Source organism: Pleurodeles waltl, chromosome 2_1, assembly GCF_031143425.1.
Source record: "Pleurodeles waltl isolate 20211129_DDA chromosome 2_1, aPleWal1.hap1.20221129, whole genome shotgun sequence".
NCBI lineage: Eukaryota > Metazoa > Chordata > Amphibia > Caudata > Salamandridae > Pleurodeles > Pleurodeles waltl.
In genome coordinates, this window is record NC_090438.1 from 808,722,530 (window position 1) to 808,794,618 (window position 72,089).

Consider the following 72,089-nt stretch of genomic DNA (forward strand, 5'->3'; position numbering starts at 1 on the left):
GGGGCCTCTAAAGGCCAGATCTAGATGTGTGGATAAGACTGGTGGAGCCCTCTTCTACTCATCTGATAAGGTGTGCAAAATCACCATGGTGTACTGCATTTTATTCAGCATAGCCCAGTGACAAAACATCCCGTACATTGTAGATGAAGAAAATCATGAAGAGTCACCCGGTGAGGATTTTAAAATGCCAATTTAAGATGATAGTAGTGATGAGGAAGGAATAGACTTACATTAGGATCTAATTGGCAACTTCTTCACATGAGCGTAAGTATATATTAATTAACATGTTATACTTAAATATTTAGAGCAACTATTTATATGATGAGTCTAAAAGTCTGAGCTAGACGTTTTTTAGGAAGGGCAAGTTAAGGAATATCCAGGACAAAGATGTCTGTTGAGGTAAGTGTTGACATATTGACTGCTGTCTATAAATACATTTTCCATCTTTGATTGTGCTTAAAAAATGTGACCTCAACATTTGTCATTTTTAACATGTCCATTTTGAAATATAATTACAATGGAAATTCATTTTTCATATCTTTTTTAGGTCCCTTTGGCATGTCATCTTCTTTAGGACATTTCAAAGTTGGGACATTTGCATTTGTATGGTGCTATTGAGAAGTACTAAGGGAACATGGCTTGATCCTGGAAAAGACAGATACACACATTTTAAATGTGTATATCTTCTATGAAGAGAACTTGCATAGTGATTGAATTGACATTTTGAAAAATGCTTTAGACTTGTTTTCTGTAGAATGTTATCACCAAAGGAATATGTGTTGCTTAAATAGCTCTAACCACATTTGTTAGGTGAGCCAACACACATTGGCTAAATTCTCATTTTGTAGAAAATTTATGAAGCTATTTATGTGTCTCATCATTGTAGAAAGTACTTCTTATAGCATGTATTAAAATAATTCTGTGACCACGCAATGGAGTACTGCCATTATTTTCACTATAGGTGTTAATGATGTGATTCATATTGTGAGGCAGAAGATCTGGATCCAACTGATGACATAAATCAATAATGGTTTGCCTATTTATTACAGTTTTTAGGTCATATCTGTTTCTTCAATGGTGTCCATGTATGGAACTGCACATGTAAAAATAGCCTGAAGTATTGTAATAACCCATGAGTACTAATGTATTTGAAAAATATGAAAAACAAATCTTTATTCAAATCTAATCAAATGTTTCATTTTGATGTGTGATTTTTGTCTTCGTTTGGCATTTATCAACAATGAGTATTGCATTATGTATATGTTATATATTGATGCATTACTAATCTTGATAGTACCTTTTCAAAATGTATGCTGAAACATGTAAATGGGACAAATTGAGCCAAGAACTACAGCACTAGTCTTTGAATGTGTGATGTATTGTTGATGTATTGGTTTTATTAAACCAAACAATATACAATAATGAAAATATTTGTAATAACAAAACAAATACATCATAAGATCAATCATAGTGGATGAAACAATAACTATAGAGCAAAGGTTTTTGAAGTTTAATGTACAAAATACAACTGTCATCACAAAGGTAAATTTGCTCAAAAAGTAGTCCACAGTGGTAATGGTAGTCACCCACTAGAGGAAATTAGGTTCTGCTTCTCTTGCTGGTGATGGTGGAGGTCTTGCCATCCTCTCTGTCTGGTCCAGATGAATGTCCCCTCCTGAGGGTGACTGGTGGATCCACAATTGCAGGGAATGAGGTGGGTGTAAGTGTTTCCTCCTGTGGCAGGGCCTCCCTGTCTGTGGCTGAGGCAGATGTTGATTGATCAGATGTTGAGGGACCACAGATATGTGAAGATGGTACTGAAAAGGTCCTGCACATGTGGTTGTAACAATCCTGTAGCAGCCCAATCAGGGAGCCCAAATTGTGGTTCAGGTTTTCCATCTGGTAATTGTTCTTCCTCTGTAACTGTTCCATCTCCCAGAGCTCTGTGAGGACCTGGCCCATCATATCCTGAGACTGATTGATGACTCCCAAGACTTAGTTGATCGTGGCCTGGCTGACAGTGAACACAGTGCCCTCACTTTACTGGCTCACAGATTCCCTCACACGGACCCTACACCCACTACCTTATGATCTTGACCCAGTGTGCCCCATCCCACTGGGAGCTGGCTGAACTGGATGTGGTGATGGTGGTGGTGTTGGCTCAATGGTAGCCAGGATTAGGAGGCACAAGATTGATGTGGTGGTCACTTGAACACAGGAAGTGGAGGTATTCAAGGGCTGAGATGTAACAGCTTGGTGGGAGGTGTAGGTGTGGGCAGAATGACATTCACTGGAGCTGTCTGCCCAGGGAAACCAGATGGATGAGGCTACTTCTCATCATCTGGACTTTCAGAAGTAGAATCCTTGCTGGAGGCTTGTTCCTGTTCTGTGGTGGAGGTATTCTCTGATGGTCCACTTGCTCTTGGTGTTGGACCTAAGATTATTTAAAAATAAAAAATATTTTAGAGGTGATGGAAAAAATGAGCAACCTAAAAGGTGAAAGATAATTGATATAATTATTATACCTTTCAGTTGTTTGTTAATATGTTACATAACAGTTTAAAATACACATAAAACGTCTTCAGAATATCAGGTAAAATGATGTTTTGAAATGAAAAATAAATATGGAATAAACACGAAATATACCAAAATTTCTACATAACAGTATTGAAATGTGAGGAGACCATTCAATGACCTAGCCAAGTAATGAGCTGAAACTTTAACAACTTTGTAGTATAAATAGCATGAGTCTTCATTTGAAAATTGCTCAGTACATTTATTTAACAAAATCTTTTATTCAGCTTACATATTAGCATACATGAAACATTTAAAGAGAAACAAAATGATCAGTGAGAAAGAAACCATCAAATCAATTAAATATCATATAAAGGAGAACATACAAAATCAAACAAAATCACATTTCCCAACATAGCGTAATATAGAAATTGAAAAAAACATTACACTTTAAACTATGTGAAAATATGTAAGATAAGAATGATTGATCAAAATAGCATTCCAATATGATTTTAACAAATCAAAAAAAAAAAGCATCATGGCAGCTGTAGTCATTTCACTTAAACTCTGACAACACTTGCAAATTTGTAAGTGTGACATACCTAGGAAAAATATGCAGTAGAAATAAACTGAGTTTTCCAATATGGAGCACCTTAGAGGTGTTGAAACACTTACTGGCTCCATAACATATAGTACAAATTGATGGAGATGGAAACCTTTAAACATACATTAAACAGAAAATATTCATACATAAACAAACAAGGAAAATATAACTGTGAAACAAAGTGAAAAAATCCAATATTGACAAAACATTTTAATTAATAGTTTAGCGGGAGAAACAACAAGAATTTTAGTCATGTCCACCATAAATCAAAATTACATATACACGTTGTGGTTAATATGTATGATAAAAGTTGAAAACACATTATCAACAGCTACATTAGAAGGAAAAATGACATTTAGGTTTAGTGAGATATTCCAAAGTATAATTTACCGGTCTCCACTACACCAGGGATTCCTGTCAAGCTTTCACGATGTCCGATCTGCAAGACATTCTCCCCCCAGGAATATGATTGCATGAGGGCTGGGAGATCACCTACCAGTCCTCTTGGCCTCCAGGTGATGCTTTGCGACCAGGGGATGCACTCCCCTGCAGGTGATTCCACCTCTCCCTAATTTCCTCTTGTCTGCACAGGTTATTTGCTACAGCATATACCCTATCAACTGTTCTAGTCCACATTTGCCTTTTTTGTGATAAAGTTTTATTTTGTACTTGTGCTTCGAACATTTGTAGCGCTAGTCTAATGATTTCATCCACCATGACTGACAATTCTTTCTCTGTGAAGGGGTATTTTGACCTCCCTGTGATTCTAAGGAAATTAAATTGAATGGAACAGAAAACTCACAAGTTAAAGAAAAAAGGAGACAAAAAATAAGAAACAGAGGGAGGAAAAAAACCTGAATTCTGTGTTGAAAATTCTGCATCAAATTGATCTGCTGCTGCGAAATGGCAAAGGATCACTGTCTGAAATGGAGTGTGTTATATAGTGTGGTGTGCAGGTGAAAACAATTAGCCAAAACAGATCAGATGTGCGATACTGGCATCCATCCAATGGCCACAGGCGTTGTACAGTACTGAACGCATCCCAAGATGAAATCCCACCGTCAGGAATCTGCTGCTATAACAACGCAAGCATAGCTGTGAAATCTAAATGTACTCAGCGCAATCCCGTCACCCTGATGGCGAAGGAGTAATGTAACCCAGCCCAGGGGTCCAGTGCGGCGTCTGCAGTTGGCTGCTTACTCGGCGGGAAACACTTTGTCAACTCAGATGGAGGTTCAGCTGCCACACATCTAAATAGGGCTGGTGAGAATCCATCAGCTAGATGGAGTACTTACAACCCCGCCACGGAGGGACGACAGGAGACTCACCAAGATCTAAATCAGGCTCTATGTCCCAAAAAAAATTAACATTAAGTTCTGTTTGTTTTTTTGTGTGCTCTAGATAGGAGCTCTGCATGTGGTCCTTGCAGCAGGGGGTCGAACCAACACCTTCCTCTGCCACTGACTGCTTTCATTTTGTGACAGCTTTTACATGAAAACAAACAATCTTGGAGATTGTTTATTTGCATGTAAAAGCTGTCATGTCAGCTTGGCAGTAGAAGAGGGCTCCACTACCTGTATTGCGCATGTGTCAGGTCGCTGCTCTTACAACCCAGCCTCACACAGTCACACTACAAATCTGACATACTGCACTTGCACCACGAAGTGCAGCATGTCAGATAATGTAGATTCAGAGCTTGTCAATCATACACCCTCTTATCCTGTTGGAAGTCAGACTAGAGAAGAATGGCCTGAATCACAAAGGCACACTTACACTTTCATGCATGTTTGCTATTGTTTTCTATTCACAAAAGGATTTACGAGTAGTATATTTATGAGTTTGGAGTACCCTCACATCAAAAGATAGGCCTAGGGAGTCTACCTCCAACTGCATCCTGGATTCTGATAGGGTACAAATTCATGGTACTGGCTCTTGTGTGATGCAGAAGAGTGACGGAAGAGTGGGGAATTGTAAGCCATGCAGTTTCAAAGTATACAACTGGTAAGTTTATTTTCAACAGACTCTAACTTTGTGTGTATGTGTTTGACTGCATAATGGGTACCACACGTATTTGTCATTGCTAGTATTCTTAGGCCTATGTGTGTTCAGAGCGTATTTAGAGTATACTTGTGTTGAAGTCTGCAGCTTGTTTTGTGCTCGTTATATGGTTTTGCCTGTTCTGAGTCAGTTGCAGCATTGATAGAACGGAATTCATTTAAATGCAATTTTGAGTGGTTTGTGGTTCCCAATGCACCCCCGCCCCCACCTCAAGAATCTTTTAGAAAACTGAGTGGCTAACTCCGTTTGCAAGAAAAGGTAAAAAATACATGGCATGCAAGTGTGACTTTACAGCGGGTCCTTGTGGGAGATGTAGGATGCTGGCCTGGTTTGTAGTGGGTACCTAAGGTACTTGCCTTAGACCAGGTCCAGTTATCCCTTATTAGTGAAATGTAGGCAGTGTCTAGCAGCTTAGGATGTCTAGGGGCAGCAGTAGCAGAGCAGCCAAGACTGAACTAGGAGACATGCAAAGCTCTTGCAATACCACTATAGTCACACAGTACTTATATACAATAAAAGACAATACTCAGTGTTACCAAAAATAAAGGTACTTTATTTTAGTACAAAAGGCCAAAAATATCTTAGAGGCAATACTCCTTTTGGAGGTAAGTATTATACACAATATATACACTAGTAACCAAAATCAAGTAAGTAAGCAGTCATAGAATATTGCAAACAGTGAAAAACACAATAGATTGCAATGGGCATAGGGGCAACACAAACATGCACTAAAATAGTGGAATGTGAATGCTGGATTCCCACTTAAGGCAAGTGTACTGTGTGGAAGGGGTGCTGGGAGTGTAGGAGAACACCAAAGGTAAGTAAAGTACCCCACCCCAGAGCCCAGGAAAGCAGGAGTAAAGTACAGCAAGTTTCCTCAGTACACACTACAAGTCGTAATGAAGAATTATACAACAACCAAGCAAGACTGCCAGCAACCAATGATGGATTCCTGGACCTGAAGACCTGTGGAGAGAGGAGACCAAGTCCAGCAGTCGAAGAAGAGTACAGGAAGAACAGGAGCCCCTGCCCACATGGAAGAAGGTACAAAAGTGGATTCTCCAGCTGGAAGAAAAGTACAGAACTGTACCAAAGAAGATAGCTGTGGGTTCCTGCTTAGTGTAAGGGATGTCCCACGTCAAGTGTTGGATGCAGGCTGTATGCGTCGCTGGATTCCGCCAACAAACCTTGGTTCACGCAAGTACGTGGTTTGCGTCAAAGAGGAGCTGCCTCGACCCAGGAGGGACCTGGGGGTCTCAACTTGGACTGCGGAGACAGAGGTTGGTCTCAGCACTTCAGAGCGACCTCAGAAGACTGGGCAGTACCCACGGGAGTCCCAGGACACGGGGACAAAGGAGTTGCAAAGTGCGATCATCACAGCACTACATAGGAGGATCCTAAACTGATGGAGAACAACTCAGAAAGCTTTGCGTCGCAGGATGGAGTGCTGAGGACCTGGGCTACACTATGCATGAAGAACTTTTGGAAGAAATGCACAGAAGCCCAAGAAGCTGCAGAAGACCCGGTGCACAGGGATACTGTTGCTGCATGGAGAGGCAAGCTCTTACCTTCAGCAAATTGGGACAGCTGGACCTTTGGACAGTCAGGGTCACTTCGGTCCACCACCTGTATTCCAGGGATCACGCTCGTTGACCAGAGAGGAGTCCTAGAGTACTGGTTGTCATTGCAGAGAGGTGCCTGCTGAAGCAGGGAAGTGACTCCGTCACTCCACGGGGGATTCCTTTGGTTCTCCTGGTGCAGGATGAAGACAGGCAGTCCTCAGAGCGTGCACACCTTGGAAACTGTTGCAATTGCTGGCTGAGCTGAAGTTGCAGGTCACAGGAGTCTTCCTGGATACTTTATTGCAGTTACAGCAATTCCTGCAGCAAGCTGCGATTGATCCAATGGTCAGAAGCTGAAGCATAGGATGCAGAGGAGTCCTGAAGGAATCTTGCAAACCGAATCTCAGGAAATGCTCAGAGGAGAGACCCTAAATAGCCCTGAGGGGTGGTTGGCTACCTACCCAGGTATGCTGGCAGGTGGGAAGGGGTCTCTGACGTCACCTTCTGGCACTGGCCACTCAGATGCTCCCAGAGGATCCCCACACCTTGGAATCAATGATGGCTAATGCCAGGGACACTCTAGAGGAGCTCTGGGCACCACCCCTGGGGTGGTGATGGACAGGGGAGTGGTCACTCCCCTTTCCTTTGTCCGGTTTCATGCCAGAGCAGGGGCTGGGGGTCCCCGAACTTGTGTAGACTTGAATTTGCAAGGAGGGCACTGTTTGTGCCCTTCAAAGCATTTCCAGAGGCTCTGTGAGGATACCCCTCCCATGCCTGTAACATCTATTTCCAAAGGGAGAGGGTGTAACACCCCTCTCCTAAAGGAAATGCTTTGTTGTGCTTTCCTGCGATTGAGCGGCTCAATCCCCAGGAGGGCAGAAACCTGTTTGTGGGGTGGCAGCAGCTGGGGCTGTAGTGGGAACATCAAAGAGCTGGTTTGGCAGTACTGGGGGTCCATGTTGGAGTCCCCAGGGTGCATGGAATTGGCCCCCCAATACCAGGTTTGGATTAGGGGTTCCATTTCACAATCTTAGACACCACACATGGCCATATTCTGAGTCACCATTGTGAAGCTACATCTCTGTGTTGACATATATGTAGTGCATGCCTATAATGGTGTCCCCGCACTCACAAAGTCCAGGGAAATGGCCCTGGACAATGTGGGGGCACCTTTGCCAGTGCAAGGGTGCCCTCACACACAGTAACATTGCACCTAACCTTCAGTAAATTAAGATTAGACATATAGGTGACTTATAAGTTACCTGGTGCAGTGAAAAATGGCTCTGAAATAGTGTGTGCACTATTTCATTCAGGCTGCAGTGGTAAACCAGAAGAAAGGTTTGTATGAGCTTCTCATGGATGGCAAAATAAATGCTGCAGCCCATAAGGATCTCCTGGAACCCCAATGCCCTGGGTACCTCGGTACCACATACTAGGGACTCATAAGGGAGGTCCAGTATGCCAATCAGAATTAGAATATGGAGTCACTAAACTATAGTGACAACTTTGGTACACAGAGAGAGCATAAGCACTGGAGTTCTGGTTAGCAGAACTCTAGTGACACAGTCAAGCATACTGACAAAACATATAGGCCACAAAAATTGAGCACTGGGGTGCGGACTAGAAGGATCCCAGTGAGACAGTTAAAATACACTGACAAAGAGGCAGAAATTGGGGGTATCATGCCAAGAAAGATGGTATTTTCCTACAGGAGATCCATGAATTAATCTTTGAGTAAATCGATTAGACTTAAGGAGATGGGTTTTAGAGTCTGTTCTAAGCAAAGAGGCCCACCAGAGTCATTCCCGGTACCTTATGGTTGCATACAGCGAAGCCCGGCTTTTTAAAGGGAAGACTCAGTAGAAGATGGGTCAACAGAATGGGAAAAGGTCTATGAGGGGAGCCCAGTTCAGGTCTGTTGTTTAGGCTGGGGTTACTAATTCTACCTCCATTCATAGAAGCATTATTTAGCCTGGAAGCAAAAGTGTCCCACCAAACCTTAGGAAGTAACTAGTGTTTTCACAAGTTGAATCTAGAATCATAGTCCGCGGAAGCCTCTCATCGGCACTTGGTGCTTTGCCACAGTCATTATTCAAGGGTAGCTGCTGGTACCCCCATCACTGTACTTATTATCGTGCAGTGGATCCTACTTAGTTGTAATGGGAAAGAAGAGATAGCTTAGCCTTCTGGCTTGCAGGACCGTGCCCCCATCCCCTAGTGACGTTTACCCCACTTAGCTTGCTCTGTCTTAGCCTATTTCTTTAATTATTTCTTCTAAAATGGCTATGATGTTTATAGATAGGAAGATGTTTTAATTTTACGTTATCAGTGTCATTCTGTGAAAGCATCACTATCGGCGTCAAAGAACAAGTGATAGGTGTAGGTATCCATGTACTTTCCCACTTACGTGTGACAGTAACATGATGTACTTTTCAGAGAATTTTAATATAATTGCCGCCCCAAGCATGCCTTCTTTTCTATTGTCTGGGAACATACCTGCTTCAGGGGTCCAACCAGATCTGTATAAATACATCTCACAAAGATGGATTCCTACCAGATGCCATGAACGCTATCTATGCTACACGTCATCTTGATGCAGACCCAGCCTTCCTGTCACCACAATATCTGATCTAGAGACTTCATTCCAAGGTAGCAAGGGTTGGGGGCCTCTTCTCATGGACATGGTACTGGCAGATTAGGTTTGTCACACCTAGCTCTCTTTAGGTTAGAGATTAGGTTCATCATGCTAAGGTATTAGGGCCTATTTCACATTTCATGTTCTTGCAAGGTGGTGGGGGTCTTTCTATTCATGACTCTCTTTTTTACAGTTCTGTTTCTTGTATTGTTTATTATCCTAATCATTGCAGTCCATGTATTACATAGTCGATTGCAGTCTTGTTAATAAAACCTATTGAAAACTTTACTGCATCTCCTTCATTGCCTGTGTGTGAAAGAGACTTGTTGCTCATGTGAGAAAATGGTAATCTTGTTTAACCACGACTCATCTGAGATGTCGCTACTTGAGTCCTTGGGTAAAGGCTGCCACAAATCACCTTTTACTGTTTGGGTTCTTGGTGAGGTACTGATTATGAACCAGGTGGGTTTGGGCTGATAGTTGTGATTTGTTATAGGATTGCCCTAGTCACCTACAAACAAAAGTGCTGTCTTTAAACCACAAATCTTGACTAGAGCAAGAGTCCAACTACGACAATCCTATCCTAGCGGTTCTTGAAACCAGGAACATAGATAAGCAAGATTTCCAGTTCTATGCCTGAAAATCCCGTTCAATCAACTTCATTTTCTTTGCGGTCCTGGACTTACCATCCAGTAGAACTGTGAGTACCAGGATACAAAGAAAAAACCTTGGAGTGAGAGTTAATCACAGGTAGACCTGGCAAACCTCAGAGCTTTATAAACTGTTCACTCTTTCCTTTTCACTGGCAAATAACACATATTTAAAGTCTAAGTTCATCCATTTGTGTGCTTGAAGGCTGTAGGAGAACACTGGGCAGATCAAAAGGTTTACCTCTGATGTCTTTTGGGATCAAAGAGTAAGTTATATTACTTTACTTCCCCAGGCATTTTGGGGAATTGACAAAAAAGGATAAAGTATCAGGCAATGCCAAATCCAGTTGTGTCTGGTGCTGGCTGCTAGCCTTTTGGCTTTGTTAATGGTATGTCGTGGCTTTTGTAAAAGCTAAGTTGGGTGAGTTGGAAAGCCCTCGCCAGCATTAAAAAATGCCAAAAAGCAAACATCTTTTTGGTTTTAAATCCCACACAGTAGCATAGTAACCCTCAGCAGTGGAGGGAGTTACTTCCATGGATAGTCTCATAGTGAAAGAGCAGAATGTTATTACTCACAGTGAAGTTAGCAAATTGCTCAAGTGTGCTGGACATGTGTCCCATGCTGTATGCTGTAGTGGGTGGAAGAAAAATGTGAATGGCAGATCAACAGAATAATTGATGAAGAGGGCTGCCTGAAAGTCCCTATTAGTGTAGGTATATTTTATATACTTTTAGTAAAACCAAAAGATCTTGGCTAATGTCAGACATACATTTCTCCCCTCTACCACAAGCCACATGACAAAGGACTATCACCCTCTTGGCAGAAACCTCTTGGCCAGCACTAGCTCCTCCATAGGAGTGGGAGTCGCCATGACATCAACCCACCACCTCACTCTGCCACTAACTGCTTTAACTTTCACAGGGTCAGCATTAAAACAAACAATCCCATGGATAATTTTTTTGCCAACCCAGTCTCACACAGTCACAATACATATATGACATGCTGCAAAAGGGTCTATCTTCAACTCTACCCCAGCTTCTGATAGGGTAGGAGATCATGGAACTGAATCTACTGTGGTGCAGAGGTAGGAGACGAAAGAGTGGGGAATTGTGAGCCATGCAGTTTAAAAGCATGCAAGCTCAAAGAGGATTGCAACAGGTAGGTTCTATCAGTCACCAAAGGTGTGTGTGTGTACGTGTGGGTGTGTGTGTGTGTGTGTGTGTGTGTGTGAGTGGGCAGTGTATAAACTGACTGCCAACTTCAAACCCCATTTCTAACACCCTGGTACTGATTTTAGATCCTGGGTGAAAATGGATCATGAGTGTGTGCCACGACCTAGACCCGCCTCCCAGTAATGTAGTCTCTTTAATGTTGGAGGACCACATGAAGCTAGAAACTGGACCTAGATGGGCAAGGTTCTATGTAGATCCCTTGATGTAATGTCCAGTCTTTCCATATTTTGAAATATTTGCAAGACCACCCCTTGGCCTGATACACTGGGCATTCCAGGCCCATTCAGAAATCCATGCTCTTTGCCTACCCCTCCCAGAATGGGGCCTCCACATTCTTCCATCCCTTTGCAATGTCTCCCTTGGCCACAAGCAATCCCAACCAGAACAACACTCTTTGATATCTATTCACCTCGATATCCTCTGCAATATGTAGGAGGGCCATCTTTGGCTCCGTCTGAACCCTCCAGCTCAACAGTGACCCCAGAGTCCCAAGCACCACCTCTGTGGTAAGGTATGTGTGGTGGAGTATTTTAAGTTGGATAAGAGAGAACTGAGCAGCCACCATTACCTCCCTTGGAGCCACCGCTGCCTCCGTCCAATCCTAGTCCTCAAGCTGGCATATATCTCAGGGTCACACCTCCCTGATTGTCACCTTCAGGTCCAGTTGTTGATCCATCAGTGTTTGATAGCAAGCCAACAGTTTATGTGTTTTAATGTCAGCCAGCAGGATTTTGGCCTCCAGGAGTGAATAGGCTTGGATTTCAGTGTCTGTGGGAAGATAAGGGTGAGGCCCTGCCTTAACTGGAAATAACAATACAACTGGGAGCGATGCATTTGGTACTTAATTTGTAACTCAGAAAAAGGCTTTAAGGGACACATTTGTGAGGACATCCCTCAGCGTTGTGATGCTGGTGCCATCCCACCTGGCAAATCCATGAAGCACCAATACCTGTGAAGTCTGGTCCCCTTCCACAGCAGGGTTTCCAACTTCAGCCAGTCAGCCCATCCCGTGGCTTTTGTAGTCTCCTTCAATTTAATCAATATCACCTGTGTGGAGGTGAGCATAGAGTGCAGCCTATCGTCACTGTCCAACTAGTGTGGAAGGCAGTCATGACCCAGGCCCCATCCCTCTACAGTGTAGGCCAGGCCCACAAACCTCCCATACAACCAGTTATTAAGCACCAGGAGATGTGACTCTCTGTAGTATAGCAGTAGGTCTGGGGTGGGAAGGCCCCTCTTAAAGGCAGGCCTGCATCTTTTTTCAGTGGCAATGTGAGGTATTCCTCCATTTCATAGGAGCTCATGTAACAGAGAGTTGCCCCTGGCAAAGAAGGTTTTCTTCACTGGAAAGTGGAAGTTCTAGAACTGATGTAAGATCCTCACCAGCGAGGCCTTCTTAAAGATAGCAGAATGGCCAAGCGAGAGGGGGAGGGAGCTCCAAAATGTAACATCGCCTGCCAGTCTCTCAAGATGAGAATTGAGGTTGTAGTCGTCTGCAAAGGCCTTGCCTGTCTACTGATCAGGATACTTAAAACCCTGCTGAAGCACCCGCAACTCTGGGGCCCACAACATGACCATTATGAGGTGGGCGATAGGTGTAGGAAAGTACCATCTTGCCTGGCACGTTACCCCCATTTTTACTTGTATGCATGTTTGTTTTTGTGTGTGTCACTGGGATCCTGCTAGCCAGGACCCCAGTGCTCATAAAGTGTGCCCTGTATGTGTTCCCTGTGTGGTGCCTAACTGTATCACTGAGGCTCTGCTAACCAGAACCTCCATTTTTATGCTCTCTCTGCTTTTAAAATTGTCACTGCAGGCTAGTGACTAATTTTACCAATTCTGATTGGCACACTGGAACACCCTTATAATTCCCTAGTATATGCTACCTAGGTACCCAGGGTATTGGGGTTCCAGGAGATCCCTATGGGCTGCAGCATTTCCTTTGCCATCCATAGGGAGCTCAGACAATTCTTACACAGGACTTCCACTGCAGGCTGAGTGAAATAACGTCCACGTTATTTCACAGCCATTTTACACTGCACTTAAGTAACTTATAAGTCACCTATATGTCTAACCCTCACTTAGTGAAGGGTAGGTCCAAAGTTACTTAGTGTGAGGGCACCCTGACACTAGCCAAGGTGACCCCACATTGTTCAGGGAAAATTCCCCAGACTTTGTGAGTGCGGGGACACCGTTACACACGTGCCCTACATATAGGTCAATTCCTATATGTAGCGTCACAATGGTAACTCCGAACATGGCCATGTAACATGTCTAGGGTCACGGAATTGTCCCTCAATACCATCCTGGTATTGGGGGACAATTCCATGCATCCCTGGGGCTACAGCATAGAGCCCGGGTACTGCCAAACTAACTCTCTGGGGTTTTCTCTGCAGCTACTGCTGTTGCCAACCCCCTCAGACAGGTTTCTGCCCTCCTGGGCAGCCCAGTCCCAGGAACGCAGAACAAAGGATTTCCTCTGAGAGAGGGTGTTACACCCTCTCCCTTTGGAAATAGGTGTGAAGGGCCTGAGAGGAGTAGCTTCTCCTGGCCTCTGGAAATGCTTTGAAGGGCACAGATGGTGCCCTCCTTGCATAAGCCAGTCTACACCTGTTCAGGGATCCCCCCAGCCCTGCTCTGGTACGAAACTGGACAAAGGAAAGGGGAAGGACCACTCCCCTGACCAGCACCTCCCAAGGGGAGGTGCCCAGAGCTCCTCCAGTGTGCCCTAGACCTCTGCCATCTTGAATGCAGAGGTGTGAGGGCACAATGGAGACCTCTGAGTGGCCAGTGCCAGCAAGTGACGTCAGAGGCCCCTCTTAATAGGTGTATACCTTTCTCTGTAGCCAATCCTCCTCTGAGAGGTATTTAGGGTCTCTCCTGTGGGTATCTCACCAGATAACAAATGCAAGAGCTCACCAGAGTTCCTCTGCACTTCTCTCATCGACTTCTGCCAAGGATCGACCGCTGACCGCTCCAGGACGCCTGAAAAACTGCAACAAAGTAGCAAGAAGACTACCAGCAACATTGTAGTGCCTCATCCTGTCGGCTTTCTCGACTGTTTCCTGGTGGTGCATGCTCTGAGGGCTGTCTGCCTTCACCCTGCACTGGAAGCCAAGAAGAACTCTCCTGTGGGTCGAGGGAATCTTCACCCTGCTAATGTAGGCACCAAACTTCTGCATCACCGGTCCTCTGGGTCCCCTCTCATCTTGACGAGCGTGGTCCCTGGAACACAGGAGCTGGATCCAAGTGTCCCCGACAGTCCAGTGGCCCTTCTGTCCAAATTTGGTTAAGGTAAGTCCTTGCCTCCCGACGCCAGACAGTAATCCTGTGTACTGCGTGAACTGCAGCTGCTCTGGCTTCTGTGCACTTTTGCAAGACTTCCTTTGTGCATAGCCTAGTCCAGGTCCCCAGCACTCCATCCTGCATTGCCCATCTCGCTGAGTTGGACTCCCACTTCGTGGGACCCTCTGTTGTTGTGCTGAGACAACCGTCATGCTCAGATCTTCTGAACGCCTGTTCAGGTGCTTCTGTAGGTGCTGCCTGCTTCTGCATGGGCTCTCTATGTTGCTGAGTGCCTCCTCATTCTCCTCCTCCAAGGGGCGACCTCCTGGTCCTTCCTGGGCCCTGGCAGCACCCAAAATCCTCAACCACAGCTCTTGCAGCTAACAAGGCTTATTTGCGGTCTTTCTGCGTGGAAACAACTCTGCATCCTCCAGCACGCCGTGAGACATCTGACCAAAGGAGAAGTTCCTGCCACCTTCCGTTGTTGCAGAATCTTTGGCTTCTTCCACCCGGAGGCAGCCCTTTTGTACCTTCATCCGGGGTTTAGTGGGCTACTGCCCCCCATGGACAATTGCGTGACTCTTGGACTTGGTCCCCTTCCTTTGCAGGTCCTCAGGTCCAGGAATCCGTCTTCAGTGCTTTGCAGTCAGTTTTTGTCTTTGCAGAATCCTCTAACTCGACTTTACTGTCTTTCTGGGGTAGTAGAGTAACTTTACTCCTACTTTTCAGGGTCTTGGGGTGGGGTATCTTGGACACCCTTAGTGTTTTCTTACACTCCCAGCGACCCTCTACACACTACACTAGGCCTGGGGTCCATTTGTGGTTCGCATTCCACTTTTGGAGTATATGGTTTGTGTTGCCCCTAGGCCTATTGTCTCATATTGGAGTCTATTGTGTTGTACAGTGTTTGCACTACTTTTCTAACTGTTTACTTACCTGATTTGTGGTTTGTGTGTATATTTTGTGTATTTTACTTACCTCCTAAGGGAGTATATCCTCTGAGATACTTTTGGCATATTGGCACTAAAATAAAGTACCTTTATTTTTAGTAACTCTGAGTATTGTGTTTTCTTATGATATAGTGCTAAGTTATATAAGTGGTATAGTAGGAGCTTTGCATGTCTCCTAGTTCAGCCTAAGCTGCTCTGCCATAGCTACCTCTATCAGCCTAAGCTGCTAGAACACTTCTAATCTACTAATAAGGGATAACTGGACCTGGCACAAGATGTAAGTACCACAAGGTACCCACTATAAGCCAGGCCAGCCTCCTACAATAGAGTAGAAGAACAACTTAGCTTTATTAATCCGTACGCCTGAGTAAGTCACAAAGACATTCAAGTTTTGCAAGGCTCACTGCCCAAAGCTGGGACGGTCATTCTGAAAAGAGCAGAATGTCACCTGTGTACAGTGAGATTCTCTCACTCACCATTAGGGACCATTGGAAACCGTGGATCGAGGCCTTAACCATCACCCACGCTGCCAAGGGCTCGAGGAGAGAGCAAGTTTAAGGAGCTGACACCCCAACACAAACTTCAAAGGTCAGGCACTACATCCCATATTTGTCTGGGTTTAGACTAAAAAGGAGAAAGCATGTGTGCCATAGTTCATTGAACAACACTATCTCATCAGGAGAGAAAAGATTGCCAAGATTTCTTGCTTCTGGAACTAAGATTGGGGATCAAGGCCTGGTAGTCTCCCATTTGAGTGAGGGGCATTTACCCAGGAGCCAATAATACCTAACCTGTGCCTGGAGTACCAGCCTTCTGCCTGCCCGCCAAAACTAGTGTGGCCTGTGAGGAGGGTGAGAGAGCCTGGAGGGAGCAAAGCCCAGAGGGGATCCTGATGAGTAGATCCCTGTGAGGTGCCCAGACCAGTCAGGGCCTGTGTTGCAAGAGAGGTGTCCGCTCTCTTGGGGAAGTTGGCAAACCCCATTGGTGCTGCTGGTGAGCTCCTGGCTGTCACCCAGAAGCGCTGATCTCAGTTGGGCCGTTGCCTGTGTCTGAGCCTCCAGTGTGCCAGAAGGATGGTTACTGGGATTGTTGGGACTGTCTTCCATGCAACTGACATTGTGGGTCGCTGCTCATGCAATTGAGAGGGTGGGCTGTTACCCTTGTCTATGACCCCTGTGTGCCAGGGGAGAGCCACTGAGACTAGTGGATCCATTGCCCAGAGGATCTGACCTGATAGAGACTGCCTCTCTGATCTGTGACCCCTACATGCCAGAAGGGAACCACAAAGACAGTAGGAGACATTGCTGTGTCAGACAAGACCCCACAGCCACTGGAGACACTTGGTAACAAGTCAAAACGTTGCCTTCAGGAGTACCGCTGGCTGACTGACTTACCAGCAGTTACTGGGAAGAAGGAGCCACAGCAATGTCTACAACCACCCCAGTGTGCTGATCCCACCGACTGAAGAGTGCTGTGTGAACTGCTCAGTGTGGCCCTTGGTTGGGGTACGTGGGTAGAGGATGGTGGGCCTATGTAAGACTTGTTGGAGATCTGCAGCTTTGCCACCCAAAGAACTGAAAGACTTTCAAGGCCAAAACTAGACATTGATGAGCATTGCTATTCTGGGCAGCATCTTCAGTTACCTCCCTGATTCCACCAGGTATACAGAATATAATGCGGAGGAGGAGAGGACACAGGGCAGAGCACTACCCTGACATGAGCACTAGGCTTGAGAAACTACTTGTGTGGATTATTTATTTTATTGTGTGGATATGTGTAATAAATACTCATTTTTATACTAACAATCAGTATTGGACTGAATGATCATCTTACAAAGGTCACGTGGAGGTGTTTTGAGTTATGACAACTCATATATCTTGCATCAAACTCCCACTGGAAAGCCTTGGACTGCTGGATACAAGCTGTCACTGAGAATCAAGTGCTGAACCAGTATCTAGGGACCCATAGCAGGTTGGCCCTAGGACATCAGGAATAAAAGGCAACAGCCCTCACTGTTGGGCCCAGTATCTCCTGCTTGCCCAGTGCCCCCCTGAAAAGTGGTCTGACATAGTGCATTATGGATATTAATATTCATCAATAGAAACATTTACCTAAACAAAGAAAAGAAAGACCAGGAATGGTCAGACATGGAAACTCTCACAATTAGATCTGACAACTTTCAATGGTTATGTGGAGTCTATTACTTTTGGCTTAATTAAAACACCTGCATATGGGAACAAATTAGCTGAGAAAACATATTCTGCAAATTAACCGACCAAATACAGAAACTGAATTTTTTTCCTATATTGTTAAGAACAATGTCTACTAATGAAGAGCATAGCCCACTACCCTGCCCCTATTTTGTGTAGAAGTAAAGTCATTCAAGAACTCATATAATATAATGGAGGCATATTGGAAGTTTTATGTTGCGTTCTGCCTTGAGGGTGCCAAAAGTTTACCACCATATCCCTACATGATTGCCCTAAACATAATATTCCAGAGGCCAACGTACCTTATGAAGGAATCTATCCTTTAACATTAAAAGAAGATCGAGTACTCAGACAATATCTAGATGAAAATATAAAGAAATGTTTTATTACCGCCTACCAGATTTAAATGTGCATCATGTCAACCATGTTCCAGGGGTTTTTAGGCCCATATTTATACTCTGTTTGCACCAGATTTGCGTCATTTCTTTTACGCAAATCCAACGCAAACTTAACTCCATATTTATATTTTGGCACTAGACATGTCTAGCGCTAAAATATTGGAGTTAACAAAATTTTTTGTCTGTGGAAAACTACTTTGCATCAATGAGATGTAAGGTAGGAGTTCCTGGGCAAAAAATGACTCAAAGGCCCTAGAGCCTTATTTATCCTCCCATGCAAAAATCACGCATGGGTGGAGGAGGACCTTAGATAATGGCGCTAAAGCTTGCTTAGCGCCATTGTTCAAATCCTGGGTATGGGCAGGCATAAGGGGACCTGAAGACACATATCCATGGTCAGAGACCATGGAAATTGCCCACAGGTGCCCTTTCCTGTCCCCAGGGACACCCCCACCCACCCCTACCCACACCAGGAGGTCACCTACGGATGGAGGACCCATCCCAAGATAAGCCCGGGTGAGTATTTTTTTTTTTGCCCAACGCCGCTCTGGGGCCCTAACTTGGGGCCCCCTGCACGGCACTGGCCCCAATGGCCATGCCCAGGGGATCCTGTCTTTACTGAGACAGGAGCCATGTCCATGGGTATGTGCGCTGGAAAATGGTGCTAATCTGCATAGAGGCAATGTTTTTGCCTCTAAAACAGTGTAGTGCCATAATTTGGCGCACAAGCCCCGGTTCCCCCTACGCCTCCACAGCCCTGTTGGCGTCCTTACGCCAACAGGGCCTTAGCGCCGACTAGAGCCATTCCATAAATATGGCAACCGTCCGGCGTCATGGAATGACGCTAGCAGGCGCTATACTTTTTGCCGCAAACCTGCACTAATGCAGGTTTGCGGCAAAAAGTTGAAATCTGCCCCTTAGTACGGAGTAACAGAGTAATTTCGTAGTGGATCAGATGGTTCAGATGACAACTCTTCTCGGGAAGCAAAATCATTTGTAGAGGGAGCACAATGACTTTTTAGAGTGTCATTTATCAATCATATGCATCCTTTCGGAAGTGGTGCTGGACAGTTTTAGGGACAGTTGTAGGGCTATTAGGGAGTCATCTACCCCTTTCAGTAGAAAATTGTCAATATCCACCATCCATCCAGGTTCCTTCACAGAAAGGGAGATCACAGCAAAGCACTGAGAATCTTAGCATCACCTCCAAGCATTCAACTCAAGGGTAGTCATTAGTTCCCTCGGGAGGGGGCATTTTTTTGGACCAGTAGAAGAGTATACCAGCACAACCACTACCAAGAGACACAAACACTAATTTCCCTCTGTGAGGCACCAGCATTCACTTTTGGACAATTTCTAGAACATATTTGCCTGTTCAAAAAGATCTGATTTTGGGACATTGTCTTTAAATAACTGTGAACTCATCCTAAAAATATAAGTACAACCTGCTAGTTAATTCTGTCTCTGGAAATCTATTTTAGATATTACAAATGTACTTTCATCCTTGTAAGAAAATATGTAATTAGTTTTCTAATGTGATGAACATAAAACAAATCAATCTTCATATAAAAAATTATATTCAAATTTGGGGTTTCTAATGTGCTGTCACAGCATATTCCTAAAAAGAAAAATGAAAATATGTCGACATGGTCAATGCTTTATATTGGTCTAATAATTATAAATATAAGCCTCAAAATAATATTTTATATAACTAACAAAGTTTGCAGTACTCATGTTTATTACACATTAGACAATATGTGACACGTATAGCATGATGAGATGCATTAATGTTAAGAAAATTAGCATGACATAAAATAACTTACCCAAAATGTATTTTAACAAGGATTAGGTTTCTTTTTCAAAGTTAATAAAAGTAGGTTTGAGTATTAATGTGTGTGTTCACCAAACCAGAAACATATACAACAATACTCAAACCTTGTTCATCTCCAGTTGCCTTTTGGAGTCCATTACAATTTCTCATTTGCACAATATGTATGATGACATCCAAAATACAACTCTGAGGTGCCTATGATACCATATTAAGAAAAAAGGTGTATGAGATACATCCACATTTGTTGGTGTAATTTCACACACACACATCAGAATCACACCATGACTCTTGAAAAAGCTGTTGAAGAACAAGATATACTCAAACTCATCAATATGCAGCTATCGTTCCTTCTAGATATGTACATCACTAGAGATATTGCTCCCACATTCAAAGATTTACCAAGGATCTTCTAGTGCTACAAAAGATGGCAGTGTGATGTGGTCTATAAGGATATCAATGATATACCTGATAATTTTTTCATGTACAACACTGTACATTCACATCATCATATAACCGAAAATCTACATAAAATGTAAACATCAACATACAAATAGATAACATAATCTAACTATGAAAGTTCTACATATCCAGAACATCTAAATCCTACTTTAGGTAATCATATTCAGCCACCTTAAAAAACACACAACAACCAGAAAGTACAAATAAAAACAAACATTATTTGTAACATATTAAGTTTATTAGTTATGTAATTGTTAAATAAAAACGTACCCTCTTGCAAAGAAGTTGCCAATTACTTCTTATTCGAGGACAGTACCTTTTTCCTCACCACGTTAATCTTCATGCTGCAAATCACCAACATCACCCTGGGAATCTTTGTTACAGTCAGGGCTGAAAAAGTTGTTCCTCCGCATGTCAATCTTGTGCACCATACAGTAACATAAAAGAGTTATTTGACATACCTTGTCAGGTGAGTTGAGGAGGGCTCTGTCAGACTTACTGAGGCAAGGAAAATTTGCTTTGAGGAATCCAAAAGCCTGCTCCATAAGCTTCCCTGTTCAAACATGTGCCTAATTGAAGTAGATCTTCCCTGGCATTGTTAGATTCCACAGAGGTGGTAAAAACCATGGTCTGTTAGGGTATGAAGAGTCTACTGCAAAATAAGATTAAACATACAGATGTAATTTACATCAATACGATGTATATTTGGCCATTAGTTGATGTGTTTTACAATGTTTGATCACAGCATTTACCAACAAGCCAGGCCCTCATGTTTCTAGGTTGTGCCATCTGCTGTTATATGTTGCTATTGCATATCATTAAGGAGTTATGGGTGGATTCTGGAAAGCTTGCACATACTTTCCTGATGTACAGGTCCGGGATGCAGACCACCTGCATATTGATTGAAAGGTAATTTTTCCTGGTATGACAAATTTGTTCTCTGTTGTGTGGTAGTAACAAAGCTATGTGTGTTCAATCAATAGCACCAACAACATGTTGAATGCCTCCCAATGCAAAGAAGTCTCTCCTTAACAGTTTTCAAGGTACCCACATAAGTAGGAAATTGGATGTAATCATTTCTGTGAGTGATCATTACATGCAAGGATTCCTGTAGCACACCTGAGAAAGGGGTTTGGGACATTTCATTGCAGTCCCCAACTCGGTACTGGAACAAGCCAGTTGTAGTGAAATTCCGTATTGCTATTGTCTTCACAAGTGGTGTTTTAGTCATGGGATTGAAATTCAGAGGTAACAGTTTATAGGGGCAGCTAATGTGCCAAGTCCAATATAGTCTGCCTGTTTGCATGTTGTGTCAATTTCTTTTAATAACATACCTCTCTTGCATGGTGCCAAGGTCTGGAAAAGGACAGAAGACTCTTAGCTGGCGTCTTCTGGCTCTGGCATGGCCCATCTATTGTGACTGAAGTAGCTGCCTTAATAAAGAAATAAATTGTACTTTAAGCATTAATATGAATTAAATAGTACATTTAATCATTTAAATACAGTCATTAAACATTATTTACATATTTTGCATATTTTGATATATATATTTATTAAAAATGTATTAAAAGAAAATATATAAATATATCTTTAGGAATATTTTACTTTTTTTCATCAGCAGAGTTTTAAAATATGCGCTGTAATATGTAATTATGGTACTTTACATCAATATATCATCTATATAATTTACAAATTATCCAGGATGGATGTACCAGAGTTACACCATAACAGTGAACACATGCTGCCATGTTAGACACCTCCATAGAACGTTCTAGAAAGCAACACATGCTAGGCGGAAATTGCAGGTGCCTGACTTGACTGTCATGCTAGAAGGAGAAAATACATCAGCTGGAACTTCTGTTTGTCAATGGCGTACAAGCCCATAGGTTAAGTTGTGCTACTGAGTTTAACAATTGCAATGATTGGTGAAGGTGTCCCTTGATGTATGTCATTGACGTATGTCAGTGTGGCATACAAAGTATAATTAACAATTTCTTGTTTGCCTCCGAACCTTTCTACTGTGAACATATCTTCAAAGATTACTGCTCACTGATCTCTGTGAGCTAAAATGTCTGAGAGTTGTGGAGAAAGGGCCCCCAACATCATAGAACAAGGACCCCTTATGTTAAGTGATTCAGCCATGCCTCACTACAACCATTTATGTGCAGAGCATCAGGTTAGGAAGACACTTGTTATGCTTACATTGTGCATGTAGTTGTAATCATAAATTAGAAATTTAAATTCAAACATGGGGAAAAATAAACATGGTCCTTATGTGTAAACATCAAGTACTTGCAAAATAATGTTCATAATGACCACAAGATAATTGTGTCTGTGTGTGAGTGTGAGTGGGTGCGTGTGTGTGTGTGTACACACGCGTTTGTATATGTTACATAGTGGCAGTCCTAGTTACGATAGGAAGAGCTTTGAGCCATTTGACAAATCCTTGTGGAACTTTCCAAAACAATTTCATACGTCTCAGCTCCTTCCTGTAAAGTTTTAGGATGATTTGTGAAGCGGGAGCCAAGAAAAAGGAGATTCCCAAAACTTCATTTTGCCCTTGTAATTTCCATAGCGATTTTTAAATAGTGATATGGCCAAATTGCTGAACAGAATGATGCCAAATTTGGCAGAAAGCTAGACCGTTACTGTAGGAAAGAACCATCCTTCCTGGCATGTAACCCCCAATTTCTGCCTGTTTGTCAGTGTGTTTTTACTGCCTCACTAGGATCCTGCTAGACAGGACCCCAGTGCTTATAGTTTGTGGTCTATTTGTCAGTATGTTTTACTGATTTGTCAGTATGCTTGACTGTCACTGGAGTCCTGCTAATGAGAACTCGAGTGCTTATGCTCTCTCTGTTTCCAAATTTGTCACTATAGCCTAGTGACCACCTTATTTCACTCCAGATTGGCATACTGGACCCCCCCGATAGGTCCCTACTATATGGTGCATATGTACCCAGGGCCTTGGGGTTCCAGGAGATCCTTATGGGCTGCAGCATTTCTTTTGCCACTCATAAGGAGCTCATACAAACACTTTTTCATGACTGCCATTGCAGCCTCAGTGAAATAGTGTAAGCACTATTTCACAGCCCTTTTCACTGCACTAGGCAACTTATAAGTTACCTATATGTCTAACCTTCAGTTCCTGAAGGCTAGGTGCAAAGTTACTGTGTGTGAGGGCACCCCTGCACTTTCAGAGGTGCCCCCACATTGTCCAGGACCAATTTCCCAGACTTCGTGAGTGCGGGGATGCCATTATAAGTGTGCACTACATATAGCCCAATACATATATGTAGCTTCACAATGGTAACCCCGAATATGGCAATGTGAGGTGTCTACGAATGAGAAATTGTATTGGGGGGCAAATTCCATGCACCCTGGTGGCTCCACCATGGACCTCCAGTAATGCCAAACCAGCTCTCTGAGGTTTCCACTGCAGCCCCAGCTGCTGCCACCTCACAGGCAGGCGTCTGCCCTCCTATGGCTTGAGCAGCTCAATCCCAGGAAGGCAGAACAATGCATTTTCTTTAGGAGAGAGGTGTTACACCCTCTCCCATTGGAAAAGGGTGTCACAGGCATGGGAGGGGTATCCTCCCAGAGCCTCTGAAAATTCTTTGGAGGGCACAAATGGTGCCCTCTTTGCATAATCCAGACTATACCGGTAAAGGGACCACCAGTCCCTGCTCTGATGCAAAACTGGACAAAGAAAAGGGGAATGACCACTCCCCTGTCAATCACTACCCCAGGGGTTGTGCCCAGAGCTCCTCCAGAGTGTCCCTTGGATCTGACATCTTGTTTTCATGATGGTCAGGGAATTCTGGCAGCATCTGAGTGGCCAGTGCCAGCAGTTGACGTCAGAGACCCCTCCTGATAGGTGCCTACCTGGTTAGGTCACCAATCCCCCTCTTAGGGCTACTTAGGCTCTCTCCTCTGGGTGTTTCCTCAGATTCGGTTTTACAAGATTCTAGCAGGACTCCTCTGCATCCTTTGCTTCACCTTCTACCGTCGGATCAACTGCAGAACTGCTCCAGGAACTCTACAACTGCAACAAAGTATCCAAGATGGCTACTTCAACTCCTGCCTGCAACTGCAACAGTTTTCTGGTCATGCATGCTCTGAGGACTGCTTGTCTTCACTGTGCACCAGAAGGACCGAAGGAATCTCCTGTGGAGTTACGGAGTCACTTCCCTGCTTCAGCAGACACCTCTTTGCAGTGACAACTGGTACTCTGGGTCCCCTCTCCTGATGATGAGCATGGATCCTGGAACACAGGTGGTCGACCATAGGGACGCTGACTGTCCAATGGTCCAGCTGTCCAAATTTGGTGGAGGTAAGAGTTTGTCTCCCTGAGCCAGACAGTACCTCTGTGCATAGCATGTTTTGCAGCTCCTAGGGCTTCTGTACGCTTCTCCAAGAAATCCGTAATGCACAGCGTAGCTCAGGTCCCCAGCACTCTATACTGTGACGCTCAGCTCCCTGAGTTGTTCTCCGACGGCGTGGGATCTCTTTGTGTAACACTGCAATGACCATGATTTGCAGTTCCATTGTCCTCATGTCCCGAGACTCCTGTGGGTGCTGCCTGGTCTTCTGAGGGCTCTCAGAAATGCTGATAGCCCCCTCTGTCTCCTCAGTCAGAATTGTGAACCCCAGGTCCCTCCTGGGTCCAGGTAGTGCCTTTTCCCGCCAACCTCATCTTTTGCATGAGCCAAGGCTTGTGGGCGGAATCCAATGATGAAAAACAGCCTGCTTTCTTCTACTTGACGGGGGACATCTATTGCACCAAGCAGGAACCCGCATCTGTCTTCTTTGGTGCAGCACTGACTTTTTCTTCTAACCAGAGATTCCACTTTTGCAGCTTCATCCGGATTAGCAGGGGCTCCTGTTCTTCCTGGGCTCTTCATCTGTTCTTGGTCTTGGTCTCCTCTCTTCACAGGTCTTCAGGTTCAGGAATCCATTGATGGTGTTTTGCAGTCTTGCTTGGTTTTTGCATAATCCTTCATCACGACTCCTAGTAAATTCTGAGGAAACTTGCTGTACTTTACTCCTGTTTTCCTGGGCTCTGGGGTAGGGTACTTTACTTACCTTTGGTGTTTTCTTATACTCCCAGCGCCCCTCAACACACTACTCTTGCCTAGGGGGGGACCGACTTTCGCATTCCACTATTTTAGTATATTGTTTGTGCTGCCCCGCGGTCCATTCTAGCCTATGGTGATTTTCACTATTTGCACTATTTTATGACCGTTTACTTACCTGATTTTGGTTACTAGTGTATGTTTTAAGTGTATTACTTACTTCCCACAGGAGTATAGCCTCTAAGATATTTTTGGCTTTGTATCACTAAAATAAAGTACCTTTAATTTTGGTAACACTGAGTTTTGCCTTTCTAGTGTGTACGTACTGTGTGACGACAGTGGTATTGCAAGAGCTTTGCATGTCTCCTCTTTCAGCCTTGGCTGCTCTGCCTTCAGCTACCTCTAGACAGCCTGGCTTCTAGACACTGCCTACATTTCACTAATAAGGGATAACTGGACCTGGTATAAGGTGTAAGTACCTGTGGTACCCACTACAAACCAGGCCAGCCTCCTTCCATTACCCAGCAAGCATGCTGTTTGTAAGGGTGGTGTAAGGTGGGTATCTGTTTAGTAGTTTTTGAGAAATTAAGATCAAGATATTTGTATATCTTAATGGTTGTACTCACAAGAGTCTTCCTAGAATCTCATATTTGCACAAAATTAAAAATAGAGCGATCTGATTGGTTGAGATGTCTTTTTCCCAATGGTGCAAAATGCTCCTGCGAGGCCCGTGGGAGTTTGTGCCCTGATTGGCAGGCCACTACATGAAAAGAAATGTTGCAGCTGCCATTTCAGGATACAGGTCCTTCTTGCCCATATCCTGAAAATTTTAATAAAATAAGGTATAATGTGGCAGGGTAGTGGTACACTGATCCCAAGGACCTGGTGGGAGTGACCCTCTAGAGCCAAATTTTCAAAAAACTATCTTTTTAGGGGGTGGGGGTTCTATCATCCCTCTGGTCTTCTACTGGAACCAGCCTGGCCCCTTGGGCTCCCATAGTGGTTCCACATGTCTGTAAGAGGCTGCGCTTCCCCCCACAAGAGTCTTGGGGGATCAGGTTTTTTTTTTAAAGGAGGACTGGCACTTATTTTTCCTCATCAGATATTGACCGCAAGCAAAAGAGGAGAAAGCACACAAACAGAAAAGAAGGGGAAAGAGAAAGACAGAAAAAGAGGCACAAAGGAAGAAGGCAGGACCTGCAAGAATGAGATAAAATGGAGGCAGTGTCTAGTAGTGGATTAAAGAAGCCTCAGATGAATTTCAACACTAAACAGCCTTGGTATTCAGTGCACCAATTATTAATAGTACGGCTGGAGCAGAGCTTTGGGCACAGGCAGTCATTTTGGTACACTTTAAGCACTGGCATTGTTCATTGCGACTTGAGAGGCAAGTGGGGTAGGTACCAGCTCTATCCCACCCATCCCAACAGCACACTCCACTCCTCTTATCACCCAGCTTCCGTTATACACTGCCTCGTATAAATGTACTTTCCAGGAGGACTAGAAATATCACCCCAGGTTCAGCAGAAAATGTCTAGCCAGGCCTCTGAAAGTTAATGCAGCGCAATGTAAATTGTCATCACGGTGTTATTTTGTGACTTAGAAACAACAATTCAAATGTTTAGTTACAGAGAATACAACATTACTGTAAAAAAATTGGAGTAAGCATCCTTCTTGTATTTCCATACATTAATTTAAATATCATTATGAATATTGAAACTAACCAATGTCAGTGTATAGGAGTGCTAGTCATAGACTGAGAAACATAATAGGTTATACTAAGTAGTAAAACATATTTACACACTAACTGTGCTTGTTGTTAATTTTTTATACCATACTGCCTGCCCTCTGGTCTTGTAGTCCCTACCTTAGGTGTGTATTATAAGTTTTGAAAAGGTATGTGTTAGAAACGGGCTCTCTAGATGGCAGAGGTATACACCTTTGTCCAAATAGGGATCACAATCCTAGTCAGGGTAAGACACAAACAATCCAAATTATCCTGTGCCCACCCTCTGATAGCTTGTCACTGAGCAGTCAGACTTAACTAGAAAGGCAATGCGTAAAGTATTTGTGCAATAAATCATGCAATGACAAAGTGAGAACACCACCGAAAGACACTACAAAGGCTTGTAAAAACTAACAAGATTTCATATTCACAAGTGAAATATTACTTCTTGTAATGATAAGAAGAGTCTTTAGTTCTTAAAGCAACAGTTTTCTCTTGCAAGCACAAAGTACCTGGTTTGCATCAAAATTACATGCACAAAGACCGCAGAGCAGGAAATGCGTGGAAAAAGGTAGGTGTGCGTCAGATTTCCGGGCACACACAGACTATGCGTTGATTCTTCTCCATGCGGCAAGGGCTTTGCGTTGAATTCCGACGCATAGGCTTGAATCCTCTTTGTGCTACGGGGTCTTTTGACGCCCAGGGATGATGCGTGGAAATCCTGGCCATGTGGGGCAAAGTCACAGCTGTTACGTCGATCTGGTGGGCAATGCGGCAGAGTTTCTGCTGCATGGCTCGCGCTGCATCGATTCCTCTCGCAGGTCGTTCCGGCCTTTCAGTTCACTTTCTTGTCCCAGTCAAAGTAGTAGTGTATTCTTGGACCCTTCCTGATATCCCTCTTCTTTATCCCCTTTACTAAAAGTTGTTGGCACTGCAGATTTGCACAGCAGGTTTTCGATCCTAATCCCAAGTGTCTCCACAAATATACCTTTGAAGGTAAATTAAAACCTGAATCCAAGGATATACTCAACAGAGAAGAGAGGCAGTATGATGTAGAATGGAGCTGTCGCAGCAGGAGCTGGTGTATGGACATCACAGCCACAGAAGTATGATGGATAGTCTTTGCATTGTCTCACAGACAGGGGTAAGGAACCCCCTCAGGCGGCAGGAAATACCAGATCATAAATTGAATTCTAAGCTGAACCACCTCCTCTCATTATACCTGCCTATCCCAAACAGAAAGCAATAACGAGCATAAGGTGACCAGGATAGAATCCTCAACCCCAGGAGAAGCAGAAACAAGCACTACGGTAAAAAAGGGAAAATCAAAGAGAAAACTGAACACGTGTGGGGGCAAAGGCGAGAAAGAACTATGACAAACAGGAACCTTTCAACATATAAAAGTACTAGGAAAGTTGTTCATGTCTGACTCTGCCTTTATAATGTGCCTCATTTTCCCCACCACATCCTTCTTGACCTGTGCCTCCTGAGCTCTACCCATAACCTCTGTTCTAGCCTCTACAGGACCATTCTCCAGTGTTTCCACTGTCCTAATGCTGGTCAAAGCTGCCAGTTATGGCGCTTTCTGCTACAACCACCTCCTCCACTCCATTTTACAAAGAAGGCTAGTGCTGGGAACCGAGGGCATGGGGAGGGTTGGCTGTCCTGTTGGAGCCCAGATAGAATAGTGCAGGGAGTCACTTGAAACTCAGGTCACTGACAGCACACCGTTTGAAGGCCAATCAAATGAGTTGGAGGGGTGAGAGAGTTCACACCACTTACAGCACACCATAAGCTTGGCCTTTAGGAGGATAAGAGGATATGGAAGAGAAACAGGAAAAAGCAAAGGGAGAAAGATATGCCAGGGTTGAGATGGAAGAAAGATACCTATCATTATATAGAGATGTGCCTCATGAAATGTCATCACCCTCTGACTATACACATGGTGGTATCAGCAGTGAACTATGGCCCTCATTATGACATTAGCGGAAAATGCTGCCTACTGCCACGGCGACGGCCACCAACATACCGTCGCTGTGGCTACTAGCTGCCAACCGCATTATAACCGTAGGCAGATTCCACCAGAAGGCTGGCGGAATTCTGTCGCCGGTCATGGCGGCAGACGCCGGTAAGGTGGCGCTGCTGCCAGCAGCAGCATCACACCAGCAAAACACCGCCTACTGTACCATGTTCCATGATAAGTCCTGGCGGTGTTTTGCTGCCGGACGCTGCTGCTGGCAGCAGCGCCGCATCTCGTCTCCTGCCAGAGGACCTCCTGCAAGCAGGTAAGTCAGGTTCTCCAACAGGAGAGGGGGATGGGGGTTGTTGTGTGCGTGTGTGGGGGTGTCTGTTTTTGTATGTGTGCATGTGGGTGTGAGTCGAGTGGAATGCGTGCTTGAATGACTGAATGTGAGTGTACGTGTATGTTGTGTGTTGTGAATGCATGTGTGCGACAATGTCTGTTAGTGTGTGTTACGGTGTGTGGGTATGTATGTGTGCATGCGTGGGTGGATGTGGGTATGCATGTGTGTATGAATGTGTATGTGTGCGCATGTGGGTGTGTGGATGTCAGAGGGTAGGGCGGAGGACTCTGGGGAGGTGGTGGGCAGGGGAGACCCCTATCAGTGTCAGGGAAGGAATTCCCTGACACTGATAGTGCCTACCACCACGGTTTTCATGGCGGTACAGAAGCCACAGAAATCATGGCGGTAGGCGGGGTCATAATCCAGAGGGTGGGATTGTGACGGCTGCCTGGCTGGAGACCGAAGTCTCCAGCCCGACAGCTGTTACCACCCTGGCGGACGGAGTGCTACATTGGCTGTTTGGGGAAATATACCGTCAGCCTGTTGGCAGTACCTTTCTCCAAATTACCGCCGTCCGCCAGGGTCGTAATGACCCCTTATTTCTGGTAATCAGGTTATTACATATTTTTCCGGTCTGCACAATTACATCTGCAATGCGGCACTTGCTTGCCTTATCAAGGAGCTATATTGGAACGTTCTACATTCGTAAGATATCTTAACTGCTGAACAACAGGCAAATCTGTTCCATTTTATGCTTTCTATGCAGTATTATACACAACAGATCCTCACTCTTTCAGAAATATATTTCAGACTAAATCAATCCGACTCTTTTGAATTCATAACGTGTTTAATAATACAATATACCAACAACAAATTCAAAGTTGGAAATAAGGGCTTACATTTCATATACATGGTGCCTCCAATTTGCCAATCATAATCTACAGTGTAGGCGGTACATTACATGCACGACAAGATAAAACATCACTGCTGTCGCTCATTCACTGTACCAAATAATAAAACCGCCCACACAATCCATTTTAGTTGTAAAAGATTATTTTTCTTTTATAACCTTGAAAATATTCTGATTTACACAGATAAAAACCTTTGCTTGACCCAACTGTATTTAAAATTCTCTCTAAGCCCCTTCTAAATCATTTTCACTATGCAACCCTGTTAACGCTATAATATCACAATATAACAAAAAAACTCCCAGAAACATTGTTGATGTTCAGTCCAAACACATCTATATGTAACTAGAATGTGCTCAAACATCGAGCACCGTGTAAGAAAAATCTTGGTTTTAATCCCATGTCTATGATACTGTGATGACTCTTGCAGTTCAGGTTTCAATACCCTGTTCACAATTCCTAGTTTGTTTACGTATTTCGTCCTTGGTACCGACATGCTACCTTCTATGTATATTGTCACAGTCATGCGTCACCCTTTATAGTCCCACATGGCAGTCCTCTGAACTCTAAGCTTCACAAAGGCCAGGCCTAAATCACCTCGGTGCTAATATCTGATGGAATTCTTGCAGTTTGTGTGAGAACAGTTTACCCAAGTGTCTACCTCTCATCCAAGAGCGGTTCTACTATGGAAGGTTTACTAAAACCCATGTGGGATTCCACATGTTTGCAAACTGCAAACTAATTTCTTGCTTGCAGGTTGGATACATTTTTCTCATCAATCTCCCTAATGTTACTCAAGTTGCATTTTTCATTTCGTAGCTATTCATTGTTGAATGTCTCCGTTTATTTTATCTTTGTAGTGCTAAAATGTCAGAATGATTTATTGTACTTGACCTTTGTTTTCCTACTTGCCTAGTTAAAATGCTAATCTATCTAAATACTTTTTTCTGTATTTGAATCATGTTAATCTGGAATACCATGGAGCTGTCTGCAGTACCTACCCAAAGGGACTCTTAGGGCCTGATTTAGATTTTGGGGAAAGGGGGTACTCATGATTCCATTATGTCCTACAGCGGACCGTATATCCGTCATGTTTGTGACGTGCTAACCCGTCCGCCAAGCTATAAATCAGGCCTTTAGTCTTCTATCAATGTTGTAATTCATTAATTGAAGACATTGCATTGCAGTTCTATGTCCCTTAAATGTTTATTTTTCACTAAGACTAACATAACATGAAAACATCAATACAAAATTATTAAAATAGTAATCAGTTTTTTTGAGAACATCAAAAGACCCCACCTCCTCCAGTACTATATTAATACCCATTTCATCATCTTTAATATGAAATTTACTATTTCTGCCTATTCCCTTGTACTTTAAATACACAAGTGGATTATTAGTTCAGTTAACGTTTGCTGCTTAGGCTCTACTGTTTGTAAATCCACTCACGAATTATTCAGATTATTCCTATTAAGTATTTAAATAATAAATGGATTAACCTCTAGTTTATAAAGGTCAACAATTCAATCAGACACAACAAGTATTGTGAGGTAGCTTGATAACATTTATTAGAGCTAAGCCATGCCATTCAGAGGCACTGATTTTTGTGACTCTAACATAAATAATATTGAAATATTTACGTATTACATTTCATATGCAGGCTACCGTATGAATAGAATTTGAATATCCTATGCAAAAGTCCACACTCTGTTTTTGTATGTGAAAGAATGAAAGATGGAGGTTTATAAGGCTCATAGCTACTCGGTGGAGTGCCTGGTGCTGAGAAATAGAAGATAAAGAGCGCGTTGCACTAAAATGGCCACCAACTAAGATGCAAAAAGGTGGGTTTTAGGAGCCTTGTAAAAGACAACTCCTGAAGAATCCTACAAGGTGAGAGAGGGAGCTGGTTCATGCACTACTGGCTAACACCTGAAAAGAGCTACCTCCACATCGTACATAGTGAACTCTGGGTATGGTAACCAGCAAGGCAGAGCACAAGTTTTCAGAGGCAAATATTGCTTAAATCGAGAAATCATGTATTGTGTGCCCTGTTGATGGAAGGCTCGATGGATAGTGATCAGGCTTTAAACAGAATCATTTTATTCATTGGGAGCCAATGTAGCTCCTGCAGATGATGAGAAATATGGGCTCTCCAAGGAATACCAAGAATCAGACAGGTGGCCACATTTTGTACCATCTGGAGTTTGTCAATCAGCCTGTACTGAAAGTCGAGAAACAGCCCATTGGCATAGTCCAATCTTGATGTGATCAGCACGTTCATCACCGTTTTATGTGACGTTGTGGGCAGAAGTCCAGAAATTTTCACAGTGATCTTAAGAGGAAGAAGCAGGAGGCAGCAACATAATTAATTTGTTGGATAAAAGACAATTTGTCATCTATATTTACTTCTAAATTCCTCAGTAAAGAAGCAAGCTTCTCATGGGCTGCAGATCCTGGGGCCAGCAGTTAATCAACCATTCTTCTTTTGTGTGGCCAAACAGGAGGATCTCTGTTTTGTTCGTATTGCATAACAGATGGTTCTCTCTCAGCCAATGCCGAGTGGCAATGAGGCCAGATTTCAGCACCTCCAGTGGAAAAGAGGAAAAGGTTTCTACTGTTAGACGAAGCTGCGTGCCACCAGCATATGACATAGTCCCAAGGCCAAAAGATTCAATCAACTCGGCCAGAGAAATAAGATGAATATTAAACAACATAGGTCTAAATGAGGACTCCTGGGGTACACTAAATGACAGTTTCTGTAGTCAGATTCACTCAGCCTCACTCCCTCATTCATCCATGGCAGATGGACAGCTGTCATTTTCTTACCAGCTATTCGTGAAGGGAGATGATGAACTGATTGGTTGAATGCGTGGTGGAGGAGTTAACAGGCTAGGCTGATTGCTTTAATGGGTGGAATTGGACAGGAAATTAGCCCGCAGAAAGCCCATAAAGTATGGCAAGGCAGGGAGCCAAAGAATTGTTAATCTGGCCATATCTATTTCACAGATGCTTCATGAGGGATTCAATAGCATAAATCCCATGTAAATCAGAAGTACATGTTTACTGGACTCATGCTCTACCTGTAAGGGGCATCCTACCTCTCACTGTCAACCTTGGAAGCACAAAGACAACCTCCACCTTTCCCTTACCAATTGTAGTATGCTATTTTGAATGGTCTCCAATTCGTTTAATTATGAGACACTTTATTGCTACCTGCTGGATTTGTACTTTACATTTACCACTTTCTTTTGCCCTAACAACCTATGGCCCTAATTATGACCCTGACGGATGCGTTATTTTGGAGAAAGGTACTGCTAATAGGCTGGCAGTACCTTTCCCCAAAATATGACATTGGCGGTTTGGCTCAAGCCAAACTGCCAATGTACCACTCCGTTCGTCAGGGAGGTAACAGCCGCCAGGCTGGAGACTTTGGTCTCCAGCCAGGCGGCCGTCACAGTCCCACCCTCGGGATTATGACCCCGCCTACCGCAATGGTTTTCGCGGCAATCTTACCTTCACGAAAACCATGGCAGTAGGCACTATCAGTGCCAGAGAATTCCTTCCCTGACACTGATAGGGGTCTCCCTGCTCCCTCCCACCTCCCTCTCCCCTGAGTCCTCCCACTTCCCCAACCCTCGACATACACACACCTACAAGCACAGACATTTACACGCATTCACACAACCATACCCACATTCACCCATGCATGCATACATTCATTTACACCCACAGCACCGCACTCTGACATGCTTCCTAGCACACATGCATTCACACCACACAATATACACGCACACTCACATCCATTCATGCACACACGCATTCCACACGCCTCACACCCACATGCATGCACACAAAAACAGTCACACACACACCCACACACAACACCCCCGACCCCTGATGAAGCACCTGACTTACCTGCTTGCAGGGGGCCCTCTGGCAGGAGACGGGATGCGGCATTGCTGCCAGCAGCAGCGTCCGCCAGAGGAACAACGCCAGGCCGTATCATGTGTCATGATACCGTAGGCGGCATTCTACTGTCGTGGTGCTGCTGCTGGCAGCAGCGCCACCTTAACGCCTTCTGCCGCCATGACTGCAGCTGGAATTCCACCAAGCTTCTGTCGGACTTCCGGCTATGGCCATAACATGGCAGACGGTAGGTAGCCACGGTCTTTTGGAGGCCGTCACCGTGGTAGTTGGCGGCAGTTACCGCCTAGGACATAATGAGGGCCTATGTCTCTACATGCTTATTTTTTCAGCACACATGACAGCCTCAACAATCGCTACACCTTTCTGCTATCACAATAGCAATTATTAGGTATTGCGATTCCAAGATGTTTTTCTTAAAGTGAAACTCAACGTCCCGACCTCTACGTAGGAACAAAACCACTGACATACACCTTATTAAGTTGTCAAGATGGAAAGGCTTGGGGTATGTCAGCCTTGATGCAGCCTCAGGGAGAACTTAGGGACCAGTTAAAGACTGAAGGACACATACTGAAATAAGCCCTTACATTTATATGTGTATGTGTTTTATATAGGAATAAACATTTTTTGCTATTAACTTTAATAGTGTTTAATGAATCTGCACAAAACTTTCCAAAAAAGTTCAGCCATCTCAGCTGCTTCTTGGAAAGCTTCTTGCCGATCTCTCAAGCAGGAGCCAAGAAAAAGTATAGGTCCCAAAACTTTGTTTACATTGTTAATTCCTGTGGGGAAATTTAACCTTCAATACAGAAAAACAGCTAAACTGAAGTATACCAAATTTGACAAAAAGTTATAAGTTTACTAATAAAGCTTGCTTTTTGATATTTCGTAGAAATTTGTTCAGCCGAATGCAAGACATTTGCATTTAAATAGGTGCTCTGTGATCATGAAGGAATTAAAAAGTTAGATAAATCCGGATGCTTGGTTCTGCGGGACTCCCGTGGGAGTCCTATGGTACCATAAACTAGGAAAATAGGGACGCCTGATTGGCTGAGGTAGCTTTTTCTCCTGTGAGAGGAAAGGAACACCCTGATCCAAAGGCGCTTGCCCTTGGGGACCAAAATGGTAAAAAAAGAATTATGCCATAGTTACCGCACTACTCCTAATGGACCCAGCCTTTCTCTCCTGTAAGGTACTGCAACATGGGGATGGCTGCCTATGAGTTGTTGCATGCAGGGCTTGGCCATGTGCAGTGGGGGTTGGTTATCACCAATGCCCTGTGAGAAGTCAACACCCTGCTGTGCATTGCTTTCAGCAGGTGCATCAGGGGGTTGGGTCCTGCACCCAGTTCGCCCAGCGGGCAGCCAACTTCCACAGGCAGCAAACCCACATTTTCTTCTTTTGTTTTAATACCGTGATACTCCAATGGCACCTTCCATGCAAGCTTCACCCCTATGGTGCAGCAACACTAAACAAGCTTACTCCATGAAGCTTGCCTGGCGCCTTGGTATCATGGATGAAGAGCTTCAGCCGCAGTTGCCATGGTAGTGCAGAGGTACCTCAATGGAGGGTCGCAATGAGTCCCGTGGAGCACCATGGACCGATTTTTATTTTTGGCCTATGGAAGTGGGGAGATCCCTCTGTCTCCCCTCCACCCCCCGCACACAAGTGCCAGAGAGTCAGGATAACCTTGATGGCAGATAGAACCAAAGAGTCTGAAAGATCTTTTAAAGTCAAAGCGATAGATGTGAATGAGCAAAACACATTTACTATTCATGTCCTTGTTAGAAATGGGGTCTTTGGTTGGCAGACAGGTTGCCCTCTGTCCAAGCAATGACTCTCACTCTAGTCAGGGCAAACTCCATATTTCTATCTGCTCTCAAAGGGAAACTACACTTTAAGTATATTTAAAGGTAGCCCCCATGTTAACCTGTGAGAGAGATAGGCCTTGCAACAGTGAAAACCAAATTTGGCAGTATTTCACTGTTAGGACATGTAAAACCACATCACTACATGTCTCACCTTTAACATACAATGCACCCTGCCCATAGGGCTACCAAGGGCCTACTTACGGGTTTTTTACATGTATAAAAAGGGAAGGTTTGGGCTTGGCAAGTCGAATTGTCAGTTTAAAACTGCACACACAGACACTGCAGTGGTAGGTCTGAGCCATATTTACAGGGCTACTCATGTGGGTGGCACAATCAGTGCTGCAGGCCCACTAGTAGCATTTGCTTCACAGGCCCTGGGCATCTCTAGTGCACTTTATCAGGGTTTTAGGAGTAAATTCAATATTCAAATCATGGAAAAGCCAATTACACATGTGAGTTCACATAGGAAGCGCTTGCGCTTTAGCACTGGTCAGCAGTGGTGAAGTGCCCAGACTAACAAAAACAGCAAAAACATAGTCCCGCACACAGCAACAACCTGGTAAGGAGAGGCAAAAAGTTAAGGGAGACCATGCCAAGGACGCCAGATCTAACAATCCTTACAGAAGACAAAAATCTCCTCCTGCTAATCTGCCTCTGTGGGCTGAAATACATTTCAAAACAGGAAGGCAGGAGCAATGTCATATGCCATCAAGTAAAAGCTAAAAGTAGTGGGCATAATTAGGTGACCTGAGTTACAGTGAAAGATTGCATAAAAAAGAGATATGCAGCCCTGATTGTATAGATGGTGCGGGAGCAGTGGTAGAGTACTCCGGGACAACACTGCAAAACTGTGCATTTTATAAGCAATAGTTGTTCAAAATTGAACAGTCTGACAGTTCTGAAAAGGCACTAAGTGGTTTAAATATAGAGAGTGTTTTCAATAAGCTGATGAATGACCTGACTTTCCCACGCTTGTTCCGAAGGTTACAATTACATAATAAAACTTTTAAAATAAAGGGACAAAAGGCTATTTTTATTACATTGTTTTTTTTTAGACATTGCACAACACCACAAGGGTTCCCTGTCATTGTGGGATTGTGGGATAGAGGGACCACAGCAGGCAGCAGAAAAAAACAAGGTATTACCAAAATACAGATTGCGTAAGGGCTTGCCTGGAAGCTAATGGAATACCTAAAGGTCTGATCCTTAATAAAAGCCAATGTACTCTTTCTTTTGAGTGGGACACTGAATATACATGTTAGAAATTGGATCTCCGGTTGGCAGTCAGTTTGCACTCTTTCCAAACAGGGACCTTCACTCTAGTCTGGGTAAAGTAGAAACACACCTTGTTAACCCCCGCTGACCTCCTTGATAGCTTGGCACAAGCAGAAAGGCTTAACCCCAGAAGCAATGTGTAAAGTATTTGTACCCACACACACAGTAATACATTGAAAACACAACAATATGGACACCACACCAGTTTAGAAAAATAGGTATTATCTATCTAAATCAAACAAGACCTGAATGGCAAAAATCCAACACACACAAGTCAAGATATGACCTGTCAAAGGAGAAAGAGTTTAAATCCATAGAAAACAGTGAGAACGCTGTTGTTACTCAAAGTACCTGGTTTGCATCAAAATTATAGACGCATGGGTGAGCGTGTGCCAGAAAAGTCAGCAATGCGTCGATGCCTCATTCACAAGTGAGGCTGTGCGTCATTTCCTTCTTTGGTCGGGTCGGCGATGTGTCATTTTTCTCCCTTGCACGAAAGCGATGCACTTCGGGTCTGAGCAGACTTTGTGTTGATTTTTCACGCCCACCGATGTTGCATTGTGTCAGGAAACCGCGCTGCATTTCTCCAGCCACGATGCGTCGATCTTCCAGCCGTGATGCAGGCAGAGCATCGATTTCAGCCACTAGGCCAGCAGCGAATCGTTTATCAGCCGCATTGTGGATGGTGCGTCCAAAATTCCCTGCACAGCGGTCTTTGCATGGCTATCAGTCCTTTTCAACCAGCTTCACCTTTCAAGGGCCCAGGAACTGGATGGGGCATCACTTGGCAAGGCAGGAGTCTCACCAGAGAGTCCAGGTGCTGGCAGATGAAGTCTTTGATGGCCCTAAGACTTCAACAACAGGAGGCAAGCTCAGTTCAAGCCCTTGGAGAGTCTCCTCAAGCAGTTATGCATAACAAAGCCCAGTCTTTGTCCCCTTTCACAGGCAAAAGCAGCAACTGCAGGATAGCCTAACAAAGCACAGTCACAAGCAGGGGCAGAACTTCTCCTCAGCTCTTCAGCTCTTCTCCTTGGCAGAGATTTCTCTTGAATCCTTGAAGAAATCTGAAAATGTGGGGTTTTGGTCCAATACTTTTACCCTTTTCTGCCTTTGAAGTTGGCAAAGTTCAAAGTAAAGTCTCTCTTGTTCGCAGGATCCTGCCTGGGGGTTGGAGAGTGCATTGTGAGAGGGCAGGCACAGCCCATTCAGGTGTAAGTGACCACTCCTCCCTCCGCTCAGTTGGCCCATGAAAATATGCAGGCTACTCCCAAGCTCCCTTTGTCTCAGTGTCTAGCTGGAATTCACACCAGCCCAATTGTCAGTCTGACCCAAACAGGGAATCCACAAACAGGCAGAGTCACAGAATGGTTTAGGCAAGAAAATGACCACTTTCTAAAAGTGGCATTTTCAAACTAACAATCGAAAAACCACCTTCACTAAAAGATGTATTTTTAATTATGAGTTCAGAGAACCAAACTCCATATTTCTATCTGCTTCAAAGGAGAATCTGCACTTTAATGATATTTAAAGGCAGACCCATGTTAAACTCTGTGAGAGATAGGCCTTGCAACAGTGAAAGCTGAGTTTAGTAGTATTTCATTGTTGTGTTGGGACATGTAAAACACACCAGTACAGGTCCCATCTTTAACATACACTGCACCTTACCTTTGGGGCTACCTAAGACCTACCTTAGGGGTGCCTTACATATCCCATACATGCACAGATCAATAGCCAATAACAATCAATAACATTAGTAATCAATAGGAGTCAGTGATTGTCACACACCCTGACCTTTCAGTCATGAATAATCATACTTTTAGGGAAAAGTTTGAATATTTCCCTATATTAACAATGCTAATGTTCTGTAACTTAATCTCAAAATCAAATGATAAACATACAGAAGCAACAACGGCTGACCAAAGCGGCTAAAGAATCGCAGTCTAATCAAAGCTTGGGCTACTACACCTTCTAAAGTTACTGTACAAATTAATAGCAAGAATAACCGCACAAACGATATTACATATATTTAGATTCAGCAAAGAAAAGGCATCAACTGTTATTACATGTAATGAACTTCATCAATGAGAACCCAAACTAACATCAAATTAGAATAGCATGTTTGGGCTTCATGCAAAAAAATTTAGTCAAACCATTTTGGAAAAACATCTAACTATGGCTCTATCAAAATAGCAGTTGGAACCTAGAAACAAAAGCAAATAGACATGGCAAACAGAATCATAGTCAGTATACCTCTCCTCAGTTTGGATCAGCAAGCTGTGACAGTCTTCGTCCTCAAGACATCAGTTCGGTCAGCTTGACATCAGGATTCAGCATCAAAGTTCAGAAAAGGCAAGGTCTCTTTAAGCAATAAAGTTAAGCATGTCTGTTCTCAAGGCAGTTAAGAAAATAATGGCCTTACGGCAAGATAGAAAATGGGCAAATGGTGTCTTCTTCTCAGTGCAGTCCGGCTAAGTTACATTTCCTAAAACTACTTCCCAAGCCCCTATTGGTTCAAAAATCTAATGTTTGCATTTTGTCCAATGAAACTAAGGGCCAGATGTATCAAGCTCCAGGCTTGCATTTCTTGAATAGCGAATTTTAAGAAATCGCTATTTAAGAAATGCAAAATGGGATGTATGAAATTTGCGAGTCGGTAATAGCGATTTCTTAAAACTCGCAATCGCTATTATTGAATCGCAATTAGGGAATGGGACTCCATTTATCTCTATAGGTGCGAATGGTTTTGAATTTCCCAATTCGCGAATTCCAGTTAGGGATTCTCAAATTAGGTAACGCAAACCCCAGGGTGTTACTAAGGCCCCCTCTGATGCACCACCAAAAAATATTTGCGGACATGTGAAGCACACACATGACCTAGGGGCATGTGTGCGCTTCATGTCATTTTTAAAAATGAATTTATAATGCATTTTTTTAAATTGCACATGCTTAACACCAAATTAGAATGTAGGAAATGCTTGATACATGTGCTTTGGAAATCACAAAAAGGAATTACCTGTAGCTGTTTTTGCGATTCCTTAAAATTGCACAGTGAATGCCTTTCATACATCTTGAAATGCATGTTTGCATTTGCGAACTGCAGAATGTTGTGATTCACACCGTTTGCGAATGCAAAACTGCTTGATACATCTGGCCCTAAAACTTCAAATCTACACTTCTTCTAGTACATGGTTCACATGTCGATGATTGGTTCTTGTCTCTTCGTCATTGCACTGATCAGGCAACAATATTGTTGCAGCTTGTACTCCAGTCAGTATGTTCATTGTCTTCTCCTGGGAAAGTCATTCTCATACACATTACATTAAACATTGTTGCACGAGCAAATACATCATCTCCTAGCAAGCAGTTCTCATGAGAAAGACTTTTAGCTACAAACGATTGGTCAGCACAGTGGAAAATCACAATTTAATTCTTTAAGCATCCATTTTGTAAGTCAATTAAGAAATACAGCTTGCCATGAGTCCGTGCAACTAGGCCAAGACCTCACTAAGTTAAGGCCTGTAATTAATAAAGCTAATATATAATAATGCATAACCCTCAATATGACAAATTACTACATTTATCAAACATAAGCTCATTGTTTCATATTAATAAGCCATTATTAAGTACATTTCGTGAAAACTGTTGGCCACTCTGGCATTATTTTTCCCTTCGTTATTACATTTCTATACAATTTCAACACTCAGAATACATAAATAATCATTATTAATTTCATTAAAATTCTGTGTTAACAATCATCACACTAAATCTTCATACACAAATATTTGCGTCAGCTAAATTTCTGTCATTTCAGTCCCTTCATGGTTTCATTCTCTTTTCGAATTTCTTCTAAACAAATCTTCCCTTTTTATTTCTTCCCTCCTCTGATTATTCTTCGTCTTCTTTAATTTGATCTTTTTACACAATTTACATATTCCCAATTCTCCAATTATGCAAATCACAGTAATTAATATTCCTTGTATTATTTTCAATAGTATCCCTTCCCCAATGCTGCTGAGCAAATTTCCAACTGAAGCAATTCCTTTTTCAACTTTCTTTTAAACACCTGGTTCTTTCAATTCTTTCAAATCAGCACTTTCATTAGTCTGATTAGTAAGTAAGCTCCTCGTTTCTTTACTATTATCAGGAAAAAATGAGCAGCAATGCCTAGAATTAAGCATTTTTCAAACTCCGCCATCCTTTGCTAAAAGAATGTCTAACGCATATCGGTTCTGAAGCGTCATAGCTCTTTCCAAAGGTAATTCTGTGTCTATCAGGAGTCTGGCTCCTGAAAAATTGGTCAGCATGTTATCCACAATAGTAGACAACTTTCGAATCTTTATCTAATTCGGAACAACCCTACTGAAGGTATCATTGCTCCAAATATATCTCCCACTACGCCAGAAGGAGGCTCTCTCCTTTGTCTAATGTGATGTAATTCAGTCACTTTCGGAAACCTTTTCAGGTCATCAAGTTGGAAAATCTTTGGGAAAATTATCCCCAAATAGCAAGTCCCCTATCATCCTCTTGGAAGACGGTAATAAGTATTAAGCCCAAAGATGTAATGTGTGCCAGGAATCGTTCGATCCTGTCCATTAAACATAAATGTCCATTCACTCTGAAACAAAATTAAGCCTATATACACAATGCTTCCCTACGTGTTGCACATCTAAAGCTAATTTTCCTTGTGTTTTTATTGCACTAAAAGCATAATCATTCTTATAAGTCCTTTTCTCTGAGCCTTTTCCTAATTTCTCCTTCAATGCCTTTCTCCTGTCATCTGAGTGATCTACAGAGCTCTTCTCTAAAGGTGTAAGCAAGCATGTTAGGTTGTTCCTGTGAACATAAGCTGTGCCAAAAGTTAATGTAGGTTCAAATAAACCTCTCACTAATACTATGTCATTGTCTCTAGCCATTCTACTCAGGTATCTAATTTTGGTGACAAACAAAAACACCATGTCATGATTAGAGTCGAACTACTGAATATACTCCTGGTAATTAAATCTGGTTAGTAATAGACTACAACCTATCACGTAAGTAAGGGGCAAACTATGATAAGTAACTCCTTCTTTGACTGATGAAGGAATCTGCGTACACACAATGCAATTCTTCGCATCCATTGTCTCAACATACTCATTCAATAAGCGATAGAAGACATTAGAAGAAAGTTCCCCTTGGGCATCACCTATGTGCAGATACTTCTCATCTAACCTAAACTTCTCTATTGCTGTAGTAGTCTCAAAAGCAGAAGTATGGTTGGCTTTACTCTTATCAAGAACAGTCATACCCACAATCAACATCACTAACATATCACACATACAGTTGCCAAACCAATACTCATGTATTTACAGCATTTGTTCTTCCTACCCTGCTGGATAACGTTACTCATGATCTGTAAAGAATCAGAAAGCAGAAGAGAAAATTTAGAACTTATGCAGCAAAACAAAAACAAAATCTTCTTCTTTCAGCAGTTATTAACAGCTTTCAGTCTCACTTCCAGGATCCTTTGTCAAAAAATCACTTTAGCAGCTTGTCAAATCAGGTTATCTTGTCAAAATCAGGTTATCAAAGTATTTTCCGGTTACGTTCAACAGTCTCTTTTCTTTTTGCACTTCTTCAGATTTGTCCCAACAGTTCAGTTCATCAATTTCCTTCAAGTGCCAAAATATTGACCTGGAATGTCTCAATCAAAACAAAAAGACAAAAACTCTTTCTGCTATTTACTTGTAGTTGCATACCCCCATTCAGGACCTGCAAACCTTCGACTTGCTATTCTCTTTATTTTTAACTTTGATCTCCATTCAATTCTCCTTCACTTAGATCTTTTCTCCTTGTTGTGTCTAGTTCTTCCTCGATTGTTGTCACAACAACTGCTTCCTTTCTTATTTCTTGTGACTCTGTCCACTTATCTCATTTCAGTGGACCCTTGGTCAATGCTGTTTTTAGTGTTGAACTTCTAACTTCTTCTTGCTCAGCAGGATTTTCACTTGATGGACCTGCAACAGGTTTAGGAGGAGTTAGATCACATTGGCTTCAATCCGCCTCAACTCTTTCCCCCTTAAGGTGTGGTGTTTGCTCTGTTTGTCTCTCACAATCATCTACTTCTGAGAGAGCCTTCCTCTGACTAGGCTCTCCTGCTGTCTTGATTGAGATTGGCTCACTGTCAACCTCCTGGAGGTCTTCTCCTTCATCTCTCACAGGAGTGACTGAACCGTCCTCAACTGGCTCAGATCTGGTCTCACTTCTTCTTTCTTCTACTTCTGGCTCTGAGGCTTGTCTTGTTGTAGTTGTTGGTAGCCTCAATGACTCATCTTCATTGTCCAAAGGCCTTGCCACTTTCTTCGTGTGGCTTGCGTGGATCCAGGTCAGAACTCCAGCACACTTTACAGCTGTGGTGACAACTGGGACTACCTGGAACAGGCCTTTCCAGCGAGGCTCCAAACACATCTTCCGCATGTGTTTCTGGACCACAACCCAGTCACCAGCTCTCAGGTTGCGTCCTGGGTCATAGCTTCCACCTGCTGAGAGAAAGAGTGAACTACATCAGCCAGACATTTGCAGTAGTCCAACACCATATGATCTGTAGTGCTTACAAGTGCATTTGCAGGATCCACTGGCTACCTCGTTGGTCTGCCCATGAGGATTTTGTGCGGAGACAATCATGTTTTCCTGTCGGATGTGTTTCTCATTGTCATCAAAACTAAAGGCAGTGCATCAGGCCATTTCAGATTCGTGGACACACACATTTTTGCCACTCTTGATTTCAAGGTACCATTCATCTGTTCCACTAGTACTGATGCTTCAAGGCGGTAACTACAATGCAAATCTTGCTCAGTGTTCAATGCTGCACACAGTAATTTAATTACTTCACTGTTGAAGTGACTTCCCCTATCTGATTCTAAAGAGATCGGAAACCTAAAATGTGGTATCAGTTCCCTAAGCAGTAATTTCCCTATTGTGAGGCTGGCATTTCTTCATGTAGGGTGTGCTTCAATCTAGTGAATGACTAAAGATGAAGACAATCACCAACACATGTCTCAAACCTCCACTCATAGGTATATCAATAAAATCCATTTCCATTTGGCTGAATGGACCTCCTGCTCTTCCATTGTCCCTTTTCCAGAGTACATTTGGTGGCAAATCATGCAACAATGGCAAACTGCTTTCGCAACTTGTCTAAACCTAAGGTTAAACCAATTATGCTTTAACAGGCGAACCATTGCATCCCTCCCAACATGTGCTTGACCATGATAATACCTAGCCATTTGAGACACTAGACTACTTGACGTAATCAATTGACCCTCTTCTGAAACCAACAATTCATCTTGTCGCTGTACACATTTCATTTTGCTCCATCAACGTTTTTCCTCCCTGTCAACATTATTCTGCAATGTTTTCTAGTACATGTAATGCAAAACTTGGACATGTTTCATCTTCTCCAGGTAACAATTCTCACTTATCTTTGAATGATATAAACTTAAATGCACAAAACCTTGCAACTTTATCCGCATATCCATTTCCCATTGATCCAAAGTCTTGCTATTTCAGATGTGCAATAGAATTTCACCACAATCTTTTCAGGCATTTGGATGGCTTGCAACAATTTTTTAGTTCTCTCACCATTTCTCACTGGTGAACCAGAAGAGGTCATGAAACCTCTCTGTGACATCAACTGGCCAAAGTCATGGACTATTCCAAATCAATACTGGCTATCCGTACAGATGGTAACTTTAAGCTGAGCAGAAACATGGCATGCTCTAGTAAGGGCTGCCAGTTCAGCTACTTGTGCAGAGTATACTCATCAAAGCCAAGACACTTCAAAGATACCAAAAATTGTGCACACAGCATTTCCTGCTCTCGGTACTCCTGTATTGTCTCTTAGACAGGATCCGTCAACAAAGATAATTTGGTCATTTTCTTCCAATCAGGTGTCTCTAATGTCAGGTCTTGGTTTTGTGCACAGAACAGTCACTTCAAGACAATCATGGTCAATGTCTTCCACCGTTTCAATTTCGACATTTTCATTCAGAAGTAAGGTTGCCGGGTTCAGCACCGTACATCTCTTCAAAGATACATTTGGTGACCCCAAAATACTTGTCTCATAACAGGTCAGTCTGGCACCTGTTAGGTACTGGGTTTTCATTTTTGTAAGTAGGATCTCAATGGAGTGAGGGACCATAACAGTTAATGGGGGTCCCATCACAATGCTTTCACACTGTGTGAGGCCCTGTCCAACCACTGCAACTGCACGCAGACAGCCTGGTAAAGCTCCTGCAACTGCGTCCAAAGTAACTGAAAAATATGCTACTGGGTGGTTTACACCTCCATGGACCTGCGTCAAGTCAGGCAAAGAACATACATCACGCTCATGACAAAACAATGTGAACGACTTTCTGTAGTCAGGCATACCCAAAACCGGAGCTTTTCACAGACTCTCTCTCAACTCAAAAAAACACTTTCATGCAAGCCTGGTGTAACACTAGGGGATCGGCAACCTCCTTAGGAGTCAGCTTCTGCAATGACTTGGAAATGACTGAAACATTAGGAGTCCATTGGCGTCAGTAGCCTACCATCCTTAAAAACATCCTGACACCTCTCTGTGTGGCTGAGGGACTCATCTGCAATATTGTCCTGACCCTTTCTCTAGATATTTTCCTTGATCCTTTCTCAATCTGGTGACCCAAGTATTTCACCTCTTTCTGACAGTATTGAAATTTAAATGGTGACACTTTATGACCATTCTTTCCTGAATGGTTCAGTAGGACAATCGCGCCATACTTGCACTCGTCCCTTGTTTTGGATGCAATCAACAAATCATCAATGTACTATACCAAAGTCGATTGGAAAGGCAGTTAAACTGGGTCTAAAAATTTTAAACAAAAAGAGAAATTGGCTATTCTCATGAAGAGGCACAGAAAAGAAGGCTTGTGACAAGCCTATGATAGGTAACCACTCAACATCACATGAATCTGGAACGTTATCACAGCTGGATAACATGGGGCAACATTTAACCACAGTGTCATTTATTTTTCTCAAATCCTGGACAATTCAAACTTTCCCACAGAGCTTCTTCAATCCCATTATCGGTGAATTACATGGGCTGCTCAACACACCCTTCAAGACCCATTGGTTTACAAATTCTGCAATTATTTGGGCAACCTTAATAAGAATATCCTGGGGCAAGTGATACTGGGGAATCTGAGGAAAAATCGCATTTGGTTTTACAGGAACTTTGACTGGCTCAACTCCCTCTATCAGACCTATCTCATTTCCTGTCAGATCCCACCCTTTGTCTTTAACCATTTTCTGTAAATCAGGAGGAAGCTCTTTCACTGTGAGCACTGGAAAGAAATTAATCAGGGGGTACTCCTCATTTATTGTCTCACACTTGATCTCTGGAGCTGGGCCATTGTCATTATCACTATTCATCTGTATCTTGATTCCGTCATTTGAACAAGTAATCGAGCACCTCGTTTTACACAGCAAGTCTCTTGAGACCACGGTTTACATTTCCTCTACGAACTCTACCTCTCATCTGATTCTGAAATACCACATTTCCCTGCTGCTGCGGTAGTTGCTGTGGTGGAAAATGTTCCTGCATCCCGGTTTGTGCTGCTTTAATCTGCATCACCAATGCCTTTTTTCAGCTTTCTCTGCTTCAACTCAATCTCGTCACTATAGTACTTTGCATACTCCAACACATCATTAATCGGCTTTGCTTGCCAGCAAATCAAATGACTCTTAATCATCTGGCTAATTTCAGCTCTCAATCCTTCCACAAATCTGAACGCAAAATGAATCATGCCTTTTGGCTCAATTTTCTCTGTACCACTGTAATGCTTAAACGCCTGCTGCAATCTCTCATAATATGCATGTATTGACTCCTTTGCTTCCTGAGCTGTCCTGTCTATTCTCTGCCAGTCATTGTTTTTGGGTGAAATTCTCGTCTTCAGGAATTCAATCACATTCTAGTAATATTTCAATACCGCAGGAGACGGCGCACCTGTAGCCTGATCTCTCTCTGGTTCTTTTTTGGGCCAATCTATACTCCTCTTGCACTCCAGCCACAAATCAGCTGGAACTACTACCTCTAATGGAGAGCTCAAGTCCTCCCATAGGCATTTTGCAAGTTTTTACAAACTTGTCTGTCTGCTGGTACCATTCTACTGGCCTCTTTCTCAACCTAGGATGATCATTTGTAAAAGACAGAGGGGGTCATTCTGACCCCGGTGGGCGGCGGGAGGCGCCCGCCTGGCGGGAACCGCAGAAGGACCGCACCGCGGTCAAAAGACCGCGGCGGCCATTCTGGCTTTCCCGCTAGGCCGGCGGGCGACCGCCAGAAGGCCGCCCGCCGGCCCAGCGGGAAACCCCCTGCAACAATGAAGCCGGCTCCGAATAGAGCCGGCGGAGTTGTAGGGGTGCGACGGGTGCAGTGGCACCCGTCGCAATTTTCAGGGTCTGCAAAGCAGACCCTGAAAATCTTTATGGGGCCCTGTTAGGGGGCCCCTGCACTGCCCATGCCAGTGGCCCCCCAGGGGCCCCACGACACCCGTTCCTGCCATCCTGTTTCTGGCAATAAAAAACGCCAGGAACAGGCTGGCAGTGGCACCCGTCGCAATTTTCAGGGTCTGCAAAGCAGACCCTGAAAATCTTTATGGGGCCCTGTTAGGGGGCCCCTGCACTGCCCATGCCAGTGGCCCCCCAGGGGCCCCACGACACCCGTTCCTGCCATCCTGTTTCTGGCGGTAAAAACCGCCAGGAACAGGCTGGCGGGAAGGGGGTCCGAATCCCCATGGCGGTGCTGCAAGCAGCGCCGCCATGGAGGATTCCCTGGGCCAGGGGTAAACCGGCGGGAAACCGCCGGTTCCCCTTTTCTGACCACGGCTTTACCGCCGCGGTCAGAATGGCCCAGGAAGCACCGCCAGCCTGTTGGCGGTGCTTCCGCGGTCCCCGTCCCTGGCGGTCATGGACCGCCAGGGTCGGAATGACCCCCAGAGTGTCATTTCTGCTCCAAGGGACATTAACAAAATTCCCTCCTGGAATTTCTCTCACTGGTAAAATTTTCACTGGATCTTTACTTTGCTGCCCATTTGCAGTTGGCTCTGCAGAATCCCTTTTTCTCTTATCTCTTTTCTTTACCCATCTGTCTAATGCTCCCCAGGCCTGGGCATTCTGTAATAACTCCATAAGGTGTGCCTTCATCCCTGCAGATCTCATGTGCTCAAAGTCTTTTGCGTCAAAGTCTAACCAGTCACTCCTTTTCAAATGTTTTGTTTTCTCTATTCTTAAGCCATGCTTCTCTGACAGGTCTGCGAGCTTGTGATGCACATTGCTCACTTCTCTAATAATTTTCGGGCACAGATATCTCAGTTCTGCTTCTGTGTAGGACTCTAATCTGTTCACACCCATAGTTTCTTCAACAAACTCACCCGCTTCCATTCCTAGTCTCGTATAGTTCAAGAACTCCTCTACCTTAGGAGCACTCTGTGGGGGTATTCTGCTTGTCTAACCATTCAGTCAGTTGCTGGGCAGTCTGTCAAACCCTGCAACAAAATGTTGCTAGCCTGGGCATTTGTCACTTGTTGTACCACTGTATTTGAGTCTGTGGTGTCAATAATTTCAGGCTTTGACTAGCATTCGACCCTATGACAGTATCCGGAGGAACTCCAAATGGGCTAAGGTCTAACAAAGATCTCGATCCGTCAAAGGTCTGTCCCATAGGAGAGACTACTCTATATTTTCATTAAGTCCTCCCCTCGGTGCATTCTGACTTGAGACTCCCTGTCCATTTGCACTGTTTTTCTTTTGAGTGAACAAAAGTACAATTGGACCAATGATGACAGATACAGATTCAGCATCTGGGTTAGGTCTAACACTCAGTTTCTGCAGATGCGTAGTTCCGATATTCTGGCTCATCAGTACAGACATATCTGACTGTGTCCCTGTTATCAGAGTGTATTTTGGCATCGTTTGTGACTGCATTTGAGGTAGTAAAAGTGGAGTTGGTTCTGTCTGTACCAATGTCGGTCTTGGGAAAGCCTGTCTTGTAGGCACTATTGGATTGGTAGCTGTTTCCACAATGGGTACATCAGGGTAAATTCTGTGGACATGCGACTGTGGCACCTGAGTTTGCACTACTGGAGTAGTAGGTGCATTAACACTGCTCTGTATTAGGCTCTGTGTCGGGCTAGGATTAATCTGCACTGGACTCGTTGTCACATTAATCTGTGTTGGCGCTGAAGGATTTACAATAGTGCTCGGACCACTCTCTTGTGCTGTGTTAGAAATGGGCTCTTTGGTTGGCAGTCAGCTTACCCCCGTCCAAGCAAGGACCCCCACTCTAGTCAGGGTAAAAGAGAATCACCCTCAGCTAACCCCCGCTCACCACTTTGGTAGCTTGGCACAAGCAGGCAGGCTTAACTTCAGAGTGCTAGGTGTAAAGTATTTGTACCAACACACGTAGTAATTTAATGAAAACACTACAAAATGACACAACACAGGTTTAGAAAATTTGGAAATATTTATCTAAACAAAACAAGACCAAAATGACAAAATTCCACCATACACAAGTCAAGGTATTAATTAAAATGCAAAAAGAGTCTTGAATTCTTTAAAAAACAATGCTAACACTATTAGTGCCGAAGAGTGTGCGTCAAAAAAGGTAAGGGGTGCGTTGATTTCTCACCTGCAAGCAAGCTCGTACGCCATTTTGCCTTCTCCGGTCAGACCAGCATGCTTCATTTTTCCTCCACGCAGGGGAGCGATGCGTCGATCTGGGCAACACTTGTGTCCGAGCAGTCTTTATGTAATTTTTGCACACACAGCAAGTTTTGCAGCGAAAATCCAGCCGCACGGTGATAGCAAAACCACGCTGCATGGGTTGCGATGATAATAGCCTAAGTCAGCAATGCGGCTCGTCGTTTCTCCAGCCGCATGCGTCGATTTCCCAGCCACGCTGCAAGTGCTACATCGATTTCAGGCCCCAGGAACTGGATAGGGTACCACTTGGCAGGGCAGGAGTCTCAGCAGAAAGTCCAGGTGCTGGCAGGGGAAGTCTTTGATGGCCCTAAGACTTCAACAACAGGAGGCAAGCTCAGGACAACCCTTGGAGAGTTCTTCTCAAGCAGGAAGGCACACAAAGTCTAGTCTTTGTCTTCTTGCACAGGTAGAAGCAGCAACTGCAGGGTAGCTCCACAAAGCACAGTCACAGGCAGGGCAGCTCTTTTTCCTCAGCTCTTCAGCTCTTCTCCAGGCAGAGGTGCCTCTTGGTTTCCAGATGTGATCTAAAGTCTGTCGTTTGTGTGCCCTTCTTATACCCATTTTGCCCTTTGATGTAGGCTTACTTCAAAGAAAAGTCTCTCTTGTTTGTGAAATCCTGCCTTGCCCAGGCCAGGCCCTAGACACACACCAGGGGGTTGGAGACTGCATTGTGTGAGGGCAAGCACATCCCTTTCAGGTGTGAGTGACCACTCTTCCCCTCCCTCCCTCCTAGCACAGATGGCTTTTCAGGATATGCAGGCTACACCCCAGCTCCCTTTGTGTTACTGTCTAGAGAGAGGTGCAAACAGCCCAACAGTCAAACTGACCCAGACAGGGAATCCACAAGCAGGCAGAGTCACAGAATGGTTTAAACAAGAAAATGCTCACTTTCTAAAAGTGGCATTTTCAAACACACAATCTCAAAATCAACTTTACTAAAAGATGTATTTTTAAATTGTGAGCTCAGGGACCCCAAACTGCACATGTCTATCCGCTCCCAATGGAAATCTACACTTTAATCACATTTAAAGGCAACCCCAATGTTAACCTATGAGAGGGCTGGGCCTTGCAACAGTGAAAACCAAATTTAGCAGTATTTCGCTGTTAGGATGTATAAAACACATTAGTATATGTACTACCTTAAACATACACTGCACCCCGCCCATGGGCTACCCAGGGCCTACCTTAGCGGTGTCCTACATGTAAGAAAAGGGAGGGTTTAGGCCTGGCAAGTGGGTACACTTGCCCAGTCAAATTGGCAGTTTAAAACTGCACACACAGACACTGCAGTGGCAGGTCTGAGCCATGTTTACAGAGCTACTATTGTGGGTGGCACAACCAGTGCTGCAGTCCCACTTGTAGCATTTGATTTACAGGCCCTGGGCACCTCTAGTGCACTGTACTAGGGACTTACCAGTAAATCAAATATGCCAATCATGGATGAACCAATTACATACACATTTTGTATAGGAGCACTTGCACTTTAGCACTGGTTAGCAGTGGTAAAGTGCCCAGAGTAACAAAAACAGCAAAAACAGAGTCCGGTACACATCAACAACCTGGGAAACAGAGGCAAAAGGTTACGGGAGACCACGCCAAGGATGAAACTTCTAACATGCTGCATATGGTGAGGGACTATTTCTCAATAACTGCAAGATAAACTCATCATCGTCTGACACTTCCTCATCTGCAAATAGTCACTTAGACTCCTTTGGTCTCCGCTTCCTACTCTCAGAAGGGCTTCCTTCCCTCTCTCACTGTCCTGTGTAATTGCAGGAAACAACGTAATGCCCTGTAAAGTCTCAGTTCTTCAAAACCTCTGATCTCTGTCCCATCTAGCCTCCTCTAGTGTCTTTTCTGCCTTTCTCATTCTCCACACAAATTTCTGTTGCTGTTGATGTCTGGCTACTAATTCCCAGATCGCTGGTGCCTGTAACTGCGCTGGTCTCAGAGGGGGTTTAGATCATACAGTACCCACCTCAGATTCTCTAAACTCCTTAAATGAAATGTTCCAAACTCAAATTCACACTAAACTAATGCAATTCATTGCGAGCACTAAACAAAATCAAAAGCCCAATTTGGCCCTTTACTACAGGTAAGGTAACACAGTCACTTCAGAAAAATTACAATATTTCACTAACGGCTGTTGCCCTAGCAGGCACTTCTTCTTTCTCAGTTTCCCTGATTCGCAAGCAAAATTTGACCCGTAAATCTTACTCTCAACTGATCAGTGGGTCAGTCCTGGTGTACATAGGACTCGCCAGATCTCAGTCAAAAAATGATTTCACTCACTTTGACTCACACTCTGACTTCTCCAATATGCCTGATCGCCCAATTAAACCAGACAAATTACAACAAAAAACAAGTGTCATGCACTTTTCAATATACTCCTGAGTTTTAGACCACGCAGGGTCCGTAAACCAACAACTACGTGGACAATTTTTTAACACAAAGCACCACACACATGTGAAGTTCGCCAACTTCCCTAGTCTCACAATTAGGAGTACGCACACTCCTTCTACAACTTCATTTGGAGTACACAAACTCCCTAAACCCTCACAAACATCACAATTCACATGCGATTTACACAAGCTGTGCAAGCGCAAAACCTACCTCATTCACACTGCCACTAGAATGCGAGAACATCCTCAAGCAATCATTGGCAAGCTCCCAGATTCTGGTAAAGCCATTTTAGGTGTATAGGGGAACATTTTCTTTCTAATTTATATCAATTAAACAAAATAAATTAAAAATCTCTATGATGGGCTCTTTAGGAAACTAACCATGTACTGGGCCTCTATGGTGGGCTCTTAAGGAGACAAACCATCAGTCTCCTACCATCTCTGTTAGAGCATCAGACCTTAGTAAGTAATCTTACAAGGAGACACGAATAGGACAATTAACCTTTTGACTCGCTTTAAGGGTTTCCCGCCATACATCCCGTACATGCACAAATCAATAACATTAGTAATCAATAGGAGTCAGTAATTATCACACACCATGACCTTTCATTCATGAATAACCACACCTTTAGGTAAAAGTTTGAATATTTATTTCCCTATATTAACAATGCTAATGTTATGTAACTTAGGGGGTCATAACAACATTGGCGGTAAATGCCGCTTACCGCTGTGCAGAAGACCGCCAACACACCATCGTGGCCCCGGAATTCTGCCACACCTATTTCGACCCATAGCTCGGAATCTGCCAAAATCCAAACACCCACACAAGTCCGCCACACTAAAGGTCAGTGATAAACTAGCGATAACAAAACCTCCAACGTCACGCCAACAGGAATACACCCACACTATCACGACCCACGAATCCACGCGGCGGTCTTTCAACCGCGGTATTCCATTGGCAGTACACACTGCCACGCTCAAAATACACACACATTTACAAAACACTACCACATTGGACAATTCCAAATACACACACCTGATACACATACACACACCACACCCACACACCCAATACAATAAAAAACACACACCCACATCACCCACAAACCCTTACGACCAGAAATTTAGACGAAGGCCAGAGAGACAGCACAGCAAAGACAACCCCACCATAAAGAGGCACACAACACCATCACACATACACATTCACGCACAAAACATCACACACCCCTAAACATCACCCCACACATCACAACACACACCACCTCACACATCACCCACACCACCCCACGGCACAGCAAAGACACCCCAGGTTTTCTGAGGAGGAGCTCAGGGTCATGGTGGAGGAAATCAGGTGCAGCACACCATCTTAGCTAGGAAGATGGAGCTATGGCGCAGAATCGTGGACAGGGTCAACGCAGTGGGACAGTACCCAAGAACACGGGATGACATCAGGAAGAGGTGGAACGACCTACGGGGAAGGTACGTTCCGTGGTCTCAAGACATCACATCACGGTTCAGAGGACTGGCGGCGGACCCCCAACTCCTCCCCCACAACTAACAACATGGGAGGAGCAAGTCTTGACGATCATGCATCCTGAGGGCCTCGCAGGAGTAGCAGGAGGACTGGACTCTGGTAAGTCAAATCTTTAACTACTTCATCCCCTACCGTTCCTGAATGCTATCACACACCCCCACCCTCACCCTCACCCCATCACTCCAGCTCTTCACATATGTCCCACTATCACAAACCACTCATCCCAACACCAAGCCCTGCATGCAACACCAAAGCATGGACACCTATCACCAATCACCAATGCATGGCCACTGCACATACCCACACACACCCCTAAACAATTAGCACACAAGGTCCTACACAAGAATGCAAGCACTGGGGTACAGGGTCACCCACCCATTGCACACAATGGCACACACAGATGCAATAATCACACCTTTACACCCCTGTAGGACCCTTACCCAACATCACCGGACAGGAGGTTCCAGACATATCCACTCCACCCACAGAAGAGGCCCACAGTCATGACAGTAGCTCTGTCCAACTGGATCTAGAAGACCAGCCCGGCCCATCTGGGACCTCGGGACAGTCGGTCCCCCTCAGACTAGCACAAGCCACAACAGAGCCTCCCTCCTCTGGAAGCACCAGCACAGCACCCACCCTGCGGGCCCATACCTCTGTCCCCAGGACACGTCAAGCAGCAGTGTGTCCACCACTACAGGGAACCCAGGCTAACCCACCACCTCAACAACAGCAGGGACCTGGGGCAGTGGCAGTGGGCACACGGTTCAGGGGACAGAGGCCCAGGAACACAGGGGAACTGGGAGGGCTGCTGTGCGACAGGGGGAGGACAGGCCCAGGGAACCCACTCTCCACGAGGCCCTCTCCAACATCATGGAAGCCTACCACCATTCCCAGGAGACGATGGCAACGGTACTGGCCAAGTTTCAGGAGACCCAGCGGCTGCAAGAGGAACAGTAGTTGGAGTTCAGGGAGGAACTCAAAGCCATAAATACCACCCTGGGCACCATTGTAGGGGTGCTGAAGGAACTCGTGAACACCAGGAGGGACACTGTGGCACAACAAGGGGTCCCTCACACTAGCCTGGACGATGAACTGCCCACCACCTCTGCCGGCGCTAGTAGACAGTAGGCACCACCACCGGACCACAACACCAGAACCCCACCCCCTGCAGATGGAGAACCACCCCCCAAGCGGTCCCTGAGTTCCAGGACAAACACAGAGAACAATGCCAAGACCCCCGCCAAGAAATGAGACCACCCTGATTGTCACCCTTTTGTCCCACTTTGTCACGCTGTCCATCCATCAACTGCCCGGCTCCAATTCCTATGCCACTTTGGACAATGCGCCTGTGAGACTAAAAAACTGGACTCTGCCATGGACATTCCTCCATCATCACCCCTGACCATTTTACAACCCCCTCCACTATTTTGCACTTAAATAAACACCCTTAAATCACAAAACTATATGGAGTCAGTCTGTGCTTTCGAAAATGTGTATTTGCAATAACAGAGGCAAAATGCAATATCCATTGTATTGTCAACATACCTATGTCACCCAGCTCGAGTCCATGAGGAAACAAAGCAGATGTCACACAGTGGGACCCACATCTTTGAAATCGAAAGGGAGAGTGACAACTCAGGGTCCATACACTGGGTGAAAGTGACAGACAGATGAGAGGTAGAACAAGTGTATCAGATGTAGCAGGCAGTGATGTCTTCTTACCGTTGTCTCACTGGAAGTATTGATGAATCACCGTGTTTCTGTTGTCGATATCCTCTTCTTCTGATTCCTCGTCTTCACTGTCCACAGGCTCCACAGCTGCCACAAGACCTCCATCTGGACCATCCTCCTGCAGAAAAGGCACCTGTCTTCGCAAAGCCAAGTTGTGAAGCATACAGCAGGCCACGATGATCTGGCACACCTTCTTTGGTGAATAGAATAGGGAACCACCTGTCATATAGCGGCACCAGAACCTGGCCTTCAGGAGGCCGAAGGTCCGCTCTATAACCCTCCTAGTTCGCCCATGGTCCTCATTGTAGCGTTTCTCTGCTCTTGTCCTGGGATTTCTCACTGGGGTCAGTAGCCATGAGAGGTTGGGGTAGCCAGAGTCACCTGCAAATGTCGAGGGACAACTGTTAGACACACACTAACCCTTAGGGACAACCCCAGACCCAGACACCTAGGGGGTCATTCTGACCCCGGCGGTCTTAGACCGCCGGGGCCGCAGGGCATTCTGACCGCGGCGGTAAAGCCGCGGTCAGACCGGCAACACTGGCGGTCTCCCGCCAGTGTACCGCCGCCCTTTGGAATCCTCCAAGGCGGCGCAGCTAGCTGCGCCGCCGAGGGGATTCCGACCCCCCCTACCGCCATCCAGTTCCCGGCGGTCCGCCCGCCGGGAACCGGATGGCGGTAGGGGGGGTCGCGGGGCCCCTGGGGGCCCCTGCAGTGCCCATGCCACTGGCATGGGCACTGCAGGGGCCCCCGTAAGAGGGCCCCTACAAGTATTTCACTGTCTGCTTGGCAGACAGTGAAATACGCGACGGGTGCAACAGCACCCGTCGCACCTTCCCACTCCGCCGGCTCGATTACGAGCCGGCATCCTCGTGGGAAGGGAGTTTTTCCCTGGGCTGGCGGGCGGTCTTTTGGCGACCGCCCGCCAGCCCAGGGAAAAACTTAGAATACCCTCTGCGGTCTTTCGACCGCGGAGCGGTATTTCGGAGGGGGAAGTCTGGCGGGCGGCCTCCGCCGCCCGCCAGACTTAGAATGACCCCCCTAGTCACACTGTATGGGGTCCATGTCCTCACCTAATAGCCACACACAGTGCCTCTGGAGTTGCCCCATCACATAAGGGATGCTGCTATTCCTCAGAATGTAAGTGTCATGCACTGAGCCAGGAAACTTGGCATTCACATGGGAGATGTACTGGTCGGCCAAACACACCATCTGCACATTCATAGAAAGGTAACTCTTCTGGTTTCTGTACACCTGTTCACTCCTGCGGGGGAACCAAGGCCACATGTGTCCCATCAATGGCACCTATGATGTTGGGGATATGTCCCAGGGCATAGAAGTCATGTTTTACTGTAGGCAAATCCTCCACCTGAGGGAAAACGATGTAGCTGCACAAGTGTTTTAGCAGGGCAGACAACACTCTGGACAACACGTTGGAGAACATAGGCTACGACATCCCTGATGCAATGGCCACTGTCGTCTGAAAATATCCACTTGCCAGGAAATGGAGTACTGACAGCACCTGCACTAGAAGGGGGATACCTGTGGTATGGCAGATAGCTGACTTCAGGTATGGCTCCAACTGGGCACAAAGTTCCTGGATTGTGGCACGGTCCAGTCTGTAGGTGACAATTACATGTCGCTCTTCCATTGTCGACAGGTCCACCAGCGGCCTGTACACCGAAGGATGCCGCCATCTCCTCACCTGCCCCAGCGGATGTGCTCTATGGAGGAGAACAGCGAGCAGAGGGTCAGCCAACACTGAGGTACGAAAACTCAACTTTAATGCACACATTAAAAAAAAAATAATGCCATGTGGCCCCCTGAAATGGAGGCTGCCTGACCTGTAATGTGGGACAAGGGGATATGAGGTAACTGCGCTGGCGTTGTACACCGTCGCAGAAGGCGGTCGAAGATCGCGGCGCAATCCTGCATTGGTTAACATTGGACCCTATGGGTCCCAGGAGCCAATGACGATTTACGACGGCGGTGATGGTACGCACCGCCGCGGACGTTACTGCCATTTTCTATCTGTTCACTCACTTGATACCTGATCTTCGACAGGAGAGGACCTACACTGCAAGTGCTGCTGTGACCTCAGTCTGGAAGATACAATTGCTCATGTGTCTGGGGAAAGGGCCCCTGCCTTCACCACGGAGGAGTTGGAGAAACTAGTGGATGGGGTCCTCCCCCCAGTACACGCTACTCTATGGTCCTCCAGACAAATAGGTAAGTACACTGTGAGCATGCTGTATGGGCAATGCCTGTGTGGAGTGGTTTGGATGGAAGATGGGGGGGGAATGAGGCGTGCATGAAACAACGGTGAGTGCATGTGCGTCATGGCAAGGGTAGAAACTCGGGCCAATGACTGTGCCGGTCCGGACAGTTATATCTTCTCCTTTTCCCCTGTACTATTCCTGTAGGTCAGCACCCACCAGAAGAAGGATATTTGGCGTGCCATCGCCAAGGACGTCCGGACCCTGGGGGTCCACCACAGACGGAGCACCCACTGTAGGAAAAGATGGGAGGACATTCGCCGCTGGAGCAAGAAGACGGCGGAGGCCCAGCTGGGGATGGCCTCCCAACGTGGGAGGGGTGCCCGTCGCACCATGACCCCCTGATGTTCTGGATCCTGGCAGTGACGTATCCAGAGTTGGATGGGTGCTTGAGAGCATCAGAGCAGCCACAAGGGGGTGAGTACACTCTCATTTAGCTGAATCAGCGCGCATTACGAGGTGTCTGGGTGGTGGAGGTGGGCTGTGGGTTCCCCTAGGCCAGGGCGAGTTTAGTAGGCAAGGTCCCTTCGTAAGGCAGGCCATGTGGCACCCCACCCCACCAGTGTTCAGAGCCAACTACACCTAGTCATGCTTGTGTGACTTCCATGTGTGCAGCAATTGGGCATAGGCCTTGTACCCCATGTCCCTGTGATTAATTAGGGAACTCTAAGTGCACAGCGTAGTGCAGAGGTCTTCTGTGTCTGTAGTGTCCACCAATGGTTGCGGTATTGTATACACTCAACATGTCTTTCTTCTGTCTTTCCCCCCCTTTTTTTGGTCTCCCTGTTCTTGTGTGCAATAGCATCATCAGGCGGAGGAGCAGTGGCACTGGAGCAGGAGGGAGCTGCATTCCACATGGCCCTGGAGGGTGAGACAACTGAGTCTGAAGCCACCAGTGGGACGGAGGACGAGGGGAGCTCCATGGGGGGTATAGTAGCTGACACCAGCGACACGGACTCCTCCTTTGATGGGAGCTCCCTTGCGGTGGCGGGCCCCTCTGTGCCCCCCACATCTACAGGCACAGCCGCCACCCCCCCTACCAGCACTGCCCTCCCAGCAGCCCCTCAGCGTGTGCCCTGTGGCCGCTCACCCAGGAGGGTGGGCATCTCCTTCGCCCCAGGCACCTCAGCCCCTGCCCCAGTCAGCCCTGCTGCCCTCAGTGAGGAGGCTATTGACCTCCTCAGATTCCTCACTGTTGGGCAGTCTACCATTCTGAATGCCATCCAGGGTGTAGAGAGGCAGTTGCAACAGACCAATGCATACCTGGAGGGCATTCATTCTGGTCAGGCAGCCCAACAGCGAGCTTTTCAGACTCTGGCCTCAGCACTGATGGCAGCCATTGTCCCTGTGCCCAGCCTCCCCCCTCCAACTTTCTCCACCCAGACCCAAACCCCTGTACCTCAGCCTATCCCAAGCATACCATCAGACCAGCATGCACACACTTCAACACACAAGGGAAGCTCTGGCAAACATAAGCACCACACTTCCCACAGGCACTCACACAAGCATCATACCCATGCAGACATACCAACAGCCACTGCCTCCACTGTGTCCCCCTCCTCCTCGTCTCCCTTCTCCCTCCCTGTCACGTCTCCACTCACACCTGCATACACTGCATCTTCAGCCACTACGTCCATCACCAGCACACCTTTCACCACACACCGCTCACGTGCACTCACCACCCCCACTACCATTCACACATCCCCTGTGTCCTCTCCCAGTGTGTCTGTGAGCCCACCTCCCAAGGTACACAAATGCAGTCACACACCCACCCAACAGCCATCCACCTCATGACAGCCTCCAGCCCATGCACCTTCACCCAAAGTCAGCAAACGTACACCTCCTACAACCACTACCTCTTCCTCCACTCCCAACCCCCCTCCATCTACCCATCCCAGTGTCTCTAAAAAGCTTTTCCTGTCCAACCTTGACCTCTTCCCCTCACCTCCCCCACCCCTTCAGTCCCCTAGGGCAAGCCTTTCCAGGTCCCAACCCAACACCTCAGCCACAACATCAGCAGGAACAGTGGTGCCAGCAGTAACCAGCTTCTGGAGTGCACCAAGCAGCAGGGCAGCCAGTGTGCCATGGAACCACACCACGGACAGTCCCCCACCTCAGAAGCATAAGAAGTTGGCCTCTGCCCGGAGGGAGAAGGGCAAAACACCTGTCACCAAGGGCTCTCCCAGGACTACAGTTGGGAGTGGGAAGACAGCTGTGCCACCATCCAAGGTGGGGAAGGGGCACAGAAAGAAAGGAAAGTCACTGCCAACCTGCACAGCGGACAAGACCGCCACCAGCACTGCTGCCAAGGACACCGCCGCCACCAGTACCGCTGCCCAGGGCACCGCCACCACCAGCATCGCTGCCCAGGGAACCACCGCCACCAGCATCGCTGCCCAGGACATTGCCGCCACCAGCACCGCTGCCAAGGACACTGCCGCCACCAGCACCGCTGCCAAGGACACTGCCGCCACAGCACCGCTGCCCAGGACACCTCCGCCACCAGCACCGCTGCCCAGGACACCGCCGCCACCAGCACTGCTGCGAAGGACACCGCCACCTGCAGCACGCTCACTGAGCCACCCACCAGCACCGCAGGCCAATGAGCACCGCAAGCACCGCCACTACTGAGGCCGCCACGAGCTGGATGAAGCACTCTGGGCACCAAGCCCCCTCCAGAACCAGTGGAGAAAGGCATCCACTACCTCTGTCCTTGGCAGGATAAAGCACTCTGGGCACAAAGCCCCCTCCAGAACCAGTGGAGACCATTATCCACTTGTGAGACTGTGGCTTTGCACTCCCTAAGAGAAAGCAGTGGGCAAACCACAGACTGGAGAGACTTGAGAGACTGTGGCGTTGCACTCCCCAGGATAAAGCAGGGGGCAAACCACCCACTGGAGAGATTTGAGAGACTGTGGCTTTGCACTCCCCAGGATAAAGCAGTGGTCAAACCACCCACTGGAGAGACTTGAGAGACTGTGGCTTTGCACTCCCCAGGATAAAATAGTGGGCAAACCACCCACTGGAAAGACTTGAGAGACTGTGGCTTTGCACTCCCCAGGATAAAGCAGTGGGCAAACCACCCACTGGAGAGACTTGAGAGACTGTGGCTTTGCACTCCCCAGGATAAAGCAGTGGGCAACTCACCCACTGGAGAGACTTGAGAGACTGTGGCTTTTCATGGCTTTGCACTCCCCAGGATAAAGCAGTGGGCAACCCACCCACTGGAGAGACTTGAGAGACTGTGGCTCTGCACTCCCCAGGATACAGCAGTGGGCATGGAGCCCCCTCGTGGATCTGGCGTTGTGCACTCATCCGGCTGAGGTGCCCCCCCTTCCTTTCCCCCTGAGGTGCCTGTTGTGATTCTATCTGATGCCCCTGCAGTGTTCTCTCCGTTTTGATCGGGTATCTTGTGTGGGCTTCGCCAATGCATTTTGGGCCCACTGGTCCACGGACTATCAATGGTGCAGTACCTGGACTTGTATTCTTGGTGTATATATTTGTTAATAGTGTATATATATTTTTGTGCACTGGATTTTAATTGATTACAATCATTACAATAATTTCCTTTTGTCTTTGCATTCTTCCAGGGGAGTTGGGGGGTGTAACTGTAATGTATCAACATGTATTAGTTCGTGTGTTGTAGTGGGTGAGGGTGGGGGTGTTGCGTGTGTGTGTCGCTCTCTTTTCCCTCCCCACTCCCCTGTGTCGTAGGTTCAGTACTCACCGTGGTCTTCGCCGCCGGCGTTCATGCTTCTGGTAGAGGAGCAGGAAGACAAAGGCAGGTAGAATATGGAGTTCTGGCTCCATGGCGTCCTGGTTCCTTGTGGGGTGTGTTGAGGTGAGCAATTTCCATTCCAAGTCCTGTTTCCGCCGTGTTTTTGTTTGCGGTGAATCCGCCCCAGAAAAGGTGGCTGATGGCCTGTTATAATACTGTGGGCGGTACACTGTCTTCCGCCTGTCCGTTGGCGGTTACCGCCATGATGTTTGTTTGTACTGCCGTGGCGGTCGGAGTGTTAAAGTGGCTGTCTATGTTGGCGGTTTCCGCCATGGTCGTGATTCCATTTCTTTTACCGCTGGCCTGTTGGCGGTCTTACTGCCGCTTTAACACCGACCGCCAGGGTTGTAGTGAGGGCCTCAATCTCAAAATCAATTTATAAACATACAGAAACAACACTGGCACAGTGGCAAAAGAATCGCAGTCTAATCAAACCTTGTGCTACTACACATTGTAAAGTTACTGTGCAAATGAATAGCAAGAATAACTGCGCAAACAATATTACATACATTTAGATTCAGCAAAGAGGAGATATCAACTGTTATTACATGTAACGAACTTCATGAATGAGAACCCTAACTAACATCAAATTAGAATAGCATGTTTGGGCTTCATGCAAACAATTTAAACAACACCAGTTTGGAAAGACGTCGAACTATGGCTCTATCAAAATAGCAGTTGGTACCTTGAAACAAAAGCAAATATACATGGCAAACAGAATCATAGTCGGTATACCAGTCCTCAATTTGGATCAGCAAGCTTTGACAGTTCTTGTCCTCAGGACATCAGTTCGGTCAGATAGACAACAGGATTCAGCATCAAAGTTCAGAAAAGGCAAAGTCTCTCTAAGCAATAAACTTAAGCATGTCTGTTCTCAAGGCAGTCAAGAATATAATGGCCTTACAGCAAGATAGAAAATGGGCAAATGGTATCTTCTTCTGAGTGCAGTCTGACTACGTTAGATTTCCTAAAACTACTGCCCAAGTCTCTATTGGTTCAAAAATCGCATGTTTGCAGTTAGTCCAATGAAGTTAAAACATCAAATCTACTCTTCTACTACATGGTTCACAAGTTGACGATTGGTTCTTGTCTCTTCCGTTCTCGTCATTGCGCTCATCAGGTAACAATATTGTTGCAGCTTACACGGTATTCAGTATGTTCATTGTCTTCTCCTGGGAAAGTCAGTCTCACACACATTACATTAAACATTGTTGCACTAGCAAATACAACATCTCCTAGCAAGCAGTTCTCATGAGAAAGACTTTTAGCTACAAGCACTTAGTCAGCACAGTGGAAAATCACAATTTAATTCTTTAAGCAGCCATTTTGTAAGTCGATTAAGAAATACAGCTTGCCATGAGGCTGTGCAAATAGGTCAAGACCTGCCTGGGTTAAGGCCTACAATTAATAAAGCTAAAACATAATGCAAAACACGCAATATGACATATTAAGTTAATCAAACATAAGCTCATTGTTTCATATTAATAACCCATTAATAAGTACACTTCGTGAACACTGGTGGCCACTTTGATGGGTGCACCTTCAAATGTGTGCATTATTTTTCCCAAAAGGTGCTTTTTTTATTACAATGTTTTTTTTATAAATTGCACCACAAGGGTTCCCTTGCATTGTGGGATTGTGGGATAGAGGAACCACAGCTGGCGGCACAGAAGAATAAAGTTATTACCAAAATACAGATTATGTAAGGGTTTGTCTGGAAGCTAATGGAATACCTAAAAGTCTGATCTTTAATAAAAGAGCATTCCACAATTTGGGCATTATATGACAGAAGGAACGATCACCAATGTGCTCTTTCTTTTGCGTGGGACACTGAATATACATATTAGAAATGGGGTCTCTGGTTGGCAGTCAGTTTGCACTCTGTCCAAGCAGAGACCCTCACTCTAGTCAGGGTAAAGGAGAAACACACCTGGTTAACCCCTGCTCACCCCCTTGATAGCTTTGCACGAGCAGAAAGGCTTAACCCCAGAAGCAATGTGAAAAGTATGTACCCACCCACACAGTAATACAGTGAAAACACTACACAATGGACACCACGCCAGTTTAGAAAAATAGGTATTATTTATCTAAATCAAACAAGACCAGAAATAGCAAAAATCCAACATACACAAGTCAAGATGTGAATTTTCAAAGGCATAAGTGTCTTAATCCATAGAAAACAGTGAGAATGCTGTTGTTACACAAAGTACCTGGTTTGTGTCAAAAATAAAGCCACACGGGGAGGGTGCGTCAGAAAAGTCAGCAATGCATCGATTTCTTACTCACAAGTGAGGCCGTGCGTCCTTTCCTTCTCCGATTGGGTAGGCAATGTGTCATTGTTCTCCCTTGCAAGAGAGTGGTGCATGGATTTCTAGGCGGGCATGTCGGGTCCGGGCAGGCTTTGCGTCGATTTTTCACGCCACATCATTTCTCTGTCACAATGCATTGATCTTCCAGCCGTGATGCAGGCGGAGCATAGATTTCAGCCGTGAGGCTGGTGGCGCATCGTTTATCAGCCACGTTGCGAATGGTGTGTCAAAACTTTCCAACATGGCAGTCTTTGCGTAGATTTCAGTCCTTTTCCATCAGCTTCACCTTTCATGAGCCCAGGAACTGGATGGGGCATCACTTGGCAGGGCAGGAGTCTCACCAGAGAGTCCAGGTGCTGGCAGAAGAAGTCTTTTATGGCCCTGAGACTTCTACAACAGGAGGCAAGCTCAGTTCAAGCCCTTGTAGATTATTCTCTAGCAGTCATGCACAACAAAGTCCAGTCTTTGTTCCTTTTCACAGGCAGATGCAGCAACTGCAGGATAGCCCAACAAAGCACAGTCATAAGCAGGGGCAGCACTTCTCCTCAGCTCTTCAGCTCTTCTCCTTGGCAGCGGTTCCTCTTGAATCCTTGAAGAAATCTGAAAATGTGGGGGTTTTGGGTCCAATACTTTTACCACTTTCTGCCTTTGAAGTTGGCAAAGTTCAAAGAAAAGTCTCTGTTGTTCACAGGATCCTGTCTTGCCCAGGCCAGGCTCCAGACTCACACCAGGGGGTTGGAGAGTACATTGTGAGAGAGCAGCCATAGCCCATTCAGGTGTAAGTGACCACTCTTCCCTCCACTCTAGCTCAGATGGCCCATAAGGATATGCAGGCTACTTCCCAGCTCCCTTTGTCTCATTGTCTAGCTGGAATTCACACCAGCCCAACTGTCAGTCTGACCCGGACAGGGAATCCACAAATAGCAGAGTGACAGAATAGTTTAGGCAACAAAATGACCACTTTGTGGCATTTTCAAACTAACAATCCAAATACCACCTTCACTGAAAGATGTATTTTAAATTGTGAGTTCAGAGACCCCAAACTCCAAAATTCTATCTGCTCCCAAAGGGAATCTACACTTTAATGATATTTAAAGGCAGCCCCCATTTTAACCTATGAGAGAGATAGGCCTTGCAATAGTGAAAGCTGAGTTTAGCGGTATTTCACTGTTGGGACATGTAAAACACACCAGTACAGGTCAACATTCAATGCACCCTGCCCATGGGGCTACCTAAAACCTACCTTAGGGGTGCCTTACATGTAGAAAAAGGGCAGATTTAGGCCTGGCAAATGGGTACACTTGCCAGATCGAAGTGACAGTTTAACACTGCACAAACAGACACTGCAGTGGCAGGTCTGAGCCATGTTTAGAGGGCTACTCATGCAGGTAGCACAACCTGGGCACCTCTAGTGCACTTTACTAGTGACCTACGAGTAAATCAAATATGTCAATCAGGACTAAGCAAGTTACACACACAATTTACATGTAGCACTTGCATTTTAGCAGTGGTAAAGTGCTCAGAGAACCAAAAATACCTAAACAGAGTACAGCACACAGTCAAAACCTGGGAAGCAGAGGCAAAAAAGATAGGGCAGACCACCCCATGGACGCCAGGTCTGATAATACAGAATGGTACAGGGCTTTAAACCAAAGTCCTCTGGACTATAAAAAGGTATTTGGAACAAAACAAAGGCCTTTATTTGCACACTTTGCTCAACCTGCAACCAGTGAAGAGATGTGATCAGCTTATGGACAGCTCACACAGCAAAGTTATGAATTCAATGTATTCTGTTCATCAACTAACCTGGAAGATCCAGGTGTAGGCTGTTTCAGTAATTAAGGCACGACTGCAACAAGGCAGAGAGAACAACACAATATTAACCATCAAACAGAAAAGGTTGAGCTTTCCTTCAAATTTCCATTGTCAGAAAACAAGATGTAAAGGCATTGATATGGTCTAAAATGAAGGCGTTGTGGTAGTTAGTGATGCCTAAGACCTTACTTTAGGGACTGTAGCTGACAGGACACGCAATTTGGAAGTCCATACAATTTTGCCCCAATGAGAATACTTGTTGCCCAAGAGCACAAGCCCCACCTTGCCAGCATTAAGTTTTAAAGCACTGTGGTTCCTTTACTGTTGTAGAACAGATAGACAATCCTTCAGCCGAGACGCAGAGTCTGAAGCCAGCCAAATGGTCAAGTCTGATAATGATCTGGGTGTCATCAGCATATGATAGTGTTTTAAGGACAAAGGATCTTATAAGCTGTGAGAAATTGTGACAGTAGTTGTTAAAAAGAATGGATCAAAGTGATAAACCAAGAGGAACTCCACAGTGAATGGCAGCGTTGTTGAGACCGTAACTGCCTGATTAGATGTAAAAGATTTAAACCAGGCAATAATTATATCTTGCATTCCAATATAGATCATACCATTGTTTGCAGTATCTTGATCCATTGCATCACATGTGGACAAGAGATCTGCAGTGTCTCCTTTGTCTTAAGTCAACCAAATTTCCTCCATTGCCAGAAGGAAAGTGGATTCAGTCAAATGACCAGGTCCAAAGCCCAACTGCCATTTGTCCAAGATATTTGACTCTTACAGGAACTTTGAGAGCTGAGTTCCCAACTTTTTCCAACAATTTTAGTGAGGACTAGTAATAGTGTGATTCATTAGTCATTAGCTGTATCATCGATGTTAAGGTTTATTTTTTCAAGAGGTGGGACTCAGCCCTAATGTTTTACTCATCTTGGGCAATGCTCTTAGAGAGTTAGGAATTGAACAGTTTAGTAACAGCTACAAGCAACAAATTTGAGAAATTACTCAACAGAGTAAAGAGCCAAAGAACACCCCAACTAAGCTTTGGAGATAAGTTTCAAGATTTAATTTGGTTGAAGTATTTACACATACAGGACCCCCTCAATTTACTGAGATGGAGATGATTTCACTGGAAGTCAGGAGATGATGGAGTCTGATAGTATTGTTGTAGTAAAGTCGAGTATTATGCACTGATGCTGATTAGGCTTCACTATGTAAAACTCTCACAATACCACAAAGGTGGTCCTTGGATTCACAATAATAAATCACTAGCTCAGTCTTGGTAGTGTGACAAAGAGCAGCTAGACTTTACTAGAGGAACATGTGTCAAGAATTTCAGAGAACCAACATAGACGATAAGTAATTGACATGACTCAAAAGAAATCCAACACCAACTTATAAAAATAGGGCAGATTGTTTATATTATTTTAGACACAGAAACAAAGTAAATCAAGTACATATAACTGGAGTTATGGAGTTTCAAGTAGAAAATAATCCAAAACAGTTTAAACTGTCAAGCTTTTACCATTGAGGACAATGGGGAAAATCACTAATGACACTTGGCCACTTGCGGGGTGAGTTCAGAGGTACCTATTGTAGGAGGCTGGCCTGGCTTATAGTGGGTACCTGATGGTACTTACACCTTGTGCCAGGTCCAGTTATCCCTTATTAGTAGATTAGTAGTGTTCTAGCAGCTTAGGCTGATAGAGGTAGCTATAGCAGAGCAGCTTAGGCTGAACTAGGAGACATGCAGAGCTCCTACTATACCACTTATATCATATAGCACTATGGGCCAGATGCAGGAAACACTTTGCGAGTCGCAAACGGCAAAATCTGCCGTTTGCGACTCGCAAATGCGTGTTTCCAATGCAGAAATGCATTTTGCTAGTCAGGACCGACTCGCAAAATGCATTTCAGAATCGCAAATAGGAAGGGGTGTTCGCTTCCTATTTGTGATTCGTAGTGGTATGCAATACCATATGCGGTCGCAAATGGTGTCGCAGTTACCATCCACTTGAAGTGGATGGTAACCCACTCGCAAATTGGAAGGGGTCCCCATGGGACCCCTTCCCCTTTGTGAATGGACCCAAAACTATTTTTTCAGGGCAGGTAGTGGTCCAAGGGACCACTACCTGCCCTAAAAAAATACCGAAACTAAAGGTTTCGTTTTTTTTTTAAGTGCAGCTCGTGTTCCTTTAAGGAAAACGGGCTACACTTAAAAAAAAAAAACAGCTTTATTTAAAAGCAGTCACGAACATGGAGGTCTGCTGACTACAGCAGGCCTCCATGTTTGCGAGTGCCTATAGTCGGTATGGGGCCGCAATTTGCGACCCACCTCATTAATATCAATGAGGTGGGTCTCTGCGACCCCATACCGACTCGCAGACAGTGTCTGAGACACCGTTCTGCATTGCAAATTGCGACTTGCAATTTGCGAGTTGGAAGGACTCGCAAATTGCAAGTCACAATTTGCAATTTTCCTACATCTGGCCCTATATCACAAGAAAACACAATCCTCAGAGTTACTAAAAATAAAGGTACTTTATTTTAGTGACAATATGCCAAAAGTATCTCAGAGGATATACTTCCTTGGGAAGTAAGTAAAATACACAAAATATACACACAAACCAGAATCAGGTAAGTAAAACACTTAGAAAGTAGTGCTAACACTGTAGAACACAATAGAGTGCAATAGGAGAAAATAGGCCTAGGGGCAACAAAAACCATATAGTCCAAAAATGGAATGCGAACCACGAATGGACCCCAGGCCTAGTGTAGTGTGTAGAGGGTCGCTGGGAGTGTAAGAAAACACTAAGGGTAACCAAGATACCCCACCCCAAAACCCTGAAAAGTAGGAGTAAAGTTACCCTACTACCCCAGAAAGACAGTAAAGTAGAGATAGGGGATTCTGCAAAGACAACTGACTGCAAAGCACTGAAGATGGATTCCTGGACCTGAGGACCTGCAAAGGAAGGGGACCAAGTCCAAGAGCCACGCAAGTGTCCAGGGGGGCAGGAGCCCACTAAACTCCAGATGAAGGTGCAAAGAGCTGCCTTTGGGTGGAAGAAGCAAAAGATTCTGCAACAACGGAAGGTGCCAGGAACTTTGGTCAGAAGATGTCCCATGGCGTGCTGGAGGATGCAGAGTTGTTTCCACGCAGAAAGACTGCAAACAAGCCTTGCTAGCTGCAAGAGTTGCGGTTGAAGGTTTTGGGTGCTGCCAGGGCCCAGGAAGGACCAGGAGGTCACCCCTTGGAGAAGGAGACAGAGGGGTTGTTCAGCAACAGAGAGAGCCCATGCAGAAGCAGGCAGCACCCGCAGAAGTACCTGAACAGGCATTCAAGAAATCTGAGCAGTGCAGTTTTCACAGCACAACAAAAGAGGGTCCCACAAAGTCATAGGTCAAATCAGCGAGTTGGGCAATGCAGGACGGAGTGCTGGGGACCTGGGCTGTGCTGTGCATGAAGGAAGTCTTGCAAAAGTGCACAGAAGCCCTAGCAGCTGCAAATCACACAGTACACAGGATTACTGTCTGGTGTGGGGAGGCAAGGACTTACCTCCACCAAATTTGGACAGAAGGAACACTGGACTGTCGGGGTCACTTGGATCTAGCTCCTGTGTTCCAGGGACCACGCTCGTCAAGATGAGAGGGGACCCAGAGGACCAGTGATGCAGATGTTTGGTGCCTGCGTTGGCAGGGGGAAGAGTCCGTCGACCCACAGGAGATTTCTTCTTGGCTTCCAGTGCAGAGAGAAGGCAGACAGCCCTCAGAGCATGCACCACCAGGAAACAGTCTAGAAAGCTGTCAGGATTAGGCTACAATGTTGCTGGTAGTCTTCTTGCTACTTTGTTGCGGTTTTGCAGGCGCACTGGAGCAGTCAGCGGTCGATCCTTGGCAGAAGTCTAAGAGGGAAGTGCAGAGGAACTCTGGTGAGCTCTTGCATTCGTTATCTGAAGAGAAACCCACAGGAGAGACCCTAAATAGCCCTCAGAGGAGGAATGGCTACCTAACCAGGTCTCTGATGTCACCAGCTGGCAGTGGCCACTCAGTAATCTCCATTGTGGTCTCACACCTCTGCATTCAAGATGGCAGAGGTCGGGGACACACTGGAGGAGCTCTGGGCACCACCCCTGGGGTGGTGATGGACAGGGGAGTGGTCACTTCCCTTTCCTTTGTCCAGTTTCGCGCCAGACCAGGGGCTGGGGGATCCCTAAACTGGTATATACTGGTTTATGCAAAGAGGGCACCATCTGTGCCCTTTAAAGCATTTCCAGAGGCCAGGAGAGGCTACTCCTCTCAGGCCCTTAACACCTCTTTCCAAAGGGAGAGGGTATAACACCCTCTCTCAGAGAAAATCCTTTGCTCTGCCTTCCTGGCACTGGGCTGCCCAGGCCCTAGGGGGGCAGAAACCTGTGTGAGGGTTGGCAGCAGCGGTAGCTGCAGAGAAAACCCAAGAGAGCTAGTTTGGCAGTACCCGGGGTCCATGCTGGAGCCACGGAGATGCATGGGATTGGCACCCCAATACCGGATTTGGCTTTGGGGGTCAATTCCATGATCTTAGACATGTAACATGGCCATATTCAGTGTTACCATTGTGAAGCTACATATAGGTATTAACCTATATGTAGTTTACACGTGTAATGGTGTCCCCGCACTCACAAAGTCTGGGGAAATTGCCCTGAACAATGTGGGGGCACCTTGGCTAGTGCCAGGGTGCCCTCACACTCAGTAAATTTTCCCCTAACCTTCACTAAGTGAGGGTTAGACATATAGGTGACTTATAAGTTACTTAAGGGCAGTGTAAAATGGCTGTGAAATAATGTGGATGTTATTTCACTCAGGCTGCAGTGGCAGTCCTGTGTAAGAATGGTCTGAGCTCCCTATGGGTGGCAAAAGAAATGCTGCAGACCATAGGGATCGCCTGGAACCCCAATACCCTGGGTACCTAGGTACCATATACCAGGGAACTATAATGGTGTTCCAGTGTGCCAATCAGAATTGGTAAAATTAGTCACTAGCCTGCCTGGGCAATTTTAAAAGCAGAGAGAGCATAAACATTGAGGTTCTGGTTAGCAGAGCCTCAGTGATACAGTTAGGCACCACACAGGGAACACATACAGGGTACAACTTATGAGCACTGGGGTCCTGGCTAGCAGGATCCCAGTGACACAGGCAAAAACAAACATACATACAAGTAAAAATTGGGGGTAACATGCCAGGCAAGATGGTACTTTCCTACACCTCTTTGTAGTTAAGGGTGTACGGTTTCAAGGATCAAGCTGCAGCAGTCAGAACTATTTTACCTTGCTCTTGGGGCCTGGGTGCAAAAGTGTCCTGGCTGTCCTTGGAGTTGCACGAAGGAGCCGTGGGTGCTGAAAAATGGTCACTTGCAATTCAAGTTCAGGGGAGGCTACTGGAGGTTAAGCTTGTGTGGACCAGGATTCAAACGTCAGAACAAATCAGAACAAATCCACCTTCCTTGGTCATTTCATGTGCAGAGGTGTGCTTGGCTATCCTCTGTGCTGAACAGGAGCTATAGTTGCTGGCTTTACCATTGCAGAGGTGCAGGTGAGGAAGCAGCTGCAAAAACTTGACAACGGAGCAATTGGTGATGTGGGTGCTAATGTTGCAGTGTGCTCTCTTGCAGCGGGAAGTAAAGGTGGTGATGCCCAGACTGGCCACCAACAAGCCTTGACACTAGTAAGGTGGAGGAGAAGCTATCTTCCCTTCTGCAGGTCCTGCGGAAAGTAGTAGCTGGCTGCAGCTTGGTGGAGAGCTGGACTACACTTCCCACAATGCACTGGACCACGTGCTTTTAGGTGATCTGTCAGAGGCCTTCATGCCCTGTGCTTTTGTTCGGTTCCAGTAAGTGCTTTTTACCTCAGGTGTGCAGGGGACTAGTACCACTAGTCCAAAGGTGTCTGTTCTTGCCTTTGGCTCACAAAGGGTTCCCTCTTGTTAGGGGAATCAAACTTTGGTCCAGAATGAGCTACAGTTGTGCAGTTCCAGAA